This window comes from Schistocerca gregaria, chromosome 1 (genome assembly GCF_023897955.1).
Source record: "Schistocerca gregaria isolate iqSchGreg1 chromosome 1, iqSchGreg1.2, whole genome shotgun sequence".
In the NCBI taxonomy this organism is placed as follows: Eukaryota; Metazoa; Arthropoda; class Insecta; order Orthoptera; family Acrididae; genus Schistocerca; species Schistocerca gregaria.
In genome coordinates, this window is record NC_064920.1 from 126,767,903 (window position 1) to 126,839,991 (window position 72,089).

The 72,089-nt window shown below is 44.3% G+C and overlaps 1 protein-coding gene across 1 annotated transcript; it reads left to right on the top strand.

Moving 5' to 3' along the window:
* Positions 1–9,862: 9,862 nt before the first annotated feature.
* On the top strand, positions 9,863–34,629 carry LOC126284940 (uncharacterized). Its single transcript, XM_049984206.1, has 4 exons — positions 9,863–10,041; positions 18,203–18,313; positions 30,806–30,884; positions 33,512–34,629. The coding sequence occupies exons 1-4, from the start codon at positions 10,039–10,041 to the stop codon at positions 34,060–34,062; spliced, it is 744 nt and encodes a 247-aa protein (XP_049840163.1). The 5' UTR covers positions 9,863–10,038; the 3' UTR covers positions 34,063–34,629.
* Positions 34,630–72,089: the final 37,460 nt, after the last annotated feature.

Here is a 72,089-nt window from a genome sequence, read left to right on the forward strand (position 1 = left end):
AGTGAGCAAATGGAATACCACAGACTAACACAAGAATGCCTAAGTGCATGTCGTACCTTCCCACCGTGAGACCGACGCAGTTCCGAGGGGAGAAACGAGAACAGAAGCCGAGAGCAGAACCGTGTTAAGCTAGAAGGCCCTACCATAAGGGACGGACTGGACACACACGTTGCCAGCTAACAACTAGGACACACCACCCACAAGTTATAGCGTGAGACTTTTTCGCGTCTCTGTTACGTCAAGGACCACCCCCCAGCCCATGCTAAAAGATAGAGCCCTCCAGAAGAACAGTATAGATCTCAGGATAACGCTAAAAGGATCACACCAGCTGCAGGGTTTAGCGTGAGACTTTTTCGCGTCTCTGTTACGTTGTAAACTTTAAAAACATTGCCCCAACACGAAAAGTATAACGTTTCTCATTGGATAGACAAAATTCTTGTAGGTGGAGCTTAAGGTTAACATTGAGACCCTGATTGGTCAGATTAAAACACAGCCAGATACTTTTTTTAAACCAACTTTCGTAAGTGGTAGTAAGGAGAAGTTAGGAGAGGTTAGTTCCGAGACGGCGAGCTGGATGGCTGCTGCGCCGGCCGCTGCCCTCCTGACGAACACCGACAAGGTAATGAACGCACGCGATGCCGTATAACAGCGCATAAAGCTTCACTCAGAACTGCAGAAGTCTCATCTGTTACACCTCCTTTTTGCGTAATACTAGTGTCGATCGTCAATTAAAGCTCATGGCGTTCACATTTGCCACTTGAAGTTAAAATCTGAAACGCGATGTTTTTTCTGTTATATAGTTATTGAGAAGTCACATCAGCCACTGTAATTTATGACAAGTTAGATAAGTGATTAAAGATAATTGAGGGTCACTGTAGACCATTTTGATAGTTTTTCTCTTTTGTGAAACTTAATTTAAACCTAGATTATAGATGTGATATGGCATAGGTCATCCTTCGATCCATTGTAGAACTTGGAAACCCATTCAGGGAATATTCGTTCACATTTTTGTTGAACGCAGTTGGTTTTTACCATCCTGTATTAAAACATTATCTTTTATCAATAGTGCAATTTATAAACGATGTTTTGTGAGTAGAATAAAATTTCCAATGGTAAACTTAACTGCTTTTTCGACGTTATTTTGCCAGCTAACTAAAAATAGGAAAGCCTTGAACACCTTCCACTAAATTTAGTTAGTATTAAGATTCTTTTACAGGGAATGCAGTGGAGCTAACACTGAAATAATTAAGTATTTGGTTATATCATCGCTGGTCTCACTGAACTCTTCTGAATTCTACATGTCATGTGTGGTCTGGCGTCTCCTCACCAGCAACAGGTCCCATGTTCAAACTAGTCAATTCCCTAAAAAACACGCTCAGAGCGTCGTTGCGCGAAAGTGGTAGGGAGACACGATATAGAACAATCAGACACCACCATGAATGTTTAGAGAATATGTACCCAAAGACCTACCTAGGTCTCTACCTCGTTAACCAGCGTCGGGGATTTCATTGTGATCCAACTAACGTACGAATCTAGTGAAACTGTTGAAAGTGAGAGGGATAGAGGGAAGGGAGTGGGGGTGGTGGAGGGAAGTGGTGGAAAACAGGAATATAGAAGGCTACGGGCGTTAGCAGTAATTAATTGATGGGTAATTGATTAACACTACCGATATAAACCATTTTAACTAATTATTTTGCATGAATGGAATGAATATACAACACCTACTTACTCCTGGGTAATGCCCTCTGAAGTTTTATATTTAAGCCATGTACTTTTTAAAGAGAAATGGGCATTTGCAGTCTCTTGCATCCGTCTTTGGAAGCGATGTGTTACAACACTTATGACTGGATCACGCATCCACATTTCGTTCAATTATCACGATTACGAGTTGTTATCCGATTTGATATCTCTTCGTCTTCCTCCCCCATTAATAATTCGGAAAACAAGATTATAAGGTGGCATCATATCATTTACTCATCCACTGACGGAAAAACATCGCAACTTACAGTAATGAAATTTCCGGAATACATTTGTCTTCGTAACATATTTAAGTGATAAATATTGCAAGATTACAGGTTAATGTAACCGGGAAATAAGACATTGCAAATGTGAAAGGCTGGTACATTAATAACAGGATGTTGAGTGGAAGCCTGCAAACGTGTCGTGTCGGACGTCAGTTTCCATGCCCGTTGCACTTGGTCAGTCAATACAGGGACAGTCAGTGCTGTTTGCGGATAACGCTGAAGTTGTCGTCTGCTGATGTCCCATATCAATTGGAAACATATCTGGAAGTCGAGCAGGGCGAGGCAACATGTCGATACTCTGTAGAGCATGTTGGGTTACAACAGCGGTACGTGGACGGGCGTTATCCTGTTGGTGAACAGCCCCTCAAATGCTGTTCATGAATGGCAGCACAACGGGTCGAATCGCCAGATTGATATACAGATTTGCAGGTAGGGTGCGTGGGATAACCAGGAGCGATCTCCAACTTTCATACGAAATCGCACCCCAGACCATAACTCCAGGTGTAGGTACAGTGTGTAAAGCACGCAAACAGGATGCAACTTCACTCGGGGTTGTTCACAACCATTTATCATGACTCGTCTGCAAAAGGGGTTCGGTTGTGTGCAGCTGCATTGGCGCCCTATATTGAGTAAATAGCCAGCCTAAGTACAGCAGTGAATGAATTCAAGTATTTGTCTAAATCACGATCGTTCACAAATGATTTACACCGACAACAATTTAGAATGAAAACGTTTTTATTTTACTAAATCACATCCACAAAACAGACTGATGGCCACGTGATACTAGTTGGCGGCTCTTAGCCGCACCGACCTTACCGCACCGGCGGACACGATCAAAAGACCTCGATCGTTGTCCGCTATCCTCTGTCCTGTGTGCGGTCACGTGACACTACATTAGTCAAATATATTATTTCTAATCATGGCCACCATGCATATACAATGTTACAATATTAAAATACATAAAACTAAATACCTTATATTATTTTGTAGACAATCATCAGATTACTTACATATTTAAGGGCACTCCACTTTTTGGCAGTTTCATCCCTCTTCTTTTGTTTAATCACGTCTTTGCCTAAAAGGTGTGGCATACGAAATACTCATTTTGCTCTACATAGATCGAAAACTGAACAGTACCTTCACAATAAAAGACAATAACTTATTATGCAGAGGTTCTCAAACATCCTTACAACTTAATTGTTATATAAAACATGTTCTTTAATGTCCAAAATATTATCCCTGCTCCTATGCTTTAAATTTGAGTTTTGAACTATTTTGAACAGCTCTTATGTTTATGGAGTACTCCTATTTTAGTGATTAGATACCCAGCAAATCCAATGATTAGCAAGACAAGCACACCTTGCATTATTAACATATGTACCAAGCTATGCACTGAGACATAGGCAATTATGTAACTAAGTAATTCAATGTGAAACTGTTATATGCTGCCTCCTCTCTTTATCAAGAAGGTGACTCCATAAATATATTGACTTGTGCTTGCTACACCCCAACTGTTCTTCCACAGTAAACATTACCACATCCAGCAAATTAGTTAGACTATTACAGTATCCCTTGTAACCTCAAAGGTTGGTCGCAGGCCCCTAGTAAGCTTCCTTGTAACCAACACATGGCCATCACTGGCACCGAGGCGCAACTAGCTTTCATCACAAAACACAACAGACCTTCACCCTTCTCTCCAATGAGCTCTCGCTTGACACCACTGAAGTCGCAAATGCCAATGGTTTGGGGCCAGATGGCACGCTAAGGGGCATCTAGCTCTGAGTTGAATTTGATATAACCGATTAGTAACAGTTTTTTGTGTCACTGTGGTACCAACTGCTGCTCAGATTGCTGCTGCTGATGCAAAGCGATGTACCAGAGCCATACACCAAACGCGATGGTCTTCCCTCTCCTCTTAGTAATGCCACGTGGCCGTCCGGAGCTCGGTCATCTTGCGATCGTACATTCCGTGAGCGCCGCTACTAGAAATCATGTACAGTAAGTTACATTCCTGCCAAGTCTTTCTACAATATCGCAGGAGGAAAATCCAGCTTCTCGTAGCCCTATCTCACTACCTCGTTCAAACTCAGTCAGGTACTGATAATGGCATCTTTGTCGCCTTAAAGGCGTTCTTGACTAACATCAACTCACCATGTCCAATCTGAGAGGTAATTAATGGTCACAACCGTTACATCGTAGCCGGCCGCTATGGCCGAGCGGTTCTAGGCACTTCAGTCCGGATCCGCGTTGTTGCTACGTTCCCAGGTTCGAATCCTGCCTCGGGCATGGATATGTGTGATGTCCTTAGGTTAGTTAGGTTTAAGTAGTTCTAAGTCTAGGGGACAGATGACCTCAGATGGTAAGTCCCATAGTGCTTAGAGGCATTTGAACCATTCATTACAGCTTGTATTTAAAGCAAACCAGATTCGCATCCTCATAGTGAAGCTAATAGCGGCTTTCTAACGTGACTTGTGCGAAATCTGAAAAGAGATTATCTTTCATTTGTAGAAACACGTCTACTAACTTTTGTTTATGTCGCACAACTCTATCTTGGTGTTGTGAAGCTTTTCCGTCAGTGTATATAATATTGCGGCCGACTTGTCAATTTCGCTATTATTTTACTTGTACAGTTATGAAAGTATTCTGTACCTCTAAAACAGGTCGAGGTGAAATCATATTATTTGTTGAATGTTTTTACCGACCACCCGATTCCGCTGTGGCATACAAAGAAATTCTACAATCAGTGGCTCGAAAATAGCCAAATCGTGCAATACTATTTGGAGGCGACTTAAACCTACCAAGTATAGACTGGGATGTCTTGATTCATTGCCAGTGGTACGGACAGCCAATCTCGAGAAGTACTTTTGGATACGTTTTTCGAAAATTGTCATGAACATCTAGTTTAACAGCCCACACGCAATGGAAATATTTTGGACGTTTTAGGTACAAACTGGCCTGATGTTATCGATGGCGACATAATAGAGACAGGTATTAGTGAACATGACGACATCATAGCGACTACGGTTACTGAAGCTAATAGATCAATAAAAAGGGCTAGGACAGTATTATTTGCTAGAAAGAGCAGATAAGCAGTTGTTAGCGTCCCACTTAGACAATGAATGGACATTATTTAGTTCCAGGATGACGGAAGTAGAGGGATTATGGGCGAAGTTAAAACATGTTGCTAGTCGTGCTTTGGAGACGTATGTGCCGATTAAGTGGATTAAGAACGGAAGTGACCAATCGTGGTTCAGTAAGTAACAAAATTCTGAACAAAGCGACTTAAATCATTTAATAAAGGCAAGGCCTCCTGTCCAGATTGTATACCAGTCAGGTTCCTCTCAGAGTATGCAGATAAAATAGCTCCATATTTAGCAATTATATACAACCACTCGCTCACAGAAAGTTCCGTAGCTAAAGACTGGAAAATTGCTCAAGGCACACCAATACCGAAAAAGGGAAGTAGGAGTAATCCGCTGAACTACAGGCCTATATCACTAACGTCGATTTGCAGTAGGGTTTTAGAACATATACTGTAATCGAACATTATGAGTACTTCGCAGAAAACGATTTATTGACATATAGTCAGCACGGATTCAGAAAATATCGTTCTTATGAATCACAACTAGCTCTTTGTACTCATGAAGTAATAAGTGCTATCGACAGAGAATGTCAAATTGATTCCATATTTATATATTTCCAGAAGGCTTTCGACACCGTTCCTCACAAGTGTCTTCTAACCAAACAGCGTGCCTACGGAGTATCGCGTCAGTTGTGCGACTGGATTCGTGATTTCCTGTTAGAAAGGTCACAGTTGGTAGTAATAGACGGAAAGTCATCGAGTACAACAGAAGTAATATCCGGCGTTCCCCAAGGAAGTTTACAGGCCTTCTATTGTTCCTGATCTGTACTAACGACGTAGGAGACAATCTCAGTAGCCGTCTTAGATTGTTTGCAGATGATGCTGTCATTTATCGTGTTGTAAAGTCAGCAGATGATCAAAACGACTTTCAAAATGATTTAGATAAGATATCTGTATGGTGCGAAAAGTGGCAATTGATCCTGAATAAAGAAAAGTGTGTCATTCACACGAGTACTAAAAGAAATCAGCTATATTTCGATTACAAGATAAGTCACGCAAATCTGAGGGCTGTAAATTCAACTAAATATATAGGGATTACATAACCTAAATTGGAACAATCACATAGATAATATTGTGGGTAGAGCAAACAAAAGACTGCGATTCATTGGCAGAACACTTAGAAGATGCAACAGGCCTACCAAAGAGACTGCTTACACTATGCTTGTCCGCCTTATTCTGGAGTATTGCTGTGCGGTGTGGGATCCGCATCAGGCGGGACTGACGGATGACATCCAATAAGTACAAAGAAGGGCACCTCGTTTTGTATTATCGTGAAATAGGGGAGTAGTGTCACAGGCATGATACGTGAATTGAAGTGGCAATCATTAAACCAGAGGCTTTTTTCGTTGCGACGGGATCTTCACATGAAATTTCAATCACCAGTTTTCTCCTCCGATTGCGAAAACATTCTGTTGGCACCCACTTACATAGGGAGAAATGATCATCACGATAAAATAAGAGAAATCAGGGCTCGCACAGAAAAATTTAAGCGCTCGTTATTCTCGCGTGCCGTTCGAGAGTGGAACGATAGATAGACAGCTTGAAGGTGTTTCATTGAACCCTCTGCCAGGCACTTTATTGTGACTAGCAGAGCAATCACGTAGATGTAGATGAATCAAATACTGTTGCACTCTCTGTTAGAAAGAGAACGCGCAAATGATGACAGACAGAAGCTAGTAGAGATTCATGCGTCTGTAGAAGGGTCGATGCGCGAAGCATACAACTACCACCGCCATATCTTAAGCAAAAGATCTTGTCGAGAAAAGATCTGGTCCTAGGGAAAAGCGTTAAGAGCGTTGACGGCTTCTGTGCAGTCACTCATTGACCTATCTGATATAGTAATAGAACCAAGCAAAAGGAAAGCTTAAGTTTTAAATTTCGTGTTTGAGAAATCATTCACGTAGTAGAATCGTATAAACATGCCGTCGTTTGAACACTGTACCGACTCCCATATGCGGACATAGAATTAGACATCCCTAGCCTAGGAAACAACTGAAAGAGTTCAAAGCAAATAAGTCGCCAGGTCCAGATAGCATCCTAATACAGTTTTACAAAGACTACTCCACGGCATTATACCCCTGCATTTATCACCCAGTACAAAGTGCTAAGCGACTGAAAAAAGCGCAGGTGCCTACCGTATATAAGAAGGGTAAAAGAACTGACCCGGAACATTATGGGCCAATATCCTTAACATCAATTTGCTACAGAGTTCTTGAACATACTATCAATTCGGCTATAATAAATTTCCTTGAGACACAAAAGCATCTGTCTACAAATTAACATACTTTTAGACAGCATCGTTCATGCGAAACTCAGCTTGCCATTTTCTCATTTGATATCCTGCGAACTGTGGATAAAGGGCAGCAGGCAGACTCCATATACCAAGATTTCCGAAAAGTGTCTGTCACGGTGCCCCACTGCAGGCTGTTAACGAAGGTACAGGGATATGGAACAGGTTCCCAGACATGTGAATGGCTTGAAAACTTCTAGAGTAAGAGGACGCAATATAGTCAGGACTATTAAATATCTAGCCATAAAGTTGCAAAGCGATATGAAATTGAACGAGCATCTAAGGATTGTAGGGGAAGGAGAGTGGTCGACTTCGGTTCACTGGGAGATGTTTAAGAAAGTGTGGTTCATCTGTAAAAGAGACAGCATATAGAACACTAGTGCGATATATTCTTGAGTACTGCTCTGTTTGGAATTAAGGGAAGTCATGGAGGCAATTCGGAGGAAAGCGGTTAGTTTTCTTATCGGTAGGTTCGTCGAATTTGCAAATATTGCGGAAATGCTTCGAGAACTCAAATGGGAATCCCTGAAGGGAACGAGACGTATTTTTCGAGCAAATGAGAAAATTTAGAGAATCAGATTTAAAATCTGACTGCAGAACGATCCTACTGCCGGCAAGGTACATTTCGCGTAAGGATCGAGAAAATAAGAGGAGAGAAATCAGGGCTTGTACTGAGGCTTATAGACAGTCGTTTTTCTCTCACTCTATTTGCGTGAGGAACAGGAAAGGAAATGACTGGTAGTGGTACACCATACGGTCCGCCACACACTTTTCAGTGACTTTCGGAGTATGTATATAGACATAGGAGATATGGACAGTTTGTTAAGAAAGCACAAAAAAATCATTGTTTTTTCTAGAAACTTGCCTATTGCCGAAATATACAGCTTTAAGAAACACTCAGTCGTAAAAGCATAGTTGTATCATGTAATTTTATCCTTTTTGTAATGACATGATTTTCTGTGATAGTGTCAATTTCTTTACATATTGTTAACCGTGTAACATATGCAACACCTCTCTGTGCCAGGCTAGAGATTTAATCCTCTCGAAAGAAGACTAGCTGTCTTATACTTGAATAACTTGCAGTAGTTTGTGACGGATTTGCTCCATGTCTCTCGACATTCTGCGGCTACGAGGACAGCTTGTTCAGGCACACGCACACACGCACATTGGCTTGCTCCTACAAGATTACACAACTGAACATCAGCAAGGCCTCAAGAAGCTTGAACGTTTCGAATGCTTGCACAAAGTGACTCACCACCCACGCCGTACGTTGGTATGCTAGTACAAGATCACACGACTGAACATTGACAAAGCCTCTAACAGCTTAAATGTTACGAATGCTTGTACCAAGTACTTGACAAATTCGCGGTTGCGTGTGTAGCATCCTTAAGGAGCGCTATACACGCACCAACCGACGGACCGACAAACTGGACGTGTGTAGGTGTTTTGAGCGACAGACCGATGAACATTTCCTGTCGGAACGTCGTGCGGGTAGGACCACCCGACAGCCGACATCCACACCACTTCACCCAACAAATTATGCCGAAATGCCGCTCTAATACTCATAACAGAGTGCGAAGCGGAGGAAACTTTAAGGACAGAGTTTCTTGAGAAATTTAGAGACCGCAGACAGTTCGTGGGACACGTCGCGGGAGAAGTATAGCAATACAGATACAAGGAATGCAGCTTTTTTCCATTTTGCAACGAATTCATAATGGTTTCGTATAACACTTGAAGAGAATAAAAGTTCGCCGAACTTCTGTATCTCTACTTCTAGTTTTTATCTCCTATACGTACTGGAAATGAAATTTAAAAACCGAAATATCGACATTAAATGAACGTTAATTCGTAAAACATACTTGCTTCATTGTTATAAGTGTTAAAAAAGTCCATAGTGTATCAAAATCCCCTGTTATAACGAGCAAACTGTGGGAATTTTTTATAGGTCTAACATTTGCTAAGTGCTTCATTTCTTACGTATCTGTTGTGTTTATCAGATGATGTACGCCAGCACCAGATGTACTCTTTCTCGTTCGAATCTGATATTAGTTTCTTAAACTTACACGTCATCTTTCATGCTACTTACATAAATAAATTAATAATGTTTAAATGAACGTCTTTTGTTTTATTTCTGCACGGAGTGCCCGCGTGGTTTGAGGTGCCATGCCACGGACCTATAATACAGCCGAGACAAACACCCGTTGTTGTTTCTGTGTAAAAACGGAACGGATATCGTAGAACATAAATACAAATAACTTAAACAAATCACAACAGAGCGGTCCCGTAATTGCTGAGTGCAGCCGGTCGGACGTGTACAGACAGCCACGAAATTGGTCGGTCGGTCGGCCGATAAGTTGGTGCGTGTGCAGGGGCCTTGAGCCTTGATGGGAACGCTGCTCTAACTTTATTCACTAGAGCGCGCCTCGCAACGGCAGAAGGCCTGCACGACAAACAAAGATCGCCTGCTGCTCGGGAGTGTGGCTGCGGGCTGGAAACGCGCTGGATGCGGTCACCACTCCTCGGCACGGGCCCGTGACTGATTTTGGGTCAACCATCTCCGGCTGCACTGCTAGGCCCACACCATGGTAAGATCAAGCGATAGACAGCTTCAGTGACTTCGCGAGAAACCACCTCTTTTTTTCTGTATCACACTACAGAATACGTTAGCCTGAGTTTTTGCGTCTTTCATAGCACGACGGTTAATATTAGTCGCTGCCAAGTAGACCCTAAACCGGTAGTAAGGCAACCTTTTAAATTACAGGGACCTTTTTTGTTAGAATCGTCCAATGTACAGGATGAACTTTTTAGCTTGGAAACCTCGAAAGTTTCATAAATTACTACAAACATCGATGCAAAAATTCCGACATGGTAGTACAGAAAGTAACAGGAACGATTTTGTATTTTTACGCCTTGATAACGACATTCGAAAGGTCTTGGAAAGAGGAGATTCGGTAAATTGAACCATTTTCGAAATATGCGTGGTGTCCAAGCTAAGTGGTTAACCCTATGCCCTGCTTTGAAGGTACGTCATTTGGTACGACAGACACGAATATGTCTGGGATGTAATTTTCTCAGTATCTCATTTGTTGTGGAAACGCTTTCAGAGCAATGTGGAGCTTTAAATAAAAGTTTAATGTTGTATGATTCATATTTTCAGGTCTGAAGTGACACTCAACAACTACAGTCTATATTTGTCTTTGATAAGCCACATCCGGTAACGAAAAATTTTCTACCGTCTTTCTGAACTGGGAGTAATGTCCCAGTGACGGTCACATAGAACGGAGTTAGCCAGAGTCGGGATCAGCAGTTAGACCAGTGCTGAAAAGGCTGTTATTCATAACAGAATCTCTTCTTGCCAACACTCAAAAATAATTCATTTCAGAAAATAATCTCAGGTCTAAAATTTATATATAAAAAAGGAAGCTCTAAATGGATTAGAAAAATGGTGATTCATGACAACTGTGTAGTTTTTTGTGAAGGAAACAAAAGCGAATAATTAGTTCAGCTATCTAGGACAAGTATAGTGTGATACTCCCCCCCCCCCCTCCACTAGTACACCAGCCGTGGCCTTGAAGCTTTCCTGATCAAAATAAAATGTCCACCTGGGACAGCATCACTACGAAACCTGACGTGGGGAGCCGTCCCAAATTTTGGTTTCCGTGAGGTGAAAGCTGGCTTGTTGTTTCCAGCAATTTTCGACGTGTACGTACCCAATCAGAGCTACGCCGGCTGCAGTAAACAATAAGAGCCACCGGTGTGTTTCGCGCGGTATTAAGTCGTATCTGACCGACTCCGTTGTATGTTTAGGCGTCATACGTATGTTTTGTTTCCAATATGTCGTTTAGTTTTTGCATTCCTTGGATTGCGTTGTATTGTTTATACTGTAGCTTTAAGAATGACCAACTGAACGTGGCGGTATCATGTATCGTGTTGACAAGTTGCTCCATCGTTTTAGGGTTCAGTGCCTCAATCGGTAAAAACGGAATCCTTATAGGATCACTTTGTCTGTCTGTTCATTAAAAACAATTTTCCTCTGGAACAGGTAGAGAGATCAAGTTTAAATTTGTCAGTCTAGGGTCCACCGTCCCTTGACGATGTAAAAAAAATGGAACCTTCTAGGTCATTGAAATCAAAAGATAGGGATATTTCACATATTTTGATAGTCAAAGACTCACTGAAGACCTATAGGGTACTTACTCTTGGCCTAGAATCATGAAATCAGGCGAGAAGTAATACAATAAGCACAAATCAAGCAAAAAAATCCAAAATTTAGAATTTGTAAGGTTTTCTTCAAAAAATGGTTCGAATGGCTCTGAGATGGTAGACGTGTTTCTACAACTGAAATATCTCTCTTCAGATTTCGCACAAGCCGCGTAAGAAAGCCGCTAGTAGCTTCACTATGAGGATGCAAATCTGGTTTCTTAAACACGCTGTAACGAATGATTCAATGGCTCTAAACACTATGGGACTTAACCTCTGAGGTCATCAGTCCCCTAGAACTTAGAACTACTTAAACCTAACTAACCTAAGGACATCACACAATCCATGCCCGAGGCAGGATTCGAACCTGCGACCGTAGCGGTCGCCCGGTTCCAGCCTGTAGCTCCAAGAAGCGCTCGGCCACCCCAGCCGGCTAAATTTGTCTTCCATCAGTCTTCTGACTTCTTTGATGCCGCCCTCCACTAGTTCCTACCCTGTGCCAACATCTTCATTTCAGAGAGTAGCATTTGCAACCTACGTTCTCAATTATTTGCTGAATGTATTCCAATGTCTAGCTTCCTCTACAGAACCCTCTAGTAGCACAAAAGTTATTCCTTGATGGCTTGACAGATGTCCTGTCATTCTGTCCCTTCTTCACGTCAGCGTTTTCCATATATTCCTTTCCTCTTCGGTTCTGCCGAGGACCATCTCGTCCTTACCGTACCAGCCCCCTAATTTTCAACATTAGTCTGTAGCACCACATTTCAAATGCTTCTCTTCAGGTTTTCCCCACATTCCCTGTTTCACTACCATACAATGCTGTGCTCCAAATGCACGTTCCCAGAAATTTCTTCCTCAAATTTGGAGCTGTGTTTGATATTACAGACATTCCCTTGCCCAGGAATGTTATTTTTTGCCAATGCTAGTACGCTTTTGATGTACTCCTTGCTCTATCCGTCATTGGTTATTTTGCTACCTAGATAGTAGAATTTCTTAAGTTTATCTACTTCGTGATCATCAATCCTGGCAAGTTTCTCGCTGTTCTCATTTCTGCTACTTATTACTTACGTCTTTCTTCGATTTACTCTCAATGCATATTCAGTACCAATCAAACTGTTCATTCCAGCCAGCAGACCATGTAATTCTTCACTTGTCAGGACAGCAGTGTCATCGACGAATCCTACCATGGATATCCTTTCACCCTGTATTTTAATTCCACTGTTGAACCTTTATTTCCATTGCTTCTACGGTGTAAATATTGAACAATAGGGACGGACTATATCCCTGTCTTGCATCCTTTTTAATCTGAGAACTTTATTCTTGGTCTTAGGCTGTTGTTATTCCCACTTGTATATTGCCTGTATCTCCGTATAGTTTACTCACATTTTTCTCAGAACTTCGACAAGTGGACTCAAGTAGTAATCCCTGGAGGGAAGGAGACGAGTGAGAAAATTTAGAGAATGAGCTGTTGAATGCGGTAAAATTCTACTGCCACCAACGTGAATTAGGCGTGTCACAAAGATAAGAGATATTAGGTCTGGCAAGGAAGCGCAAACAGTCGTTTTGCCCTCGCTATGTTTCCGAGTGGAGCAGGAAATGAAGACTAGTCGTGGTACAAGGTTCCTTCCGCCACGCACCATACTGTGGCTTGCGGAGCATCTACGAAGATGTAGATGTGACGTCTGAATAATGTTGCAAAACTTAGTATTCGTTCTGAGGCCTGTCGGAATTTCAACTGATTTAGCAGAATTCTATAAACTGATAAAATAAGTGGCGAAATTCTACTCAGTGTGACTTCTCCTGAGTCTGTCAACCCCTTCTCTATACCGATAAACAACCTCTTCTCTAAAATGAAATTTTGCTATACGTATGACTGTGGCCGAATCTGAGTTCGTTTTATGCTACAGGTACTTCAGTCGAAACATGTTTAAAATTCAGGCGGGTGGGACGGTTACAGACAAGAAAATGTTACGATGAATTTGAAAGTAATTCAGATAATCTTAAACTACAAATTAAATGTGAGGCAGCTTTTATATTACAGGAATCACTAATTCCCAATGTCGGCCGGTCAGTAGAAACAGCTGCGTTAGTCGGAGGGTCTATACAGTGGAGATGTACTTGGTGGTAATATTATGGAAATGGAAAAAAGACGTAGATGAAGGTGAGATGGGTGATTAGACACTGCGTGAAGAATTTGACAGAGTACTGGAAGAACTAAGTGGAAACATGGCCCTGTGAGTAGACATTCCGTTAGAACTACTGATAGCCTTGGGAGAGCCAGCCATGCCAAAACTTTACCATCTGGTGAGTAGGATGTATCAGACAGGCGAAATACCCTCAGAAGTCTAGAAAATAATTCCAATTCTAAAGAAAGCAGGTACTGACAAGTGTGAAAATTATCCAGCTATCGGTTTAATAAGTCACAGCTGCAAAATACTAACACGAATTCTTTAAAGAAGAATGGAAAAGCTGGTAGAAGCCAATTTCGGGGAGGATCAGTTTGCATTCCTGAGAAATTTAGGGACACGCGAGGCAATACTGATCCTGCGAATTCCCGTAGAAGATGGATCAGGGAAAGGCAAACCTACGTTTGTACCATTTGTAGACTTAGAGAATGCTTTTGATAATGCTGACTGGAATACTCCCTGAAATTCTAAAGGTGTCAAGAGGTGAAAGGCTTTTTACAATCTGTACAGAAACCAGATGGCAGTTATCAATCAAGGGGGACGAAACGAAAGCAGTGGTTGAGAACGGACTGTCCCTGATGTTATTCAATGAGAGTGTAAATTTCACTACAAAACATGTGATCTACAGCGTGATTGCTCTGGCTTTCAATGTAGAGCACTGCAGTGCAGATACACCGAAAGAGATGAAGCATAGCCTGCCCTGGTGGCCGAGCGGTTCTAGGCACTTCAGTCTGGAACCGCGCGACCGCTACGGTCGCAGGTTCGAATCCTGCCTCGGGCATGGATGTGTATGTTGTCCTTAGGTTAGGTTTAAGTAGTTCTAAGTTCTAGGGGACTGGTCACCTGAGAAGGCCCATAGTGCTCACAGCCTTTTTTAGATGCATATCCACACAGTGACACGTTGCTTGTCAACTCCGCCTACCGTTCCAAACCACTGAGTTTTAGTCGGTTCATTGGAACTCTGCATTTACACTTCCATGACGAAAAAGGAAAGAACATGTGACAACAAAGCCACTTACATTTTGGGAAATAAGATTCTGTATGAGCTGCAAGATTTTTGCTAAATAAAACTTCATTTACGACTCTTGTAAATGGGGTGCTCATTATGTTGCGCGGTATTGTTTCTTCAGCGACTTCTCTTAGATGCTTTGTCTTTAGCTTCGCTAGCCTTAGAACAGGAACTGTATACGAATAAAATTTTTTCCAGCTATATTACCTTGAGGGGCAAAAGCAGACATCTCTCTGTATTCAGAGATCATTGCTAACTCTCTGTATCCGAGTAACTGGGGCTCTTAGATTTCACGAAAGCCTCAGTAACAACTTTTTAATTACGCTCCCCAACCATGTAAACTTGAACTTTCTGTGAATTAATGAAATTGTAAGACCACGATAGGCTGGCAGCCGCAGCTCCTGTAGTAAGATTTTTACCTTAATGTTTCATCCCCTGTTGCAAGCCAGCTGCTCAGCCTAGTAGTTTTAAAATCCGTTAATCAATGTAAAGAATGTGGAGTGAGGGGCAGAAATTTGGTGGGGCGGATTATTAGGTAGAATTGGCTTGGAAGAGATTGGATTAACTCTTTTTAAATGTGTGCAGTGGACAGGTGCAATCCCTTTGCCCTGCTTTGGGTAGTTTCAGTGGTCTTAGCATATGGTGGACATTTTGTTGGATGGTTGGTTGTGGAAGGGATTCCACGTTAGCTGACAGCCAAGTGTTACCCACTTAATTTACTGTACTAGTTAATCAGATAGGATTGTCATACATGGATGCGAGTTATTTATTCTGTAGTTATTGCTGGGGTACTGCATGGATGCATCTTGAGTGCACCACTGGATGTAGCAGGTCATGGAATCTGAGCAACTATCAAGGCTCTAGACCATATATGGGCAACCAGCGGCTTGTGGTCTGTATCTAGCTCGCAGAAGAAATTCGCAAAGTTACTTCTAGTTGTTTGTCGATTGGTATTGCCTATCTCATTTCTGTATTTTTGCTATTCTTTCATGTATTAAGATTAGTAAATAATTCTTGTCCATTATGTACGTATTAGGGCTCTATAATTACTGAAATTGATTGTAATTTAGAATGGACCATCTGCAGCCAGTTTTTTTTATAGGCATTTATCTTTCCATGATGTTTTCGAGCTGCTGGCAACCTATTTTCAGATGTTTACGTTCCTTTGCGTGTCGGAAACACCGTCAATTCTTACTAACGGCGATGCAAAATTTTCCAATGCATGTTTTCAAGACAGTTATTATAAAATATAAGTTATATAATGTTCATGACGCGTAAGTAAATATAAATAGCTGAAGATGGGGTGAATGTGAAATGATGTACTCTAGAAAACGCGTACCTGGATGCATAATTTGTTGACATTGCTCGTTGGGAAAGGGATGCCTTTAATGTCTGTTCATTATCCACCAAATATTGTTAGGCTAGCTACAGTTCTGACGTTATGCACTGATGCACTGCTGTCCAGTCACGTCACAGGGTGGCCCTCGATCATAAAAACTGGAAGATTACAAAAGTGCAGCTACTCACAGACCTCCAGTGTCGGCTGTAATTGTTGTATGGCAGCGAAACTTGGTAGATTAGATAATGTGTTAATGTTGGAACGATTTACCAAGGAGGGGAAAATAGTTCAAATTTTGGTCACCATGTGTAAATCTGGCGCTGTGAATGCAAGAAAGATGCATAGAAATATTTCCATATGCCGTCGTTTCGGAACCGCGATGGGGCAGAAAATGTAAAAAAAGTGATAAGGCATCATGCTGACTCTGTTATCAACTGTCACTTTCACAATTTAAATGTGAGCGCCAGTGACGTTGAAAAGATGCTGTACAGCACCATATTTGCACCAAGTGCCCAAACTTGACCCCATTTTTTCCAGTGTAAACCGGCTCTGCATTAAATAATTAGCGTATCTACCAAGCTTCACTGCCATACTGTAATTACAGCTGGCTCTCCCTGAGTACCTGCACTGAAATTGTAGTCATCTGGCACACTATGTGATCAAAAGTATCCAGACGCCTCCAAACACATAAGTTTTTCATATTAGGTGCATTGTGCTGCCACCTACTGCCAGGCACTCCATATTAGCGACCTCAGTAGTCATTAGACACCGTGAGACCAAAATGGAGCGCTCCGCAGAACTTCGAACGTGGCCAGGTGATTGGGTGTCACTTGTCATGTATCTGTAGGCGAGATTTCCACACTCTCAAGCATCCCTGGGTCCACCGTTTCCGATGTGATAGTGAAGTGGAAACGTGAAAGGATACGTACATCACAAAAGCGTACCGGCTGACCTCGTCTGTTGACTGACAGAGACTGCCGACAGTTGAAGAGAGTCGTAAGGCGTAATAGGCAGACATCTATCCAGACCATCTCACAGGAATTCTTAACTGTCAGGATCCACTGCAAGTACTATGACAGTTAGGCGGGAGGTGAGAAAACTTGGATTTAATGGTCGAGCGACTGTTCATAAGCCACACATCACGCCGATAAATGCCAAACGACGCCTCGCTTGGTGTAAAGAGCGTAAACATGGGACGATTGAACAGTGAAAAAATGTCCTCAAGTACACAATGTGGCGATGCGATGGCAGGGTGTGGGTATGGCGAATGCCCGGTGAGTGTCATCTGCCAGTGCCAACAGTAAAATTCGGAGGCGGTGGTGTTACAGTATGGTTGTTTTTTATGGAGGGCGTTTGCATTCGTTTTGTGTGGCACTATCAGAGCACAGGCATACATTGATGTTTTAAGCACCTTCTTGTTTCCCACTGTTGAAGAGAAATTCGGGAATGGCGATAGCGTCCAACACGATCGAGCACCTGTTCATAATGAACAGTGGTTACACGACAGTAACATCCCTGTAATGGACTGGTGTGCACGAAGTCCTGACCTGAATCCTAGAGAATACATTCGGGATGTTTTGGAACGACGACTTTGAATCAGGCCTCACCGGTCGACATAGATATCTTTCCTCCGTGCTGCAGTCCGTGAAGAAACCTTCCAGCACCTGATTGAAAGTATGCCTGCGAGAGTGGAAGGTGTCATCAGGGCTCAGGTACGGGCCACTAAAGGTTGCCCGTGCCTGACCTAATGGATAGGAAAGCAGCGTAATGGAACAGGTTGATGGTAGGTGGTGGATTACTCGCTGATAGACTGGGTTTACCTTGATAAGTGTGAACAGTGGAAGCTACATATCCATGTTATGGAGCAGCAAGATGATTCATATTTTTGTATGGGGTGGTACTGATTTGAAAGTAAGCGTTTCTATTCCAAATGTTATGGTTCTTTTTTCAAAAGTATGATTAGTGTCTTGCGGAATCATAACCTGTAAGCTACAGCAGCTGTGCTATTTCAGGAGAGAGCTGGGCCTGGAAGACATGGCAGAGGAGGGCGCCGCAGCTCTCCAACATCGACTTCTGCAGGCAGCTGGCAGTCAGCACCTCGCCATTACGTTCCTGTCACTCAGGTTGGTTCCTCTGAAAAAATTCTGGCTATTGGTAGTTGCTGCTGATACGCGCATTGCACCTTCAATTAGTTTCTTATAACGATGCATCATGTCGACCTTCCATGCACTTCCCAGTAAATAATGGTGCAGCTGAATTGCCTCTTACTATGTTGCCTGTTATTAAAAAAGATTGTTTTGAATGCGGTCTATAATGCTGCAAAGAATCTTCAGGTGCATCAGCAGGACCTGTAGACAGACTAATTTATGGTCGGAGGGACTCTACAACATAAAGTGCGGGCCCAAATTGTGAAGCTGGACAGCTCCCGTATCAGAGGCGAGAAATAGCGTCAAACGTGCTGTAGGATCGTCTGCAGTATCGAACTTTCTATAAAATCCATACTACCTGAAAATTGACCTCGTGATTAATAAAATGAGTGAATTATGTAATTAAATTGGTGTCTCAACAGCGATCTCGTGACGATGGCTTTATTACTCTTTCTCTTCACAATTCAGTATCGACCACATTCAACATATTTACACAACCCGATTCAACATTGGAGTGCCCCCACGCACAGAGCGTCTAGTATACTTACAGTAGGTATATAATCGTTGCTCACTGCTCTCGGCCAGTTTACATTACTACCACAGTTAACAAATCCTCACACATACGCTGATCTTTGACTTGTGGTAAGAAACCAGGATACTATACGGCTCTCCCCCCATGGGAACATTTCCTTGAAGCACAAATAAGACATGTCTAGTCTACCACTTTAGTTGTTGAATATGTTAGTTCAGTTAGTTTGGCTTGGCAGAAAGTTCACATATATAACGGAAGTTCACACCACGAATGATAAAAATCTAAATCGTGTCTTGAAGGGTCTCATTTAGTTATTCCTAGTCATTTTTTCGCCTCGCCACGTTATAGTAAGTCATATACAGTAATATGTATATGTATTCCTTTCTTGTACTGTTGTTTAGGTGCACAAGCTCATAAACCCACATTTGGGCACAGTTCAAGGAAAACCGGGTAAAAACGTGAGACGCATTCAGTTCTGAGGAAAGTAATTGCATTAGCTGTCTATGCATGCTGTAGTGTCATGGATGCTATTATACTTAAATTATTAAGGATGAGAGGGAGACAAGAGCGTGTCAGTTAGACACTACAAAGGTGTTCTTAACATACAGGTCACCAAATGTCTTGAAGTCGGCTTCGGATTGGCTGTAAGTCTGAAACTAACTTGAGGTAGAGATGGTAAGGAGTTAGAAACTTGAAGGGATGGAACTAATTGGTAACTGGTTTAGTGTGGAACGATTCTGCGAGGTGGCAGAACTCTCATTGAGGTAGGGGCAGACTCCATCCAACAACATAAACGCTGGTAGCGCACATGAAACAGTTAAACAGTCGGATGAGAGACAAAAAACACTGGTGCAGCAATGCGCGAAGAAACAATTTACTATGCGTCATTATTCACTCCTTTCACATCAACTAAAGACAAGAGATATTCGGATTCAAATTATCGATATAGCTTTATCAACGTACCCCCTCCCCCCCTTAGGGCTCGCCACTCTTTGGCAGGTTTGTGCTTGGCTACCACAGAGCCCCAGCCTTTGCAGCGCTTTTCCCCCCCTGTGTGCTGCATATCTATCCTCTTGCCGTTCTTTTTCCCCTCCCTTGGGAACATGTCCTGGGTATTATTAGGAATGTTCTTCATACTATTGCTGACCTGCGAACAGAATCATTCTTTTTGGCTCCTTTTCCCTCTGTTTCCCTTCTCCTCTCTTTCGTCCGTTACGGCGTTTGAGGATCCTCTTTTTTTTTTTCTTCTTCTTCTTCTTCCTCCTCCTTGTGCATTCCTCAAGTCTGGCCCATGCATCTGATGCGTAAAAGGTGACTCAGTAATGTGTAATTCCCAGCCCCGGGTCAACGGGTAGGGTTCGCATGTACCCCCCTGGTGAAGGGGCCCCCAGTTGGAAGGAGCACACCATCGGAGATGATGGAAGTCATGGGGATTTCCTCTCGCACTGAGTCGCTCATCCTCTCCATCGTCGACGAAACGTAAATGTAATGAGGCTACTGATTTGAGGACCCTTACTGCTAGACTGCAGTTCCTTGCGGTATCACATACAGAAGACGGTCAGTCCTTTGGCAGGGTCAATCCATTTTTCATTCAGAAAGGTGTTAACAGTATTGCTGGCCCTGTGAAATACTGCTCTCGTTTATGGAATGGCACTTCCCTTTTGGAGACGGGTTCTGATGCTCATGTAAAACATCTACTTGCTGCCTCGCTTCTCCACAGCTACCCTGTTTGTGTCGAGACACATAGAACTTTGAATTCTTCCCTTGGTGAACTTCACACCAGGCTGCTTGACCGTCTAACCGAGGCTGAAATACAATCTTATTTGTCTGATGAGGGTGTCATTGACGTCCATCATGTAGTGAAAAAGGTCGAGTCCTCCTTGGTGCTCACCCACTTCCTTTTTCCTCACATTTGATAGGGTGGTGCTGCTGTCCAATATCAAAGCAGGCTACAAAATCATCACAGTCTGGCCATACATTCCGAATCTGATACACTGCTACCAGTGCCATCTGTTCAATCGCATTAGAACATCTTGTCGACACCCAGCCAAATGTATAACCCATGGCAGGGATGCACACGAGGGCAAACGTCCGCCGCCGCCGCCGCCGCCGCCTTCTCCTCCTCCTTCTCCTCCTCCTCCTCCTCCCTGCTGTATCAACTGCAATGGCGGCCACGCCTCCTCCTCGGATTGTCACGTATTTAGGTGAGCGGGCTGTTCAGGGGATTCGGGTAAAGGAAAACGTGCTTTACCCAGTAGCTCATAAGTTACTGCCTAGTCACAAACCCTGTGTTTCCTGTCTGGCACTTATCCATTTCTTGTTACTCCTCGCTCCATGAAGAACATAGCTAAGCAGACATGGAACCTCAAATTTGACTCGGAGGTTGTGCAGTCCCCCAGTGCCAAGGTAGCATCGCAGTCCCCCTGTCCTGCTGTGCAACAAACTGTCAGACTCTCGCCTAAAGGGACGAAGCTACACACTACACAACGGGCAGGCAGAAAAGGCCAGGAGGAATACTCCTGAGAAGACTTCCTACATCCCTCCAGCCAAACACCCAAATCTACATGTAACCAGAAGGTCTCTAAGTAGTCCACTAAAGACAAACGGTCTTATCCCTTCACCAACTCGAAGATCCTGCTCGATAGTGTTGCCACGTGGTCGCTTTGCTCGGCCAGCTTGTCTGGCTGGTGTGCACCACCAACTGTTTTTGGGAGTTTGACTCCGGCGACCGACCGCACGAGCACACAAATGTTTCTGTGGACCCCCATGGAGCAGGATCCTCCTGCTTCTGTACCCTGTAGTAGCGACTCTCCGCCAGCTTTCCTTCGCTGGACATTAACACCCCTACATCTCTACCTTCGCACGACTGTCCGCCAATGGAACATCAGTCGCCTTCCGTCTCACGAAGAGGATTTATGGCTGCTTCTAACATCGCAACATCCCCTTGTACTTCGCCTTCAGGAAACGAAATTGCACCCTGAAGACCGCTTTGAGCTTACACATTATTTACCAGTTCGTTTTGACCTACTCCATGAGGTCAGCATCCCCTCTCATGGGGGCGTCATGCTGCTTATATGGGATAGTGAACCCATCTTCCTGACTACCCGTCTTCAAGCTATTGCCGTTCGCCTTTTCCTTCCCCACTTGACTTTCTCCCTCTGTACCACTTTGTGCACATTGTTCCCAAATTTTAACTGTCCACCACCTGCTGACATTCCCTTTTTTCGCCAATTTACGTTCCATCTTTGGTTTGCCATCTGATTTATCAGCCGTTTTAGCGAACGACGTGCGGGAGACTCCGCCAAGGAATATGGTGAAGGCCGTTTAATTTTTAGTTTTTGATTTATTTCTGTATGGTGTTTTTTAGCCCTTTTCCCACGTGCCTTGTTTCGCTGTCTGTCTCTGTCCATCGGGACTGACCTACAGTTGTTTCCCTTGTCTCTCTGTTTGTGGTTTGTGTTCTATAGTTTTGACTTTGGTGCGGCTGACCTCAGTCGTTTTTTGCGCCCTATAATAAAACAAACTACTTGCACAATCAATTTGTTGTCTTCCTTCCACCACGATCGCAGTTAGCAGTTCGATTCTTCAGGTGTTTGCTCACCCCATGACACTACAGCACCGTTCATTCTGATATTTGGGTTCTCTTGATACGCGATATTTACTTTACTTTGCTTGTTCAATGTTGATCACAGATGTCAGCAAATCCTGAGCTAAACCGCTGTTAGCTAATTGTTCAACTACATGTCGCATCTAAGTTCGTAAAAGATGTGTCCATGGATATACATCATCAGTACCCCAATTAATTCGAGAGCAGATTTGTCATTCCTAAGGTCTTTAGAATTCGGTTCACACTTTATCATCTTCTAGACATTAAGGGTACGTTTATTTAAGAATTAGTTGGTAACCTAAGTATTACATACTTTCTTGTTAAGAGTATAAAGACGAGCACGTTTATACAGACCGCTCATGACTGGGTTGGCTTCTGAAGCCTAATCACGAAAAATTCATGATATAACCAGAAAACCTCTAGCTGCGTGTGTCTAATGTTCTGGCTAGTAATTCATCATTACCATCATTACTTCTTTCCTTTCTCATACGTTATGTCTGGTTAAAAATGGAAAGTGATGGGGGGCCTTGATCAAGGATATGATACAGGATATCATCTTTGACTGAGGTGGTCTTCTGCAATCTGGTGATGAGCTGTGGCCTAACTTAGACTGTTGGTGAGTGCACTTCATCTGTCATGTCTGTAGGGGACCAAGGGAAAACGGAGTTGCTACTGGTGATTTTATCTTGGCTTTCAAGGGTAACATGTTGCTTGAGGTGGTCATGACGATGGTCTACCGGTGTGATGTGAAATCCTATATACCTGGTCCTATGAGGTGTCTCAAGTGTGTGTTCCGACGGATGTCTTCCCATTGCATTGCCACCCCTGTCTGCATGGAATATGGATGTCCACTGCACATGAATGGTGTGTCCCTCCTCCAGCTGGCTGTAGTGGACGAGCGGTTCTAGGCGCTACAGGCTGACCACTACGGTCGCAGGTTCGAATCCTGCCTCAGGCATCGATGTATGTGATCTCCTTAGGTTAGTTAGGTTTAAGTAGTTCTAAGCTCTACGGGACTGTGACCTCAGAAGTCCAGTCCCATGGTGCTCAGAGCCATTTGAACCATTTGAATCCTCCTCCCAGTTTTGTGTAAACTGGGGCGAGCTTCATTCTCCAGATTGCTCCATTTTTAAGCGTGAGAAGAAAATATAGGAGTATAAGACTCTGGAGAAGCTCGCATATCCAAAGGAAAAAAAAGTATGAGCATCTTAATTTCATACAAATGACTCAACCTTATACTACAGCCACAACGTTGTCACTTTCTCTGTCGACAGTGCTTTCCTCTGTTGCACCTCTCAGCAGACATAAAGAGCTGCCTGCTAATGCCTGCCCCCAGGTGGTTGGGGGCCCTTCTGGAGCTTCCACCACATCCACCAGGAGCATTGGCTCCCCACCTGCCAGAGGTGCTTAATCATCCTCCAGCTTCTGTAGCTAGGAAGAGGTCCCTCAGGACACTCTGCCACAGTTCCTACTGGTCCACAGGCAAACACCATGTAACACCATGTAACACTATGTGGTGGCTGAAGGAACCACAGCTCCTGGCCATTAGAATTCTGTCTTCCTCTATCCCTGAAAATAATTCAGGGGCCCTTTCCCAGTCCTCATATTCTAAGGAACAGGAGGACAATGAGGGTAAAAAGGAAGTATCCTCTAAGATGAAGGAAACTCTGGTGGCCCCCAAACCACTGGCTTCTGCATGTGCTACTCCTGTGCTCAACGTTGCGATTCCGATGGCCCCTGAGGCTCCAGAGATACCCAGGCAATGTTCCACAGAACCTGTCAGTGAATTTCATGCCCTATCAACCAGTGGTAACACATGACCCTGGGTCATAACCTGCCCCCCTCCACCTCCCTGGCCTTTCATGCCTGTACAGTATTGAGACAATCTGACCTCCACAGGAATTTTAATGGGTTTTTCCACCACCCAGCTGGGCTACAGCAGCTTTAAAGCACTTACCTGCATTTTGTATTGCCATCCAGGAAAAATTGTTGGATGCCTGCCCTTAGTGGCTACTGAGGTTATTTTAAGAATCTTAATATGAGAAGGTATGGAGTTTGAATGTTCTGGGCTCTGTATACAGTGACCTTATAAGTCTTGATTATATCCATTTGGAAGCTATGGCTGTTGGATAAGGGCACATCAGAATTTTACCATCTGTAATGTTTATCTCCCTCCCAATGATGTGTCCCAGGATGTACTGTCTGCATTATTCTCTCTGCTCCCCCCAACTTTCCTAGTCTTGGGCGACTTCAACGCCTATAACCCTTTGTGGAGTGGAATAATGGTTACTTGCTGTGGTAAAGGTACCGAAACCTTACTGGTGCAGCTCGATCTTTGCCTCTTGAACTCTGGTACCCCACACACTTCAGTGTGGTACATGGAATTTATTTGGCCACTGATCTTCCCTTTTGCAGCCCTGCTCTTCTACTATTTATCCACTGAAGAGTCCACCATGACCTATGTGGTAGTGACCACTTCCTGATCTTCCTGTCTATCCTTCAGTGTTGCTTTCCTGGGTGCCCTCCCAGATGGGTTCTCCATAATGCTAACTGGGATGGGTTCACCTCTGCTGTTGTCCTTAGCTCCCTGTTGCAAGGCAGTAACGATGTGGCCGTTAACATAAAATGGCAACCATTCTTTTGGCCACCCCACCCCCCCTCCCTCCCCCACAATTTGAAGATCGTACCCTGCTGGACACCAGAGATTGTTGTGGCCTTTAGAGATCGTAGGCAAGCTCTCCACCTCCATAAGCAGCTTACTTCACTGAACATTTTGCTGAACATTATGCTCACTGCTCTGCATCTAAGAACTACCACTCCACCTTTTCACGACTCATAAAACATCTGATGGAGTGAATGTAGCCTGGAGCCATATAATACTGCATTCAGTGAATCGGAACTCTCCAGTGCCCTAGCCTATTGTCCTATAATACGGCTCCAGAGCCAGACCACATCCGCGACCAAATGTTGAAACACCTCTTAGCTGTTTGTGAGCATCACATCCTTGCCTTCTGATTGGATCTGGGACACTGGTGGGTTGCCATCTCAGTTGTGAGAAATAAAGAGCGATAGCTCTGGTACAAAACCACTTAAGTTTCCCCTAGAGAGGGGCAGTTATCGCTAAATCAGCCTTACTGACATTCTCTGTAAGTTGCCCAAATGCATGGTGAAAAAGTAGTTGTGTTGGCTTCTTGAGTCTTGGTCTTTTGGCTGCATCTCAGGGTGGTTTTCGCAAATGCCACTCTATTGCTGACAATTTGATTAACCTGGAGTCCACCATCTGGATGGTCTTTGTAAATAGTCAGCATCTCATTGTGTCTTTTTAAAACTACAGTCGGCTGATGACATGATATGCTGTCACCACATCCTTACTACGTTACATGAGAGGTCTCTCTGGCGTCCACTCCCGATTTTTTCTCGAAGACACTGCGCACCATGTGTTCTGCATTCAAGTGGGTGCTTCACTCAGTACACCCCCCCCCCCCCCCATATCGAAGAGAATGGGTTCCCACAGGCTTTGTACTGAGTGTCACTCTTTGTGGTGGCTGTCAGTGGTCTAGTGGGTGCTGTGGGGTCCTCGGTATTGCCCTCCTTATGCGCTGACAGTTTTGCTTCTGTCATTGCTCCTCTGGTATGGGTGTTGCTGAGCGTCATGTGCAGGGTGCCATACAAAATTCAATCATGGGCTCTCATCCAAGGCTTTCGGTTTTCATCTACCAAGACTCATGTCATGCACTTTATACTGCCCCCTCCAACCCCCCCCCCCCCCTTGCGTCCAGAGCTTTACCTAGAAGATAAATTACTTGTTGTAATTGAGATACACTGCTTTTTCAGGCTGGTCTTTCATTCCCTGCTGATATGGCCTTCCCACCTTCACCAATTTAAGGGAAAATACTGGCGAGACCTGAATACACTTCTCTGCCTCAGTAACACCAGCTGGGTGCAGATCGCTCTACCATTTTGTGGCTCTACAAAGCCCTGATTCTGTCTCATCTTGATTATTGCAGTCTTACATATGGTTCAGCACCACTCTCAGCATTGCAGATACTGGAGTTCATTCCTCATTGTAGAATCTGACTTGTGAAAGCAGCTTTCCAGACTAGCCCTGTGAACAGCCTACCAATCGAGGCTGGAGTCCCTCCACTACATATCAGACACTGACAACAGCTGCTGAATTACACTACATGCATCCATAGCACTTCTGAACATTTCAACTACTGTGTCCTTTCCCTAGAAGGGAGCTCCACCTCCATCAACAGCGACCCAGAACTGGGTTTGCAATTGCTGAACGCCTCCAGTACCTCAGTTCAGAACTTCAACTTCCTCCATTATCGCCTCAGGTAAGGGAGACATTACATCTGCCCCATGGCTTGTGCACTGACCTGATATTTTTGACATATCCTTTGGCCCATAAGATTACATTGACACCATCATTTTTCGCTGTCTCTTCTTGGCTGTCCATGAGACATATCTGTTGTATTCACTGATGGCTCAACAGTTGATGGAAAAACAGATTTTGAGTACACACATGCACTGTGCAGTGAACTCCACTCTCAGCCACATGGCTGCAATGCTTTCACTGTTGAACAGAGATAAAAGCTCAGAAAAAACAGCACACACAAGTCGTTGAAAGATTAGTTAGGCCAAGGGATTAAAACGGAGAAATGAGAAAGAATAACTAGAATAAAAGGGTGGGAAGCAGAGGCCAGGCTGGGTCACTGAGCAAGGGCCACCAAGGGACAAATAGGAGGGGATGGGGGGAAGAGAGAGAGCAGGTGAGTTGTGCCCCACCAACCTCTCAGACGGTTAGCGAGGCCAAAAAGCCGCACTGTACAGGGGTTGAATAGAAACACTGATTTGGGGCGTCATCTGCTAGCACCAGAGGTAGGGTGAAAGGAAGATGTCGCCTCAAAGCAGCCAAACTATGAAGAATTGGGCCTCTGTAAGGCAGGCTTTGCATTGGTAGTGAGGGGAGCCTCACATTGGAAAATATGGCCATGGGTCAGCAGAGTGTGGCCAATGCAGAGTCGGAAGAGGATGGTGTATTCCATTTGAGAAGTATGCGTGGAAGACTGCCCCGTGGTCGTGTTCTCCTTAATTGTCCTCAGTCTGTCTGGGAAGACCAGGGCAGGCCGTTCTGAGTTCCAGACTTGCAACAATTGATGGTGTATAAATGACTGAAGTTTTGGTTTTGGGACCCCCATTTCCAGAATTGACATCCTGGTGGCCAGTTTAGCCAACTGAGCAGTTAATTAGTTTCCTGAAATACATAAGTTACTGAGGGTCCAAAACTGGCCATTCAACTTGGTAGGTCAGATGAAAGGTCCTGGATAGCCATAACAAGCTAGTGAGGAGAATAGCCTGAAGGCTACTAAGGGAGTCACTACCAATCAGGATACCCTTTACAGTACAAGAACGAACACGGCTAAGATCTAGTTTGTTTTAATCCCTTGTCCTGATTAATCTTTTATCGACTTGTGTGTGCTGTTCTTTTCTGAACTTTTATCTCTGTTTTTATTGCTAGTAGTTGCAGTAACATAAGCTTTCCTGGACTTGCCTTTGGACGATGTAGTCTCAGTATACTCATCTAAGTGTTCTAAGACAAAATACTTCTGTCGGCAGCATACGGAAGTATTTTACAGCTCCAAGCGGAAATAGAGTGATGGTGTCAGGCCGTCCATGATGCCCTACAGAACTCAAACTTCAGCGCCAGGTAATATAATTCGTTCACTTGATTTGACTTTCAGAGCACTGGGTACTGCTGTTCCCAAGCAAAGGTAAAGCTACTGTCGTAGGTGTAAGTACTGACTAACGTCTTCGATCAGATTTAACAACTGGGGAAAGAAAAAATGAGTCGTTCACAGCGAGCGCCTTTAAACCATCTGCCGGTACCCATCACTAAGGTCCCGAATTTTTCTGAGTTTAGCGTCGTGGCCAATACACCAGACGTCGAAGAAAGTAACGTTTTTGGCTCATTATATTCGTAGGGTCTCGCGTGACTGAGGAGAGCGGTTTCCTGCGATGCTAGACTATTTTGAAAAGTCTCATACTGCTTTCCTGTGAATAAACAAGCTAGTGACGAATCATGAAGCTCTCAAATGAGTCTTTCCTATGACTTACGTTAATTCAGTAATAAAGTGGTAAGACGTTCTTTACTAGCACTGTCAGATCGGAATGCTTAACGTGACGTTCTTTCATGAAATCATATGCCCTTTATTTCAATACTGGTGTTTTTCTGCGTGTATTATTCCGTCCTTATACTGATGGGTTCTTTATACATACCAGATACCCACTTTTTCTCTGAAAAGATACGTCCAGTATTTTTACAGTAAAATGCTTTTTAAGCAAATAGTGGGGCAAATAGAATGGTGAACCTTTCATTGTTTGGAAGATTGAAAATCGTGATAACTTCAGAATTTCAGATTGGAAGAACATGGGAAACTTACCGATGAACAGATATGAAAAATAAGCACTTTTTGTCTAAATTATTTTTACTTCAAGCAGGTTCCAAAATATCAAGAAACGATTCTTACTGAAGCTGAGGCATTCAACAACACTTAAGGAAACAAAAAATTTTGTGAGATCAGAGAGCACAATACTTTGTAATATTGGAGCATGGAAAAAGTTTCTTCATACTTTAAATTTTGTACAAATTCTGTATGCAGCTTTAACGGTTTGTAGCCTGCTCCCTATATTGTGAAGTTTTGCTTGAGTATTCATGAAAGCTTAGAATATGCCTTGAAATGTACTCTCAAATACAAGACACAATTCTAAAGTACAACGCGATGAGTCGAAAGTGATCGGGAGAGCAAGCTTACCCAAAAACGTAACACGGGAAAGAAACCGTTCAGTAATAATGCCTCTCTGACAATTAAACATGAATTGCGAACTGTGAGCTCCTAGTTTCACTATCTCAGAGGGTAATGAATAACATGCTAATAGGTTCTGTCAACTCGAAAACCGCTTAAATGTCAATTGCTCAACAAGCTGCAAATCTCTATGTGGTAAACACTAATAAGAATCATTGTTAATAAGTAAAAGTTGTCTGTCTCCGCCGCCTAAGACCTTGGAGAAAACTGTATCATAAAGTTTCCCTTCCGATCTGAAAATCACCTACGAAAGACAAATTCAAAGGGAATTCGTTAGTGCAATGTGTACCTTAAATACAAGATTCTGTAGATTATACGAGTTAAGCGGTTTCATTCAAAAATTCTAATGTGGATTCCGTACCATATGGCAAGTTTGTGATTTAGAAAAAGGCGAAATAGTGTTTCTATGCAAATTAAATTGATTGAAGCTATAGTCGGAAACGAAATGAAGTGCATAATTTAGCCTTGGTGGCTGTGCTCACACACAGGAATGAACTAACTTTAAATGCTGTTCGTACATAATACATTACAAATATCCCACATTGAATAAATAAATCATTTGAGGTAATTTAAGCTTTGTAAAAATCAGTTGAGGCTTTGGATGTCTATGATTGAAATACATTTCGGATCACATTTGAAACAGAAACAAGTACTAAGTCAAACAAAGACAAACATTTTAGTACACGAAATTGCAAAATCCATTTCCTTGTTGCCGAACTCGCTATATCAGGAGACATCTACTTTGTGCACTTATAAAATCTTCTCCCATCTTACACTATCATTATTAATTATCACTTAGTGGCAGCAGCTTCAGTAGTAAAGTTACTGCCAGTATTATTTTTATAATTTGATAGTATAATTTGCCCAGACTGCCACTTGTGATACTCAAATTATTTTAATACTAGTCGTCATATTAAAATTATTTCTTAGGTAACGATGAAATAAAAAAGTACTGTATGATACAGTGGTCTGATGTAAGAGGGCTTGATAAATAAATAAATAAAGTAATTCTGTAAGGCTCATTTGAAAGTGAAGCTAAACGCAGTACATACACCAGACGTAAACTGCGTCCCAGTGCAATCATCGAAGATACCAAGGACCAGTCAGGACAGTTGTGGATCAGTTCACCTCAGGAGAGCATAGAACTGCTTTGACACCCTTCCCAACTGGATCAGTGCATGCGTGCAGACTACAGGAGCGTGCTACAGCTCACTGACAAGTGGGCACACGGGGCCCACTGCAAAGTTCTTCGTAAATTTGATTCGATTTTGTACCACTGCAACATGTCGCACTCTCTCAACCAGTGAAGTTTCTTTAGTTTTCCCTTCCCTTTTCAGCACTTATACTTTTTCATTTTTTCAGGCAGTGTAGAACTAATCGGTTTACTGCATTCATAGCCTCAATTACATGTAGTAGTCCATTCCATGAATGCTTTAAACAACACGAGACATATTTTACAGGTTTTGTCGGTGCATCCCAGATCACGGGCACAGGTATACATCGCCCAGCCATCAGTAACGAGGCCCGTTCGCACAGTAGGTAAGGCATGCGTTTCTGTATGAGGACACAAGATACTGCTTTAGACTGACACAATTTTAAATCAAACGATCTCTGCTCCCATAACTTGATCTTTTAAATAAGTTTCCAACAACAAAGAAAAACTAGTACATCTGGAGAGACGTCGTCGTATTTGATCCGACTCGACATATGCCACCGAGGAAAAAATACGACGTATCGATAATGGTTTCAATGTATAGCTACCATAATGCCGTCTGTGTCTACCCTTTAACAGGGAAATCTCGCAGCCAGTAGACTGTGCGGTACCTCAACTTATTATTTTTAACAAAGTATTCTGCTCTGGAAAACTCTCACGGCCACACTCTCCGTGTCCCGCCGCCCTCCTCTCCGTGTCCCGCCGCCCTCCTCTCCGTGTCCCGCCGCCCTCCTCTCCGTGTCCCGCCGCCCTCCTCTCCGTGTCCCGCCGCCCTCCTCCTCCTCCTCTCCCAACCCAGAGGTGTGGGATTTGGCGATTGAGGTGGCACACCCCAGTCAAACAATGAGTGTACATGTTGTTGCGATTCTCACAAACATGAGCATGGGTGTGCACTGTTGTTCAAAACGTGTGTGTGTGTGTGTGTGTGTGTGTGTGTGTGTGTGTGTGTGTGTGTGTGTGTTTGTTGGCGGAATCGTTTTCCATGTTTCTGTGTTAAATCCATAACATGTGATCTGTATTACTTTTTGTTGGTTACCTAAACTAGACCATGTGCCTTTCCACCACGTGATTCGCCTTCAGCTCAGCATTATTATTCGTTCAAGCATGCAGTTTAACTTCAGGCTGTATGATAATTGGCTTTCATCCCCTGTATATCTGTATTTTTAGGTACCTGTAAGATGGAGATTTTCTACGCGAGCTACCGACCATGTGGTTGATCAACAATGCTAAAGCTAACGTTCCTCTGGTACATCGTGTTTGTCTCGTGTATAAATTTTATCCTTAAGTGCTTTCCTATCTGTGTGTGTACGTGGGATGAATATACATGTAGATAAGAATCCTTCCTTTTACCAACAAACTTTTCTCCCGTTTTAAGAAATAGTCATTGTAGCTGTTACTGTGTTAAACAGTATTAAGGATTTCTTTAGTGCTGGGGTACCCAAACCCTTCCTCTGAGAAGGGAAACCTGCTACCTTATTTTGAAAGTAAACAAATTTTAAAAATCACAAGAACTTGTTTTAGGCCTTAAATTTGAAATCATAAGTAATAACACAAACCATATAAATTTTTAAAAAAAATTGTATTGTCAAAAAGTCGAGAAAACGCCATGTTGTTGTTCTCACGGAGAACTTTGTAATTTACTGAATAACACCAACGGTCTGCGGAACACTGTTTGGGAAACTCAGCTTTAATTATCGCTGTTAGAAATTGAAGTTACTAATAATTTTATTCGTGTTAAAATGTTGTGTTTTTAACTACGTACTTAGCGTTAATTGTGCGATCGTTCCAATTTCAGGCCTGGCTTCTGTCACTGATTTGGCTATTACGTTCTTTAATATTTTATTTGGTGTTAATATTAAAGTATTATTTTGAATTTGATGCAAATGCTAATCAGAGATATAATATCCCAGTGATTCCGTGGAATTTAGGAGGGCTATTCGGAAAGTAACCATAGTGAAAAACATAAATGTTTTATTTGCAACAGTTAGCTACACCTTCCAGCGTCTTCTCTACGTAGCCTCTGTTCAGACTGAGACATCTGTTACAGCATTGTAGTAACTTTCCAATACCCTCGTCTTAGAAGGCAGCTGCTTGTGCTTTCAGTTCTCTAGGCTGAACTGCGACTTATTGTCTACACTAAAATGTTATATTCATAGCCAGCTGTTCATATCAGCAGAAGTGAAGATCAGCGGGAGCCACGTCCGAGGTATATGATGGGTTGTGAAACATTTCCCGCAGAAATGCTGGAGGAATGTCCTCATGATTCATGTAGTCCATGTAGTGTGCAGCCAAGAATTGAAGAAGAAGAAGAAGAAGAAGAAAGAGGACAGTTACATTGTGTGGGCTGCTTTAAATCGGGAGAAATCTCCCACAGGCATTTTTGTATTGGGTGGCACATCTTTAGGCGCTTACTGTAGGCTCAGAACTGATCAGGGCGACGTGACGCCCTCGATGGGCATGTTACACACACTGTCCAACACTTTTGCAAAGCTTCATCCGATTTTCACACCGGCGTCCATTTAGCGATCGATCAGCCATTACTTTTTGAATAGCCCTCGTAAATTTAATTACTAAATGCATTCATGAACTGGAAAGGAGACTTACTCCATGCACCGGGCTCGATTTAAATCTGACCATTCAGATACGATGCGTAGTTGAAACACGAATAGTTATTATTCGCAGTATGTAGCGATTCCTTTAGACTTGTGCCAAATTTTTGTCCTACAGTTTAAAATGAACATAAACAGTCCCGACGCAAGAAACCGTTGTTTTTGTGGTAACCAGGAAAATAAAGGTCTCTTGTGGTCGACACTGATTGTTCATTTTAAAATACTAAGAATACGAGAAATATCCTCAAAAATTACTTTATCCGTTAGCTTCCATGCGTTTCTTATGTAAACGTCATTAAGGTAATGGAGCTAGCTGTCAGACGCGTCGTCGCTCGTACCTACAGGTGTGGGCGCCTCGACCAGGACAGCGCACTTCCAGCCAGGCAGAACGACGCCGGAGGCGCCCCGCGGCGGCGCCCCCGCAGCGGTTCTCTGCCCCCGTGTGCCTCCAGTGAGAGCTCGCTTTGGCTGCCCTCCGCAGTCGCCCTTCCCCAGGACCTGGGGTGGGTCACATCCGTGGTCGCGCACTGCCTTCCGACCCTTCAGGGCTCCAGAGGCAGCCAGAGGGAGGGCGCCAACCTCAGTCTCGGCGGGTGACCACACTATGTGGCAGCAAGTTAGTGCGGCAACTGCAATACCGCCGCCGCAGTCTTACCGCGGGGTACAGCACAACAGCCTGCGCCGGCGGCAGCAGCAGCAGCAGCAGCAGCAACAGCAACAGCAACAACAGCGGCAGCAGCAGTCACTGGTCTATGGGGCAGGTGGCTTCTATGGCTTAGGAGACCCAGAACTTGACCAGGCCCTGGATGACGAAGTGGCCTGGTACTTCCCGGAGCACCGAGATCGCCCTATCAGGATGTACATACCGTTTCTCGGGTACATCCTGGACGAATAGATTTGCCATGTGAGGATGTACAAACGGTGACGCTGGTAGCTCCCGACCACCAGAGCAGCCCGATCACGACGTACTCATTATGACGACGGTACTTCCACAACCAGTGCACCTGCACCAGCCAGATGTACATAATGCTATGGTGGTACTTCACCCAACAACTGCATCTGCCGCATTTCGCTGTATATTCCGTGATGTTCGGCACTTCACCAGTGTCTGGACCAGTCCCATCAGCAGGTACAAACTGTGACGCTGTTACTTTCTTGGCCATCAATTCCATCCACTCTGGATGTGCATACAGTGATATTGGAACTGGATCTACCTCATCAGGATGAACTTTCCGTGACGCTACTGTTTGTTTCTCTACTGACGAGCTAATGGGCGCTCCACCAATCTTAAAAGCGTCAGCTGATATGCTGTAGTAGCACCATACACGTTTCACAGCGACATAAAAAAATCACACTCCAGTTATCACCGTGTAAGATTACCCAACTCCCTGTTAGTAGAATACAGTGTTCGGTTTGTAGGGGAATACCAAGGATTCGAAGCAGTAAGCAGGTTTGGGTGGGTGTAGGATGCAGTAGTTATTCAGAGATGAAGACATTGCACAGCGTGGAGAGCTGCGTCAAACCAGTCTTCAGAATGAATGAAACAATAGTCAGGAAAAGTTTCTAGTTTTGGGGAAAATATTCGTAATAGATTCGAATACAATGGAGGATTTAGACCCTATAGATGCTGACAAGAACACATCACTTAGAAATCATACCTTTGTAGACTTCAAAAAAGCTTTCCAACTGTGTTGAGGAATGATATAAGGAAAATCGTAAAAACTTAAGAATTGGACCCAAGAAAGATCAAATAAACTTAAATTGCTTGGGATTCTCAGATGACGTAGCGCATAAAAGAAGCCAGAAGTCTAGTAAAAAGCCTACAAAAAATAGCACAAAATAGGACTCAAGCTATCATTTGAAAAAATCCACAACTTCAATCACAGAACAGTAAACAGGAAATCAAAAATAATGAAACACAATAAATATCTAGGAGAAACTATAACAGACAACTTGAAGAGAAAATTGCATGGAGAGAAGGAACTAGCAAAATCACAAAAGCTCAATTAATACATCATCTACATCAAAACCAAATTAAAACACTGGGAGACCGTGGTTCAACGAGAGGTGACATACAGAAGTGAAGCTCTTTTCAAAGTCACTCGGAGAAACAGAACCGAAAAAATGCTACACACACACACACACACACACACACACACACACACACACACACACACACACACACACACACACACACAGAACATGCAAAAATAAGAAATACCATAAATACGAACGGTGTTGGATGGTGCCAAATGAATTGGTGTACAGCGAACTGAAGCCCATTACATATACTATACGGAAAAAGCTCTATTTTTGGTCATAATATGAGGACACCAGAAACCAGACTACCCAGAAAAACTGCAGAGAAATTATAGAATGTCAAGCAACAAGTAGGGTAGATAAAGTAAACCAGGGAGGATATTAAAGATCTGGAATTAACCCCAAACGATTTGCAAAGCAAAACAGAAAATTTAAAGAACTGAAAAGCATAAAAGTAAGATTTAAACCAAAAATAGACAAACGACAAAGAGGAAAGGCGTATTTATAGCTGAGGAGCGTCAAAGATTAGAACCAATGAAAAGATACTAGTTAATTCGGAAATAAAACCTACTGAAAATGATCAGAAAATGAAGTGGTCCAGTGTGGCCATAAATGTGGTGGTGGTAGTGGTGGTGGTTCGAATTACTAAACATCTCAAGATGCTATTCATAGTTTCACAGTTTCATATTTCATGGACATGCACGTTTAGGAAAAAACAAGCACACTATTTTCTGCGGCAAATTTTTAGAAAGTGTTTTGCTCGTAGATAACTTTCCGCAAAGACCTCGTAATATTTGCCGATGTGTGACTTGAAGATGTATAACTAATACTCCTGTCAGCTGCTGAAGTATCTAGGTGACTTTCATTAGCGAGACCAAAGTGTTGGCATAAGCTGGACTGTGCGTTTCCAGGGCTCGCGTGGTAGCCACAAGGGGGACCGATGAGTCGCTCATGAGAGCCGCTGACATAAAGTGCACAACGTTGACCAACCTCCACCTCACTGCGTAGTAATAGTGATGGGAACAGGAAGAAAACTTGGTATCTTACGAACGAGACACATACAAAGGTCTCATTGTTTCTACCCAGTATTAGGTGAATTTGATCTACAAATACATAATATGCAAAAAAACTGGTGATTTCCCAAACTGGAGACAAAGCAGACTGGACTAAAAAGTATTTGGGTTTATTTTTGTTTCACCTTGACTTGTGAAGCTGTTGCGCTGCTTCCGTTAAACGAAACATTGGTTAGATAGTTCTGCACTTATAAGGTGTACAAGGAATCTGATGCTAGTTCAAAATATTTCATGATACACTTTCAGTAGAATTTGAAAGATGTTACCCCCCCCCTCCCAAGAAATTAGTTAAATCTAATTATAAGAAACCATGCAAAAACCTTGGCTTACTAAAGGAAAAAAAAATCTTGTAACCACAAAAGGGAACTGTATCTAACAACAAGAAAGTGTAATGACCCAGAACAGGCCAAATATTATAAAAAACTACTCTGCTACATTAAGAAAGGTTATTAAAAAGTCCATAAGCATGTGCATCATGTCTGAGATTAATACCGCTGACAACAAAATCAAAACAATTTGGAATATTCCTTCTAGGGACACGGGGCAGCCAAGAGTACAGGATGATGGCATTACCATCAAAGCGAATGTAAACTTAACAACAAGCCGGAAGTCGAAAACATTTTGAATAATCATTTTTTAAATGTTGTACAGAAAATAGGATCTAAATGTTCATTAGAAGAAGCAAGACAGTTAATGGAGGAGACCTTACCCACACAGTTTGATACAATTGAAATTCGACCCACCTCTCCTTCTGAAATTAGGAAGATAATAAACACACTCAAGAATAAAAGCTCACATTGAATTGATGGCATTTCCAGCAGGATAATAAAAGCTTCTTTCCAAGAAGTGGCATTTTTAGCCACATCAGCAAAAGCTCTATGAAGCAGGGTATTTGCCCAGATAGACTTAAGTATGCCATTGTTAAACCACTGCATAAAGAAAGAGGATAAGTTTGATGTCAACAACTACCATCCAATCTCTCTTCTGACTTCCTTATCCAAAATTCTTGAAAAAGTAATGTATTGTAGAGTAGCTTCACACTTTTGTAAAAATAGTTTTAACAAAATATCAGTTTGGTTTCCAGAAGGGTGTTTCAACAGAAAATGCTGTATATACTTTCACTAATAAAATATTAAATGCTCTGAGTAACCGGAAGTCACCCGTTGGGATTCTTTGTGATCTCTCAAAGGCTTTTTTATTGTGTAAATCATGGAATACTTCTAGATAAGCTCAAGTACTGTGGTATGAATGGGACAGTGCTCAAATGGTTTAAATCATACCTAACTGGAAGAGAGCAGAAAGTTGAAGTAAGCAGTTCACATAATATGCAAAAAACTGGTGATTTCCCAAACTGGAGATAAATCAAGAAAAGCGTGCCATTAGGTTCGGTCTTAGGTCCTTTGCTGTTCTTAATATATATTAATGACTTCCCATTCCATATTCACGAAGATGCAAAGCTGGTACTTTTTGCCGATGATACAAGTATAGCTATCACACTCAACAGACAAGAATTAACTTTTGAAATTGTAAACGTCGTTTTTCAGAAATTCATGAAGTGGTTCTCTGTAAATGGGCTCTTATTAAACTTTGACGAAACACAGTAAATACAGTTCCACTCAGTAAATGGAATGACACCATTAATAAATACCGACTTCGATCAGAAATCGGTAGCTAAGGTAGAATATTCAAAAATTTCTAAGTACTTGCACTGATGAGGGGTTGAAATAGAAAAACCACACTAAAGGTTCTCCCCCCCCCCCCCCCCCCCCGAAGGATTTCACAACTTCTTTGTGGATACGTGCGTAGCGAGCAGGGGACCCCGAGCTAATGTGGCCCTCCTTCCTTTCTGGGCTGCATACCTTCCTTTTCCGCATCCTTCCCCATGCCACATCTTCGCCTCCCCCGCTCACCAACGCCTCTTTCCTTCCCTCTCCCCCCTCTCCCTCCCCCCCTCTGGGAGTATGTTTTGTGCCTATGTCAAGAGCCGGACGCTCAAAAATGTAAAATTGTAAAATATTCTTAGTTTTCTCTGCTTGCAAGTCTTTGTCCTTTCTTTGTCCTTCTCTCTTCCTTACTTCTTTTCTTTACCCTTTTCTCTGCTGTGGCGTTTGAGACCCCTCTACTTCCTTTCCCTTTCTTTGTTCCTCACTTTCTCTTTTTTCCTCCCTGTATGTGTGTCTGAGGGCTGACACACGCATTCCCATGCGTAGCCGGTGATTGGGTAACACGTAATTCCTCGCCCCGGGTAGACAGGTTAGACATGCACGTACCCCCTGGTAACGGTGATTACCCGAGCTGATACCTTCCGAAAGTGTCGATTGGTCCCTCTGTCCGTTTCTTGGGAGGTGTGACGTGAGGTGTGAACAATCACATAAGGCGGGAGTGCCCTCCGAGAGGGCCCCCATAAGGAAGGAGCGCGCCATCGGAGACGCCAGTAATCATGGGGGATACTTCCGCAATGGTTTCATCATCATCTACTATGTCTACTCACAAGCGTAAGTTCAATGAGTCTCAGCCACAGACAGTCCTTCCATTGTTGCCACAGTACCTTGTTGTTTCTCGGTCTGACGAAGGTCAAGACTTCTCCATGGTCAACGTTTTCATTATTCAGAAGGGTGTCAACGCAATTGCAGGTCCTGTAAAGTCTTGTTCCCGATTACGAAATGGCACCTTTGTGTTAGAAACAGTCAGTGCCCTCCAAGCACAAAAATTTCTGCGTACTTCACTGCTACACACCTTCCCTGTCTGGGTGGAAGCGCACCACACTTTAAATTCCTTACGTGGGGGTCGTTTATACACGCTCCCTCGACGGATTGTCCGACGAGGAAATTCAACACTACCTGTCTGACCAGGGCATAACGGCTGTTCATAGTCATGAAAAGGGTTGACACGAACATCGTTCCAACCCGTAATGTCTTCTTGACATATGACAGAGTTCAGCTCCCATTGAAAATAAAAGCGGGCTATGAGAATATCCGTTCGCCCCCACGTCCCAAACCCTATGCATTGCTATTGGTGTCAGCGGTTCAATCATACCAGCCAGTCCTGTTCCGATCTGGCCAAATGTGTTACGTGTGGCAAGGATGCCCATGAGGGTGCTTGTCCACCTCCATCCCCTCATTGCATCAACTGTATGGGTGACCACGCTGCTTCCTCTAGAGATTGCCCCATTTTTAAAGACGAAAATCTGATTCAGGAAATCAGAGTGAAGGAAAAGGTGTCGACCTTTGCAGTCGAACGCCCACACTGTGCCTCAGACAGGTAAATACAGGATTGTCCTTGCCTCTCCTCGGCCAACAAAGGAGGCAGCCACGCAGACTTGTGATTTCACCTTTAGTGCCACGGTCGTCAAATCGGACAGTGCAAAGATCGCCTGTTCAACCTCCCCACTCTCGCCTGCTCACTCTATGGCTCACCCTTCATCGGGTTCTGCTAAATCTCAAGCCCAAAAGTCAGACACCCATCTTCCAAAAAGAGCCTACTCGTGAAGATTTTTTTACGTACACGAACTTTACAACCATCGATCCCTCTCTCGTCTCAACGTCCTGTTTCCAAGAAAGCTAATAAGAAACCCAGTTCCTCTCCTTCTCCGCCACGGCGTGTCTCATCTACAGCACCACCTGGCGGTAGCCACCATCGGCAGTCTTTTGTATCGCCGAGGCGCACTGCTGGCGGCTGATCAACCAGCAGATCGTTGGTTGCAGGAGCTGCTTCCAAACATCCTATGGATCAGAATCTTCTGCCTTTGGCTGAATTCCATTCCATGCGGTCAGTCGCAAGTTCTGAGCAGTCGTTGAATTGACGGCAACCTTGGCCACATTCTTCCATTTTCTGTCCACCCTATATCCATTATCCATTGGAATATCCGTGGCATTCGAGCGAATCGGGATGAATTGCCTATCCTCTTACGATCCTACTCGCCGGTCATCTTCTGTCTTCAGGAAACAAAGCAGCATCCCCACGACCGCTTTGTTTTCCCCCAATTTGTCAGTCTGATTTCATCTCACCTCTGTTGAAGGCACTCCAGCACATGGAGGACTCATGATTCTTCTCCATAAAACTCTCCATTATCACCCAATCCCCTTAAACAGTTCCTTCCAAGCTGTTGCTGTCCGTCTTTCCCTTTCTGGATACACCTCCCTTTGTACTGTATACATTCCATCGTCAACACCAATGGTACAAGCTGATCATCTTCTCGGTCAGCTTCCGCCTCCCTACTTACTGGTTGGGGACTTCAATGCCCACCACCCTCTTTGGGGATATCCGCATCGTTGTCTGTGTGGCTCACTATTGATAGACGTCTTCCACCAAGCGGATCTTGTTTGCCTCAACACTGGGGACCATACATTTTTGTCTGCCTCCTCGACAAATTTATCTCATTTGGACCTTTCGGTCGGTACTGTTCCGCTAGATCGGCGCTTCGAATGGTTCGCCCTTGCTGATACGCACTCGATTGACCACTTTCCATGTGTCCTTCGATTGCAGCCACAACTGCCATATATGCTCCCGAGACACTGGAAGTTTGCCCAAGCCGATTGGACACTTTCCGTCTCTAGCGACATTCGATGACCGTCACTTTCCTATCGTCGACGATGAGGTCACTCATATTACAGACATTATTCTTACAGCTGGGGAAAGTTCAATACCTCGCACCTCCGAATTGCCCCAGCGCTCCCCAGTTCCTTGGTGGAACGAGGCATGCCGTGACACAATACGTGAGCGGCGACGTGTTCTTCGCGTTTTCAGACACCATCCTACTTTGGCGCACTGTATCCTCTATAAGGAATTCCGTGCCCGATGCCGTCGCGTCATCAGCGATAGCAAGAAGGCAAGCTGGGATTTCTTTACAAGCTCATTTAACACCTTAACTCCCTCCTTGGAAGTTTGGACTCGGAATTGACGGTTATCTGGCGCGCCTAGTTTCTCCCCGGTCTCTGGGCTCACTGTCGCTCATGACACTTTAGTGGACCCCGTCCTAATTTCTAACTCATTGGGTCAACACTTTGCTGGGATTTGGAGCTTTTCAAATTACCTGCCAGCGTTTCTCCCGAAGCAATGTGCAGCGGAAGTGCGACCTCTTGCTTTCTCCTCTCAAAATCGCGAAAGCTATAAATGTTTTCTCCATGCGGGAACTGCAACATACACTGTCTTCTCCCTCCGCCGCCCCAGGACCATATGGTAACGACACCTAAATGTTGCTGCAATTATCATACCATAGTCGGTGTTACCTCCTTCGCCTACATAATCGAATTTGGAACGACAGTACTTTTCCCAAACGATTGCGGAATCTATCGTCGTTCCTGTTCCGAAACGTCGTGAGGACAAACATCTCCCCTCTACCCATCGGCCCATTTCTCTCACCAGTAGTGTATGTAAGGTTTTGGAACGTATGGTGAATTGCCGTTTAGCTTGGTGGCTGGAGTCCCGCAGTCTTTTAACACCTGCCCAATGCGGTTTCCGAAAGCATTGTTCTGCAGTTGACCATCTTGTTCAAAAAATGGCTCTGAGCACTATGGGACTTAACATCTATGGTCATCAGTCCCCTAGAACTTCATAGAAAATCCCTGACCCCGCTGGGAATCGAACTCGTGAACCTGGGTGAGGGAAGCGAGAACGCAACCGCACAACAACGAGATGCGGACAGTTGACCATCTTGTTGCCTCCTCTGCGGGTCCGGGAGTTAGAATAGGCCTGAGGTTTTCCTGCCTGTCGTAAGAGACGACTGAAAGGAGTCCTTCCCCATCAAGGGGTAGTTAGTGCCTGCGTCCAGAGATGGATGATTCCACGACCTACATTTGCGGTCATTTTGGTTTGATCACTTCTTCTGGTTTCTTCCTTCCTTAGGTTGGTTCCTTTCTTTGTTCTTCTCCATCTCACTGTTTTACTTACTCCTTCCCTTGCCTTCTTTCCCCCCCTTGCCTTCTTTCCCCCCCTTGCCTTCTTTCCCCCCCTTGCCTTCTTTCCCCCCTTTGCCTTCTTTCCCCCCCTTGCCTTCTTTCCCCCCCTTGCCTTCTTTCCCCCCCTTGCCTTCTTTCCCCCCTTGCCTTCTTTCCCCCCCTTGCCTTCTTTCCCCCCCTTGCCTTCTTTCCCCCCCTTGCCTTCTTTCCCCCCCTTGCCTTCTTTCCCCCCCTTGCCTTCTTTCCCCCCCTTGCCTTCTTTCCCCCCCTTGCCTTCTTTCCCCCCCTTGCCTTCTTTCCCCCCCTTGCCTTCTTTCCCCCCCTTGCCTTCTTTCCCCCCCTTGCCTTCTTTCCCCCCCTTGCCTTCTTTCCCCCCCTTGCCTTCTTTCCCCCCCTTGCCTTCTTTCCCCCCCTTGCCTTCTTTCCCCCCCTTGCCTTCTTTCCCCCCCTTGCCTTCTTTCCCCCCCTTGCCTTCTTTCCCCCCCTTGCCTTCTTTCCCCCCCTTGCCTTCTTTCCCCCCCTTGCCTTCTTTCCCCCCCTTGCCTTCTTTCCCCCCCTTGCCTTCTTTCCCCCCCTTGCCTTCTTTCCCCCCCTTGCCTTCTTTCCCCCCCTTGCCTTCTTTCCCCCCCTTGCCTTCTTTCCCCCCCTTGCCTTCTTTCCCCCCCTTGCCTTCTTTCCCCCCCTTGCCTTCTTTCCCCCCCTTGCCTTCTTTCCCCCCCTTGCCTTCTTTCCCCCCCTTGCCTTCTTTCCCCCCCTTGCCTTCTTTCCCCCCCTTGCCTTCTTTCCCCCCCTTGCCTTCTTTCCCCCCCTTGCCTTCTTTCCCCCCCTTGCCTTCTTTCCCCCCCTTGCCTTCTTTCCCCCCCTTGCCTTCTTTCCCCCCCTTGCCTTCTTTCCCCCCCTTGCCTTCTTTCCCCCCCTTGCCTTCTTTCCCCCCCTTGCCTTCTTTCCCCCCCTTGCCTTCTTTCCCCCCCTTGCCTTCTTTCCCCCCCTCATTTGAATCACTGTCCATTCTTTCCCTCTCTCCTTTCTTTTTCCGCTTCTTCCTTCCTCCCTGTGCATGCCTGAAGGCCGACCCACATGTTCGCACGCATAGCTGGTGACGGGATAACGCATTTATTTTTGCCCTTGGTAGACAAGTCAGTCATGCATGTACCCCTGGTAAAGGCCAGGCCAAGGGAGGGGTGATTGCCTGTGATGACACCTTCCGACCATGCCGATTGGTCCCTCTGTCTGTTTCTCGGGAGGTGTGACCTGAGGTGTGAACAATCACCTAAGGTGGGAGTGCCCTGTGAGAGGGTCCCCACAAGGAAGGAGCGTGCCATCGGAGACGCTGGCAATCATGGGGGTTTCCTCCGCAGTGGATTTCTCTTCTTCTCTCTCGACGTCTGCCCACAAACGGAAACTTGACCAGCCACCAGTGACAAAAGTACTACCGCCTGCCCCCACAGTTCCTCATAGTTTCTTGTTATGAGGATGGAAAGGAGTTTTCCTCTGTCAATCCTTTCGTTATACAGAAGGGCGTAGATGCCATAGCTGGATCGGTCAAGTCTTGTACCGGTTGCATAATGATATCTTGTTACTAGAAACTGAGAGCGCCTTTCAGGCACAAGAACTGCTTCGGGCCACACTCCAGTACATGTTCCCTGTCTGGGTGGAGGCTCACTGGACTTTGAATTCGTCTTGTGGTCTGGTATATACTAGATCACTCAACGGATTGACTGACGAGGAGATTGTCTTTCCTCGCTGAGCAGGGCGTGACGGCTGTCCATAGGGTCATGAAAAAGGTCAACAATGACCTTGTACCGACCCGGACACTTTTCTTGACCTTTGATAGTGTTCAGCTGCTGGCGCGCATCAAAACGGGCTAAGAGGTTATTTCTGTTCGCCCCTATGTCCAGACAACTACGCGCTGCTACCAGTGTCAGCGTTTTAGTCACACTCGCCAGTCTTGTTCCAATGCGGCTACATGCGACTTGTGGCTGGGATGCCCATGAGGGTGACTGTCCACCTTCGTCTCCTCGTTGTGTGAACTGTCAGGGTGACCATGCAGCGTCCTCCCGCGACTGTCCCATCTACAAGGAAGAACGCTGTATCCAAGAAATTCGGGTCAGAGTGTCTCCACCTCGGCTGCTCGCAAGCTATTTGCTAGTAGGAAGCCCACGTTGCTCCCAGCGGGGAAATACAGTACTGTAATCGCCTCCCCTCGGACTACCAGGGAGGTGGCTACGCAGACATGCGATCTGACCTTCAGCACTACGGTCGTCCGTTCGGCCAGTGCTAAGATCGCCCAGTCGACGTCTCCTCTTCTTCCCGTCGCCCCTCTGACAAAAGAACCTTTATTAGCTTCTGCCAGGACGAAGACCCAGAAGTCAGATGCACGGGCCTTCAAGAAGGAACTGTCTCGTGCAGACCTTCTACGTACCTCGCACTCTCAGCCGTCGACCAATCCTTCCACAAAACGACCTTCCAAGAAGGCTCATAGGAAGCACAGTTCTCCTTCTCCGCCACGGCGCATTTCTCCTCCTGCGCCAGCGGTTGCCGCCCCAGGCCGTCATTCGTTTCGCCTGGCCGTTCACCAGCGGAGGAATCTCCCCTTCCCGGCCATCTTAACGAGATGGCCGATGAACCTATAGAAAAAATGGACGATGACTGTCCGCCTCCTGCTAGCGGCGGCAGTGCTCGCTCGTAGCCGGGCCCTCAGCGGCCTTCGAGATGACCCCTTCTTGTACCTTCTTCTCACGATGGCACTTATTCACTGGAATATTAGCAGCATTTGCTCCAACCGAGAGGACTTGAAATTGCTGCTCCGCTCGCACCGTCCTCTCGTCGTAGCCCTCCAGGAAACATAGCTACGCCCATGCGATCAAATTGCCTTGGCACACTACACCTATGAGCGTTTTGACTTACCTCCTGTGGCAGGTATTCCGGCTCATGGAAGGGTTATGTTGCTCATCCGGGATGATATTTACTACGATCCCATCACATTGCACACCGGCCTGCAGGCAGTTGCCATCCGCATTACTCTCCCCACTTTTACATTTTCCATCTGTACCGTTTACACTCCCTCGTCGTCTGCCTTTACCAGGGCAGACATAATGCAAATTATTGCTCAGCTACCTACACCATTTTTGTTAACTGGAGACTTCAATGCTCACCATCCTCTTTGGGGCTCTCCAGCAACCTGTCCGAGGGGCTTCCTGTTAGCAGACGTTTTCAACCAGCTCAATCTTGTCTGCCCCAAACTGGCGCCCCTACTTTCCTTTCAGACACCACTCACACCTATTCCCATTTAGACCTCTCTGTATGTACTACCCAACTTGCACGCCAGTTTGAGTGGTATGCACTTTCTGATACATATTCGAGCGACCACTTCCTGTGTGTTATCCATCTCCTGCATCATACCCCCTCTCCAACTAGTTGAAACATCTCCACAGCAGAATGGGGGCTCTTCTTTTCCAGGACGACCATTCAGGATCAAACCTTCACAAGCTGCGATAGTCAGGCAGCACACCTCACGGAAGTCATTCTCGCTGCTGCTGAATATTCCATCCCTCACACTACTTCTTCTCCACGCCGCGTACCGGCCCACTGGTGGACCGCAGCATGTAGAGACGCCTTACGTGCTCGTCGACGTGCTTTACGCACCTTTAAACGCCACCCTACAGTGGCGAACTGTATCAATTATAAACGATTACGTGCACAGTGTCGTTGTATTTTTAAAGAAAGTAAGAAAGCCAGCTGGGCTGCTTTCACAAGCACCTTCAACACTTTCACTCCTTCCGTTGTCCGGGGTAGCCCGCGCCGGCTATTTGGCACTAAGGTCCACTCACCAGTTTCTGGCTTGACGGTTGCGAATGACGTCCTTGTGGCCCCTGAGGATGTCTCCAATGCCTTCGGCCGCTTTTTCGCAGAGGTTTCGAGCTCCGATCATTACCTCCCTGCCTTCCTCCCCCGAAAAGAGGCAGAGGAGGCTCGGCCACCTAATTTCCACTCCTCGAATTGTGAAAGTTACAATGCCCCATTCACCATGCGGGAACTCGAAAATGCACTTGCCTGGTCACGGTCCTCCGCTCCAGGGCCTGATTCTTATTCAGATGCTGAAGAACCTTTCTCCTGCGGGTAAAGGTTTCCTTCTTCGTACTTACAATCGCATCTGGATTGAGGGACATGTTTTCTCATGCTGGCGCGAGTCTATTGTTTTACCGATTCCTAAGCTGGGGAAGGACAAGCACTTGCCTTCTAGTTATCAACCCATCTCACTTACCAGCTGTGTCTGTAAGGTGATGGAGCGAATGGTTAATTCTCGTTTGGTTTGACAGGGTCGGGTGTTCTTTTATTGTCGGGACACAAAGTTTCAAATACCGGCTACATGGCCATTGTTCGGTCTTCACAGCTGAGCTCTTTGCCCTCTACCAGGCTGTTCTTCACGTCTGCCGCCACCGACATTCTGCTTACGTCATCTGCTCCGATTCTCTGAGCGCCTCAGTGATCCGTATCTGGTTCACCCTTTCGTGCACCGGATCGAACGCTCTCTTCAGCAGCTGGTGGACGACGGGTCTCCAGTTAGCTTTATGTAGGTTCCTGGCCATGTCGGTATCCCTGGGAACGAAGCTGCAGATGCCGCGGCCAAGGCTGCGGTCCTCCAGCCTCGGACGGCTTCTTGTGTCCCTTCATCAGATTGTAGCAGGGTCATTTGTCGGCGCATTTTATCGCTATGGCATGCCGATTGGGCTGCACTTACGGACAACAAACTTCGGTTCTTGAAACCTCTTCCCGGTCCTTGGACGTCCTTCTCGGCGGGAGGAGGTCGTTTTGGCCCGGCTACGAATTGGACACTGCCGGTTGAGCCATCGCCATCTGCTGACGGCAGCGCCGGCGCCGTTCTGTCCATGTGGGCAATTGCTGACGGTCCGCCACATTTTAACGTCCTGTCCGTATTTTACTACGCTGCATCTTGATCTTGGCCTGCCATATACTCTGGATTCCATTTTAGCGGATGACCCAGGAGCTGCTGCTCGCGTTCTTCGTTTTATCAACTTGATACACCTGTCTAAGGACGTTTGATTATGCTGTTGTTTTTTTAATCCTATGCCTGTTAATACGTCTTTTATAGTGTTGTCCCTTTTAGTTGCTGTTTTAACCTTGTGCCTCGCGGTACATTCCTAAATTAGTCAGGGCGCTAATGACCATTGTAGTTGTGCGCCCTAAAACCACAAAAGACTCCGGATAGGGCACTGTCTTTTTAGCCATCGACATCTTTTAAGTGGCGATCTTCCCCCACTCTGTCCCCACTGCTCTCAGCTGTGGACGGTAAGACACCTTTTATTTGAGTGCCCCTATTTTACTCCGTTACGCGCCCGTCTACAGCTGTCGCCTGATATCTTCCATTTTAGCAGATGACGCGCACTCAGCCGATCGCGCTCTCGAGTTTATTAGTGCGAGTGAGATGACGTCAGTCATTTGAAGCTCTTTTTGGGGACAACCAACCCCCTTCTATAGTGTTTTTTAAGCTTTCCATCTGTTTTTAGTTTCTCCAATTTTTTGAGTTTCGTTCCCATTGCTGCTGCTTTGCAGTTTCGTTTTTTATCTTTTCCTAAGTCACAGAATGGCGCTAATGACCGTAGCAGTTTTGCGCCCTAAATCCGTAACAAACAAAAAAAACTGAGTATCTGCTGAAACGTGAGTTCAGCTACTTATGCTATTAGGGTCATTAAAAATTTTGGCGATATACATGTCAGTAAATTAGCTTACCACGCCTATTTTCATTCTCTGCTTTCGTATGACGACATACTCTGGGGTAACTCATCATTGAGTAAAAGAGTGTTCATTGCACAAAAGCGTGTATTCAGAATAATTGTATTCACTTATGAAATTTGTTATTAACAATCCGAACGATTTCAAAAGTAAAAGCAATGTACATGGCTACAAAACTAGAAGAAAGGCTGATCTTCACTACTCAAGGTTAAATCTAACTTTGGCTCAGAAGGGGGTAAATTATTCTGCCACATAAGTCTTTGGTCACTTACTTAATAGCATCAAAAATCTGACAGATAGCCATATAGTATTTAAAAGGAAATTAAAAGAATTTAATGGCAACTCCTCCTATTCATTAGATGAATTTTTGGATATAAGAAGCCGGTAATTTCCCCAACTCCCCTCACCCCCCCCCCCCCCCCCCCCCCCACCACCACCCACACACACAAAAATTAAAAGTATTGAGTGTCATGTAATATTTTGTGTAATATAACATCTTGTAGAGACACCTTTTGTTAACCTGACACGTTCCACATCACTACTAAGTGTCGTATTCATGATCTATGGAACAAGTACTAATCTAATCTAATCGAAGACAGATACCTTCACATTCAGAGATGTACTGTCCAACATCAGAGCAATTCACAGTAGTTTTTTTCATACCCTTCAGAAAAAGCCGAAATTCAGCTGTGATTCCAAAAAGTGCATTTTAGTGAAATATTAAGTAGGAATTGCTTAGATGAAGCATTAGATGATCCTGAAGATCCTTGACATTTTCTGTTTTTAATTCTCCCAAAACACTGATGGAAGTGATCTGAAGCGATTTGAAGGCTTTTTTCTAATGTCCTTCAACACTAACTCAAACTTTTTATAAAGTTCTCCAATGAATACACACATTTACCTACTTCAACCTATGAGAAATTGAACCTGGCGAACCATTGACGTAAATAGAACATAGGCTATTACATTTAAAGCTCTTACAAAAATGCTCCTTAAGCTAAGAATTTATGTGTAGACTAGTGCTGGAAGCAAAACTTGCGTGACTTTATCAATCCTTTACGTACAGTTCTCAACGCAGAAGTTACTGACACTTCAGCCAACCTTCTGCCAATAGTATTGGTTCCGAGCACGGCTATCTCACCTACATAGCCTATTCTCATTAGGACCATCCCAAATTCGGAAATTTATTTTGAATTGGTAGTATTCACCTCAGGAATAGTAGCAAATTTGTTACCGATATGTAAAAGTACTACTTAAAGACGTGTCTCCGAGGCGACAATAAACAGGTGCCCCCGGTTAAGACTGTGCACCACAGTCAGTGCCTCCGAATTGGCAGTATGTGAGCTCACTTTAACACTTAAATAACTGTTCAAATTCTTTACATCTATTGCCACAAGTGTTAACTTTCACAAAGTCCAGAAGACATATCAGTTACTTTAAACGTTACATCAAATGATGTGACTTATTTGTGGCACGCTTTAGGTCCTTTATATCATTGAGCTGCGATTTTCGTCTTGTGAATCGGGGAGGTTGTGCCTTTAGAGATCTGGCTGCTAACATATGTTTTCTGAAGGTTCAGTAACAGGCAGTTGTTTGTGGTGAGGTATACTGAGAATTGCAGAGCATAGACCTACATTACGGCACACAATACTAATTTTCCCAAAGACTCTGCTTCTTTTTATAGGCTGAATGAGACAAATAAGTTACTTCGGTTCATGGGCTCCCTGCATAACATCGGCAGCTGAAATGGCATACTACGTCGTTTTTCAGTCATCCACACACTGAGATAGGATGAACAGGTAAGGGAGATCGGGTCCCATTGGCCATAGGGGCACGATGGCCAATTAGTGTTATTTCCTGAAACTGTCCCTAGCATACGCCACCTACCATGGAGCATGGTGGCAACACTACTGTCCTCTTTCCACAAACTCGTCAGAACATTTTAGATTGTCTTATTAATGAAAGTAAATTCCGCTTTAAGATAATTCGTCCTATACTCAAAGACAATACTATTACCAAACAAGTAAGTAATACGATAAGTCCATAGATTGATTCTTTTGACACTGCATACGGCAATAAATGTTCAAAGCATTTCGGTAAACCAACTTACGTAATTCGAAGGTCCACTTAAGTAGGTGCGCATCAACCCACGTGTCTATCACGTCCCACTGTCTTTTTGCAAGTAAATAATCTTATTAACTTCTATGGGTACAACGTAATCGAAGAGTAGATCAAATCCAGCTCAGTTTTTACGTAAGAAAATTTTTTCATTTACTTTCAAGCAGTAACACCTATGTGATGTTGGATTTTACTTTTTTCTTCCAAAATCCGTAACTTGCGTGAAAGTGTTCAACTAAATTGATTGCAATACGTATCTGAATTTATTACGTTTTTTCACCAATTTAATGACTATTTTGATGCGGCCCGCCACGGATTCATTCCCTGTGTCAACCTCGACAGTTTTTACCCCTACAGCTCCATCTAGTACCGTGCAAGTCATTACCCAACGTCTTAACAGATGTCCTATCATTCTGCCCCTTCTTCCTGTCAAGGTGTTCCGTATATTCTTTTTCAATTCTGCGCAGAACCAGCTCATTCCTTATCTTACCAGTCAACCTAATTGTCAACATTCGTCCGTAGCATCTCATCTCAGATCCTGTTTGACACTTTGACTTCTCTTGGAAATGAATGCCTGTTTTGAGAATTCTATTCTGCTTCTGATGTCCTTCCTGCTCCGTCCGCATTTTTTTGTTTTGCTGCGTAGGTAAAAGAATTCCTTAACTTCATTTGCTTCGTGATCATTAATCCTTAATTAGGGTTCTCATTTCTGCTACTTCTCATTACTTTCAACTTTCTTTGATTTACTCTCAATCCATATTCTGTGCTCATTAAACTATGCATTCTATTCAGCAGATCCTGTAATTATTTATTTTCACTAACGGTAGAAACTTGAATTTTAATTTCACTCTTGAACCTTTCTTTCATTTCCATCATTTTTTGTTCGATGTACTGGTTGAACAATAGGAGCGAAAGACTAAATATGTCTTACGCCCTCTTAATACGAGCACTTCTTTCTTGGTCTTCGCTCGTATTATTCCTTCTTGGTTCTTGTACATGTTGTATATTATCCGTCTCTCCCTAATTCTTACCCCCCATTTTCCTCACAATTACGAACATCTTGCGCCATTTTACATTGAAGAACCCTTTTTCCAGGTCAAGTCCCATGAACGTGTCTTGATTTTCTTTAATCTTGCTTCCATTATGAACCGCAACGTCAGAATCACCTCTCTGCTGCCTTTATCTTTCCTGAAGCCAAACTGAACGTCATCTAAAATATCCTCAGTTTTATCATTCTTCTATGTATTATTATTGCCAACACCGTGGATAGATACATTGTTAATCTGGTTATGCGATAATTCCCGCACTTGCCAGCTCTTGCAGATTTCGGAACTGTGGGGATGATACTTTCCCGAAAGTCGAATGGTGTTATAACATCCCAGCTTCCTCAACCAAATTATAACGTCCCAGGACTTTCTGCACCAAATTATAACATTTCAGCTCCTCAACACCAAATTAAAACGTTGCATTAGGAGGTGTCTGCTTCGTGCAAAAGGTCTTGAGTTCATATTGACAACAAGTAATTCTTCATTACAGACGTTTATTTACAAACAGAACTGACAGACTTCACAGACTCAACAACTGACTCTCCGAGCTAACCGCACTGCATATCCGAACTGGCAACTGACAACTCCTAGGTGTATTAATATCTTTCCAAACAATGAGAGTCTTTGACAATGTTTTGTTTACAATACGATAGCAATTCACGACTTAAAACTAAATTAGACATTACAGAATTTTAGTACAGATTAAAGTAAGTAAAAGGATCAGTACATATAAATTCTTACAAGCATAATTTCCAAATAGACTTTATAACATTTTTCTACCAGCTTCTGGATAACCTTCACCAGATTTGTACCGATGTTTCCAGAAATATCTTGACATTTAATTCTGGATATTTCTTGAGTGATTTAGAACCACTATTTATATGTAAAATGATTTAAATCGTGTTTCAAAACGTAAATAAATCTTTTTAGCAATATTTATTGATACAAATCGTCTTTCGAAATTAGGTTATGAAACAGTTTTTACAAGTTTTCGGATTTTTGCGATCATAATATAGAATTTCTCCACAGAAAGTTCCAGAAGCGTGCATCAAACGCTCATTCACAGACCCTCTCTCTAGCTGGCGAGTCTCCAAAAGTATCTTGTCCATATTATACGAAATAATTTAGCTCAAAACCGATAATTTACATAACTAATCAGAGCCACAGCAAACAGTGAGTCCCTCCTTTACAAAATGAAATATAATTACAAAATTGAATGAAAATAGGTTACTAACACTAATATATATTTACATTAATTCTATTTTTGTTCTTTCTGTGCAAAATGTCCTAATATTGACACAGTACAATATTTAAACATCACCAAAGTTTCCCTTTACATTTTGCATATCTGTATCGACATCCCCTAAAAGTCTACAGTATCGAATACTTCAATATGTCCCAATATGTCCTGTAATGTTACAGTGTGTGTCGCCACTCATACAGTATGCACACCAATGGGAATAGTTGTTTTGTTGCCACTTTCCCCAATGATTTTTTGAAATTCTGATGGAATGCTATCTAACCCTTCTGCCTCATTTGATCGGATCCCCTCTCTCTTCTATATCGATTCCTCTTTCATCTATCACATTAGGAAAATCTCTCCCTCCTCCTGCCCATTGTGGCCTTCAATGTACTTTTCCATCTATCCGCTCCATCCTCTGCATTTAACAGTGGAATACCCATTGCAGTCTTCATGTTACCACCATGGACTTTAATTTCAGCGAGGGTTGTTTTTACTTCTTTATATGAGTCAGTCCTTCTGACGCTCACTTCTTTACCGATTTCTTCACATTTTTCACGCACAGACTTCGCCTTAGCTTCTCTGCACTTTCTATTTCACTGCCCAGCGAGTCGTATTTGTGTATTCCTGAATTTCACTGGACATTTTTGTACTTCTTTCATGATCAACTGAAGTACTCTGAAGCGGCAAAGAAACTGGTATAGGCATGCGTACTCAAATATATAACAGGCAGAATACGGCACTGCGGTCGGCAACGCCTATATAAGACCATAAGTGTCCGGCGCAGATTTTAGATCAGTTACTGCTGCAGGTTATCAAGATTTAAGTCAGTTTGAACGTGGTGTTAGTCAGCGCACGGGCGGTGGGATTCTGCCTGATCACCTGCATCCATTCAAGTCCATTGTATTCCGACGGACTTGACCAACTCCAGCATGACAATGCGACACCCCACACGGCCAGAATTGCTACCCGGTGGCTCCAGGAAAACTCTTCCTAGTTTAAACGCTTCCACTGACCACCAAACTCTCAACACACAAGCTTTATTGAGCATATCTGGTATGCCTTGCAACGTGCTGTTCAGAAGCTCTGTCCTCTCGTACTCCTACGGATTTACTGACAGCCCTGCAGGATTCATGGTGTCAGTTACCTCCAGCTCTCTATCAGACATTGTATTGTTTCATGGAACTGGGGACCTAGAAACGACGGAGATGATTCGTCCCCACTATAGCCCTCAGTGGTTCACAACCCCACAACAGGCTACAACATCCCATTCACTCCAGCTTCACAGCCCCCCTCCTCAACGTCTCACATCAGACCAGTGTAACCCCCAATGTTTGCGTGGTAGAGTAATGATGGTGTACATGTACGTGTACGTGGAGAGAGTGTTTGCGCAGCAATTGCCGACGTAGTGTAATTGAGGCGAAAGAAGGGCAACCATCCACAGACTGGTCGGCACACAAGACCTAGACACTAATCTGCCGAGCGGATTCGTGCCGGGGACCGGCTCGCCTTGCCGCCCGGAAAGCAGTCCGTTAGACCGCAAGGCCAGCCGGGCTTTCATATCAGGCGTTAGTTGAGTCCACGCCACGGCGTGTTGCGGCAGTTCTGGATGCTCGCGGGGGCACTGTACGATATTAGGCAGATGTACCCATTTCTTTGGCTCTTCAGTGTTTTTCTTCTGTATAAAATGGTTTCTCCGCAGTTACCTTCTGTGTATTTCTTTTCACCTTCTGCGATTGCCCTTTTTAGCCACGTCCATTCCTCTTCAGCTGCACTGCCTACCGAGTTATTCCTTACTGCAGCATCTATAGCCTTACAGAACTTCAAGCATACCTCTGCATTCCTTCGTACTTCCGTATCCCACTTCCTTACGTATGTCTTCTTCCTGACTACTCCCTTGAACTTCAGCCTGCTGTTCGTCACTACTAAATTGTGATCTATATCTGATCCTAGTTACGCATTACCATCCAGTATCTGATTTCGGAATCTGTCTGATCATGATGTAATGTAACTAAAATCTCCCCACACCTACCTGACTTTTCCAAGTATACCTCATGTCGTGATTCTTGAACAGAGTATCGCTATTACTAGCTGAAATTTATTGTAGAACTCTCTTACTATTTCTCCTCTCTCATTCCTAGTACCAAGCCCATATTCTCCCGTAACCTTTTCTTCTACTTCTTCCCCTACAACCGCAGTCCAATCCCCCATGATTACTATGTTTTCATCTCCCTTTACCTACTGAACTACCCGTTCAATATCCTCACAGCTTCAGCTTGCGATATCTGCATGTACTCCTGAACTATCGTTGTCACTGACGGTTTGCTATCGATACTGGTGAGAACAACCCTGTCACTGAACTGTTCACCGTAACACTCAGTGCCCTACCTTCCTATTCATAACGAATCCTCCTCACCGTACGATTTTCTGCTACTGTCGATAGTGCCCTATATTCATCAGATAGGAACCCTTTGCTTCTTTCCACTTCATTTAATCGGCCTCCACTATACCTAGATTGAGCCTTTGCATTTCCATTACTTATGGGACACTGAAGGGACACACATTTTCAGATATCATATCTGCGTGTACCTTCTGATGTAGTCCTCTAATGGCCACTTCGTCGACTGGGCGTTAAACTCTTGGCATGTAATCACGCTTGTAGTGATCGCCGTTTTACTGTTTTGTTTTGAGGTTGATACGAAATTATAAAGCGAAAACTGAAACAAGGAATGTTTCTGAAGCAGCTATGAGACCAGCAGAATCTGAACCTCAAGCCTCCACAGACATAAAAGAAAAGATTTTAAAGAGAACGGTTGATCTGATTAAAAACCTTTTCTTCGAAAAATAAAGTAAATAAATAGCGCCTTAGTCAAACTCAATCTCCTCAAACAACACATAGAAAGGAAGTTCGCACTCCAGAGGAGATTCCTCAAGATGATGAATATGGAGGTAAAGATGCTTTGTGGCTTAAACGTCTTGAGCAATTTTTCTCACAGAAATCCAGATGAGAAATGGATTCGACGCATTGGTTGTAAGTGTTGGGCAGATCTATTGTGTATTAAAAAGTCGTGAAGGGCCGTTTCTGATGAAACTTTGAACGGTGATGATCCTATCGGGCCTTGAGATGAAGGCTGATAAAAATTGTGGACATTCTTTTGTCATACTCTTGTTATAACTTCGATAACACAATTCATGCTTGAAGTCCTTGTCATAAAGTTGTAGGAACTTGTATTAAAATCAATATAGTTTCAGTTGAATAACTAATGTCGTAACTAAATTAATGACAAAATCATATGGGCCAACTTGCCCCGAGTGTGTGGTAGGGTGACCCAAGTTGCGTGACTCGAATAAATATTTTTTTATGAATAGACACAGTGAGAAGCCTTAATTAAGTAGTTTTAAAGATGGTTAAACAAAGTACCAACGTATCAACGGATACATATAAAACAGAAGGCGGAAAAAAATAGAAGTGGCCCAACCTTCCCCGGTCCGCCCTACAACAGAAAACTTGCATTACCCATTTTTTGTCTCAGACTTATTGTATAGGAAGTATATAGGAAAGGCATTATTGATAATTTTTCGAAAGCAAATTCAGTTCACTATAAATATAGCAGAACCTGTCTGCATTATTACCACGTTTGTGACATCATTTCGAAAGCACCTGCTATTAGTACACTGCCAGGTGGCAGTACAGGGTGTCCGTAAGTAAAACTACAGTTTCAAAACTCTGTAGGAAGAGCACCACTGTTCACAATGCCTTCAAATACGGACAACGTGCTATTGTCGCAGGGGGAAACGTCATGAAACAGAAATTAAAGAAAATGTGACCAATAGATGGCGCTATAAGCGTCAGAAAAGGCACACCGACAGACGCGCGGCACACGGCTGTTGCTCATTTTAAGTCCGTGAAGCTCAGCATGGCTGTGTCCATCACAGAGCCAGCGCTGCTGGTAAAGATCAGTTAAAAGATCGGTGACTGTGCGCCTGTCGCTCTGCAGAAGTTCCGGGCGCTCAAGGGTATGAAAAAGGCACTGGTCAGATGTCTGCTAATGGTCTGCAGAAAATGGTTACAGAGCTTGAAAACACAAGTTCCTTTGAAGTGCGATGTAGCAGAGGGAGGAAAGCAGTTAATTCGACCTCCGTCGAAGATGTGACCACACCACACCACACCACACCACAGCACTGCACCAGGGGTTGTGCAGACGTCCAGTGCACTGTGAATTGCCCCAACGTAGGACATGTCTGCGGGCACGGCACATAAAATGGTACGAAACATCCTGAATAGCTATCCACACAGTCACCCATGTTGAGAAGTTGTTTCCTGTTGACATGTCAGCAAGATAAACGTTTGCTCTGGAATTTCTTGCTCTCATGGAAGTGGACAATGAATGGCATGAAACATTCTGTGGATAGCTGAAGCCATTTCCATCTGCAAGAACACATCATAACGCAGAGCTACAGAAAAATGGCAGCGGTAAATACGCACACAAATCAGTTAATTCTGCAAAGGTGACTGGTGCGGGTTGACGGCTTCGCTTATTGTAGAGCCGTATTCTTCTGGAGGAGGTAGTCCTGCGGGACCTATTAACTGTAAACTATGAGTCTTCTGCGCAACTTGCTTATTCCACCCCTTCAACAGCGTAGATGTGTGGGTAGCATCATTTTTTATTGAAGATGGCGCTTCTCCGCACTTTGCACAACCAGTGAAGCGGATGTTGCAGAGACATTTCAGACGTGCTACAATTTTCAGCCGTCATTTCCCTACAGCGTCATCACCTGCTTTTAATCCGTGTCTAAATCGCATAACATGTCTGAGGCACTTGCTCGACATCTTCCATTTTATTCTTCCTCAAAATATCTGTGAACACGACAGTGAAAAACGAGTTTCCGAAATTCGGTTTTCGTCCTCCGGAAGATGTCTCATGTAATCCCAGTGAATGTGATGTATTTTGTTTAAATAAATAAATGTTGTACGTCTCCCTTGCTGCCGCAAAGGACACACTTCTGTTTTACCTCTAGTGACGACTTGGCGCGTTTTCCATTACAGGTGCGGTAACCGTTTTGTAATGTAAAACATTTATGTAAATATTGTAAAACATGTTTAAGTTAATTCTATCAGTTCTAATAGTTTAGCTAACCTTAGTCGTCACTATGTTGAATAGTTATCTAAGCTTCTCGTCACGGCTTTAGACAGTTTGTGGGACTGTCGCCATATGCCGATAGCAAAGAAATGCATTTAGCCATCAGGAATGGTCAATGTGTTAGTGCAAATTACACAGTCAAAATATTTAAGAGCCTCATATTCTCGAACTTTGAATTCGGAGATTTCAAAATCAGATTCCTTCAAATTGTCATTATTTCAGTTTCAAATAACATAGTCATGGCATCTCTTTGTTAACCTCTTCAGTCCCGAAGATAAACAAAGAATGGAAAAATGTTTCAGTTGCTTTTGTTTGGTGCATCTGATGTCAAAGTAACACAAAAAACTAATTTTGAAATTTTATTTTATATAATGTTTGAGTAATTGAATGTACACGAGTGTACATTGGGTCTCAACAGAGAAATAAATGCCGATGTCATAGTATTTTCATATTTTTATTACCAATGAAAAATGTGTACATTACTTCTCATTTTTATGTACATTAGATTTTATGAACACATTACTTCTCATTCTTATGGAATTTAGCAAAACAATTGTTTTTAATACGCACAAATAAACTTTGCACTTTTTACACATTATGCGAGAACGTGACTTGCACCCTGGTAATCGACACCTTGAGGCAAAACTACTATCAATATATTCAGGAAGGTGGTCAACCCTGTCACATTTGCTTTCTCTAGTTGGCTTTGGTACAATTCGTCTTCGTTTTGTGGGCTGATGCTGCTCATCTTCATCAGAACTGCTGACATACTCCTGTGTCACACTCTGAGAAATTTCTTTCGACAGTTCCAGTGAGTCTACAATATTTGAAGACTTTACCAAGTCGTGCGACAAGTGAATTCTGAAGTTTGAGACACATCCACTTTTGTTTTGGTATCCCTTCTTTTTGACAACACCTTTTGTACGTAATCCATGAATTAATTATGGCTAAATCAGTGAAGTGGTTGAATACTCTGATAGTCCAATTTTTTGTTCTGATGTTTGACCTATAGTATGCCATGTATCTATCACAAATATCAATGCCACCCATATTGCGATTATAGCTTTTGATGATGGCTGGTTGTTTGACACTAACCTTTGCTTTCTCTGTATTACACCATGGTTTGCAGGTACCCTCTGGTTCACTTCCTATGCACAAGGATAAGAAAGTTACGGATTTATTGTCCTTCTATTTGAGGGCACAAATTTCCTGATCCTCCCTTACGTACTCATCCCATTGCCCCGCTGCAGCTCCTGATCTCTCTTGAACTTACAAGCTACTTTTATTCTATTGGCCATAACAGTTCCTGTCTGAAATATATTCCTGTCTAGTAAAAGCTGAACACATTTTGAACTGGTGAAAAATCTGTCACTGTAAATTACATGATTGTAATCATTGGGTATAGTTCTAGCCAGTAGTTTGAGTATACCCGCTCCCAGGCCATGTTCTTTTTGATCGCTGTCAGGAATTGTTCCTTTGCCAGTGTATATAGCAAAATCAAGGACAAGTCTATCTGATGACGCTAAAGTAAAATTTTTGAGGCCAAGAAGATTAGGTTTGGAAGGTACATATGTTCGCATCTTACACCTCCCCATGAATGGAATCATCTGTTCATCCACAGAAAGGTGTTGAGACCTGGGTAAACTAATACATTTATATCTAAAAGCATCAATTAAAGGTCTAACCTTCCAAAGTTTGTCATTTACGTCATGATCTTCCAAATTATTTACAAAATGCAGATTATTTCGTAATTTGTGGTATCTATCTCTTGTCATGGTTGATGATACAAGTGGAATATCCAGTTGCATATTCCAGTAAAGTCTTGCCTTCGGCAATTTCAATGTACCCATCAATATCCCAATTCCGACAAGGGACAAAATTTCATTAGTATTTGTATCCAGACTTTTTGAGTTCTTTTGGCAATGATATAAATTACTTTGTCCTGCAACATTTTACCAGAAATTTTTATCGAAGTACTCGAAGAAAAACTGTGAAGGGTTTCTCAGTTCACCATCAGTCTGTTCTTTAAAGTTGTCGTCAGAAGGCTGTCGATTACACATCCTGCAAACATAGTACCACTGAAAAATACTGATCTAAATCGTGTCAGATGACACACAGAAGTACACCAATGTATTGCTTACTTAGATTGCCTCCATCTTAGTGGACGACAGTGAGAAGATGAAGCTGATGCAGGTGCCTCAGGAGTAACATCCACATTGCATCCTTCAACTTCAAGCACACCAATTCGTTCTGGTGGAGTTGGAGGTTCATCAACAGGATCATCTTCGTCTGACAAGGAACTCAAGTAATTCGTCTCGAGCAGTTTTATAATTTCACAGTCTGTTAGAGCTGAGAAGCGAAAATGAAATAAAGTGAAAGCAACTGTTGATGTAATGGTATAAAGAAATGAAACAACCTAATAACAAAATTAAAAATTTGAGTTTTTACCAGGATTATGAACCCAGGACCTATATGTTCCGAATCCAACACGCTACCCATTACACCACAACCACCACAATAACTTAGATGCTCTCCTAGAGTCTTATTAGCTAAACTTGAGGTTTTAATTTAGATTACTTTTTAAATTAAGATTTCACAATGAGATAAATCTTAGCGTTAGTACCACTACATTTTGTGACCTAAGACATGATGTACACAAATGCGTACTTCAAATTCAACAGTCGCTGTTTGTAAAACTACGAAACTATCGTTTTCATTTCATACACATCATTCTTGATGTCTTGTTTGGCGTAAGACACGATAAAAACAGAAATACAATTGAAAAAAGATTGAAACTGAATTTACCTTTCTCGCGTGTCGCAGATGACGCCATCCTTCAGATCGGAAGTTTCAGGATTCAAGAAAACCCGCCAAAACTGACTCGCGCACGACCTAGCTGCAGAAATAGAAACCGCATGATGTGCACAGTAGTGCACATCAGGTCTCAATTCAGGAAACTGTCATTTGGCAGGATGACACTACAAAGACGTGATGTGCACATACACTGCGGGAAATGGAAAAAGAACACACTGACATCGGTGTTCAGACCCACCATACTTGCTCCGGACACTGCGAGAGGGCTGTATAAGCAATGCTTACACGCACGGCACAGCGGACACACCAGGAACCGCGGTGTTGGCCGTCGAATGGCGCTAGCTGCGCAACATTTGTTCACCGCCGCCGTCAGTGTCAGCCAGTTTGCCGTGGCATACGGAGCTCCATCGCAGTCTTTAACACTGGTAGCATGCGGCGACAGCGTGGACGTGAACCGTATGTGCAGTTGACGGACTTTGAGCGAGGGCGTATAGTGGGCGTGCGGGAGGCCGGGTGGAAGTACCGCCGAATTGCTCAACACGTGAGGCGAGAGGTCTCTACAGTACATCGATGTTGGCGCCAGTGGTCGGCGGAAGGTGCACGTGCCCGTCGACCTGGGACCGGACCGCAGCGACACACGGATGCACGCCAAGACCGTAGGATCCTACGCAGTGCCGTAGGGGACTGCACAGCCACTTCCCAGCAAATTAGGGACACTGTTGCTCCTGGGGTATCGGCGAGGACCATTCGCAACCGTCTCCATGAAGCTGGGCTACGGTCCCACACACCGTTAGGCCGTCTTCCGCTCACGGCCCAACATCGTGCAGCCCGCCTCCAGTGTTCCACAGGACTACATCCAGCATCTCTACGATCGTCTCCATGGGAGAATAGCAGCCTGCATTGCTGCGAAAGGTGGATATACACTGTACTAGTGCCGACATTGTGCATGCTCTGTTGCCTGTCTGTGGTTCTGTCAGTGTGATCATGTGATGTATCTGACCCCAGGAATGTGTCAATAAAGTTTCCCCTTCATGGGACAATGAATTCACGGTGTTCTTATTTCAATTTCCAGGAGTGTATGTGTACGTCGGGACTGAAGAGGTTAAACAAGCAATGACACAAGTCCTAATATTTTCTCAATAAAATTACATGTCTTCCAGCTGTCCCACTCATTTTCAATTCTTACATGCTTATGCTTTCTGGGTTAGCCCATATCTCGCACGATTTTGGATTTGCTGGAAATGCTACATTTGAAGGAATAACGCGTCGCAACAAATGTACACCCTGTAGAAAGGCACCAGAAATAAGACATGTATTTTATTGCAGCTTCTGGTGGTATATACACTGTAAAGAAGCATGCGGAACATGGCCAGATATATATATGCAAAGAAATTAAACTTTAAAAACATGTCATCTTTTACAGAGTTGAAATACGTTCACATTTTTGAAAAGCAGAATGAAAATGTGTAATTGTCTATGGCATCTAATATTCTGATTATCAATGGACGGCTACATACGAGGCAGGAGGCGAGAGAATTTTTGGTTGTACCATTATGTACCACAGAGCACTATCCAGAAACATTTGTGGATTATTAATGTGGTATGTTGCTAATTCAGATACATACCATTTCTAGTGCATAAAAATCTTTAAAGTCTGGCACACATTAATAGTACTGATTCTCACAATTATGTTGAAGTATGCGAACATTTTCGTTCCAAGGAAAAATTAGATGCACATGTCTTTGACGGCACATTTTAAATCAGTTAAGTGTTTTGTCTAGCGACAAGAAAAAAAATCCTAAAATCCACTAAGTTTAGCAACAAGCTGAAGCTGCCAGTTGAAGTTAATGCTGATACAGAATCTGTTACGAGTTACTAGTTGCAGTGGCCTGGTCCGTATTCTGATCAGGCACATCTGCATATACCACTCAACATAGCTTTCTATATGAAATAGCTGTGATGAGGGATATTCTAAGTTTAAGCTTTATGGAGGCAGCGATTACGTGAAACGGTTCGCTGAAGAGCTCTATGAAATCGCTAAGAACGTGAATGAGATTTTATTACAAAATAAAAGGATGGAATTAGCATTTTGCTCAGCAGAGGTAAGCTATACAAGCTGGGAACATTTCATGGAAGAAAGTATTAAACACAGAGAGCAATGTCACTTGACTGGTGCACATTGAGGCACAGTACACACCAGCTGCAACATGAACTACACGCCTGACTACCCAGTGCCAGCCGCATTCCACAATCTAACCATTTGCGTATCGCCATTTCTTGATCACAAACATGCATGATCAATGACAGATGCTAAATGGCTCTGAGCACTATGGGACTTGACTTCTGAGGTCATCAGTCCCCTAGAACTTACAAGGGAACCTCCCCATCGCAACCCCTCAGATTTAGTTATACATTGGCACAGTGGATAGGCCTCGAAAAACTGAACACAGATCAATCAAGAAAACAGGAAGTAGTTGTTTAGAACTATAAAAAAGTAAGCAAAATATACGAACTGAGTAGTCCATAAGCAACATCAATGATACTGTAAAATCAGGAGTGCCGTGGTCCCGTGGTTAACGTGAGCAGCTGCGGAACGAGAGGTCCTTGGTTCAAGTCTTCCCTCGAGTGAAAAGTTTTAATTTTTTTATTTTCAGACAATGATTGTCCGTCCGTCCGTCCCATTCGCCAAGTGTACAAGTTAGGTGGGTCGACAACATATTCCTGTCATGTGCCGTCACCAGTGTCGTATAGAATATATCAGACGTGTTTTCCTGTGGAGGAATCGGTTGACCTATGACCTTGCGATCAAAATGTTTTCGGTTCCCATTGGAGAGGCACGTCCTTTCGTCTACTAATCGCACGGTTTTGCGGTGCGGCGGTCGCAAAACACACACACAACTTCTTACAGCGAACAGAGACGTCAATGAACGAACGGACAGATCATTACTTTGCGAAAATAAAGAAGCTAAACTTTTCGCTCGAGTGACGATTTGAACTCTGGACCTCTCATTCCGCAGCTGCTCACGCTACCCACGGGACCACGGCGCTCCATCGCTTATATTATCTTAGATGTTGCGCATTGACTACTCAGTTTGTATATTTCGCTAATTTTTTCATAGTTCCACACAACTTCTTCCTGTTTTCTCGATTGATCTGTGTTCAGTTTTTCAAGGCCTATCCACTGCGCCAACTTATAACTAAATATGAGGGGGGTGCGATGGGGAGGTTCCCTTGTTAGAACTATTTAAACCTATCTAACCTAAGGACATCACACACATCCATGGCCGAGGCAGGATTTGTACCTGCGACCGTAGTGGTCAAGCGGCTCCACACTGAAGCGCCTAGAACCACTCGGCCACACCGGCCGGCACAATGGCAGATGTTATCAAAGAGTATTGCAGTATTGCACCGAGAAAGGCACTGCAGTGTAAACTCTGACTTATTGATATGCTAAATATTTTGGCATGGTCGCCCTAAAAGAGTGCATAATGCATGAAATTAGATGTCGTATTGTCCTGGTGATCCAGAGTTCAGTTTAGTTAATCAGAAGGGAATTTTTCTGTTAGGGTATGTAAGCAATAAATTGTGTTTACTGGAGGTTTATTTCCTCTTAACTGAAGAGTTCAGAAGTTTACGAACCGGAAAAATAACAAAAGGTGAGTACCAAAGAGTTAGTGTTGAAATGCAGTGTTGTTAAACACGTCGAGACTGCTTCGATTTTTATTTGGTAATTTGTATGTCACTCATTGCAAATTTATTTGAATACTTTTGTGGTCGGTGCCATAAAGCATACAAACTTGGTCATGTTCATTACATCATTTCACCTGGCTTGCCATGGGATGCTCTGCTGAAAATTACTGATACTCCATATCAATTCAGGCAGGCTAGGAAAAAATCTTACCTTCATAGACTCTTATTTTATTGAATTTAGCATATGATAAAATGAACGAAATAAGGAACACGTATTTTTTGTTTACTCAAAAAATCTGCTCAAAGATACAGGCTTCCAAAGATGCCACTGCGCATACCATTTTGGAGATGCGAATTTTGGAAATAATTTTAAAATACTATATCTCTGGAACAGTTACAGATATTTTGTTGGTTTTTGAAACTGCTTTATGATTATAAATAAATCCTCCATTAGGGCTTACCTGCCAATGTTCTTTTACTATACCTTTCTGAACTTTTTTATAATTTACGGAAAAAAAATTTCAAATATTCCAGTCCTTAAAATTTTCATTTTTTTCTGTTGATTAGCACCATATCGTTCTACACTCCTTGGAAAGGAGAGCTTCCACTTTTAGGTTGAACAGATTTTATAAACAACTGAATTTTTTGCCATACATAAAACCTGTTTTATTATCACATATCAGGCTCATAAAAATCAAAACCTTGCCTTATTTAACATAATTTTAGTTTTGAAAGATGAGTAAGAGACTCATTTTTCAAGCATTTTAAATGATTCCAAAATGTATGTGAAAGGTCTGAAGGCTTAAAAGTTTAAATTTAAGCATCTGTGCACTCTGTTTTGTACTGAATGTAGCCTGTCAATGAACTAAGAAAGTGTTCTACTGCCCCATAATCTTCCTTTTATATAGAGTGCTGCCTTCCTCTTGAACCAATAGGAACTGGAGCACTTACAAGCTTCAAAACATTGTGAACAGGAAGTGAGCACTGATGGCGTTGTTGCTGTCTTTCAGCTGGTTACCTGTTTCCGGCAGCAGGTCCATGTGGTAGCATAAAGTTCACAATTTCATTTAACTCATAACTGTTGTCTGTAATCTCTGCAGTCCACTAGTCAGTCACACACACACGCTACAAACATCCCCCTTCTCAGGTAATGAATCAGAATATTATCCTGTTGTTTCTGAGGTGTTGGCTGAACGAACGAAATTTCTTCTTTCTTTCTCTTTAAAATGCATACAGTATGAGTTCGCGCATCACTTTGAATCCAAAAATATCTCTCCTGATTTCCTTTCACAGGAGTAGTTTGCTTGGACCAGTCTTCATTCTGCTCATCGAATTCTTCGATTTCCTCTTTGGACAAAAGACTGAGGGCTGTGGATGTGTAAGATTTCGCGACACTCGTGAAATCCTCAGTATTCTGAATCACAGTTGTATTTGGTCTGGAAAGATTGTTTTGTATTGTGGTGCATCAATAGAGCTCCTTCACAATCACAAAGCCCCCCTGCGGGTCCGGGGTAAGAAGAGGCCCGAGGTATTCCCGCCTGTTGTAAGAGGCGACTAAAAGGAGTTTCAACCATTTCGGCCTTCCGTGTGATGGTCCCCCTTGGGGTTTGACCTCAATTTTTCAAAATTCTACAGAACTACGAGTCTTTTGGGGAAGGACGCCTTATGTGGTGTATCACTGGTCCTCAGTGCACTAAGACCTTGGCACTCAGCATTGTAACAGCGTTGTAACTGCACCCACTATTCCGTCTCCTTGGGGCATCAGGACTCCCGGCAATGGTCATCCTGCCAGGTGGCCCTTGCTGAGGCTGGCTGGCGCCCGTGGGTGGAGCCCCTGGTCGGAGTGGGTGGTATCGGGCGGACGTTTCGCAGATGAAACGTGAACATGTATCAGGTCGATCTGCGGCCGAGTCTTTTTAAAAGAAAGGTACTGTCTCTGGTTCTGGTTCTACCCTTTCCCCCTTGGCCATTCCTTGGGAGGAAGGACAGGCCCGCCGGCTTGGGGCGAAGTACTTCCCTCACTAGTTAGTCTGTTCTCGGACCGATGGGGGGACGTTCGCCACCTCCAAGCCCATGTTCTTTGTCCAGCACATCGAGGACACCTTCAGGGAAATCGAGGCTCTAAGTAAAATGCGTTCGGGCTCTGTTCTTATAAAGACCACCTCCGCCACACAGTCGGCGGCGCTCCAGGCGTGAGACCAACTAGGGGACATCCCAGTGTCCATTTTCCCGCATCTGGCACTGAATAGGACACAGGGGGTTATTTTTCATCGGGACCTCCTGCTGCAATTTGATGAGGAGCTCAGGGCCAACCTGGAGCGCCGAGGCGTGCATTTCGTCCGGCGAGTCCAGCACGGCCCCAAAGACCGTCGCATCGGCACCGGGGCCTTTATCCTTGCCTTCGAGGGGGACGTTCTCCCGGAGAAGGTAAAGGTGATGTGCTACCGGTGCGACGTGCGACATGCGACCTTACATCCCACCTCCTATGCGTTGCTTTCGGTGTTTGCGCTTCAGGCACATGTCGTCACAGTGTGAGGCTGAGCCCCTTTGTGGCGATTGTGGACGTCCTCTTCGTGAGGAACATACATGCACCCCACCACCTCGGTGTGTCAATTGTCCTGGCCTATACTCGCCTATATCTTTAGACTGCCCCGCGTATCAGAAGGAGAAGATTCAAGAATTAAAAACTTTGGACCGTCTCTCTTATTCTGAGGCCAGGAAGAAGTATGACCGCCTCCATACCGTGACGTTGACAACTTCGTTTGCCTCAGTTGTGTCCACTCCTTCCACAGTATCCTCACCCCTATCCTGTCCCCCCTCAACCTCCTCACCCCATCCGGGGTCTATGCCTCCGCCTCCCAAATCCCTCCCTTCCAAATCCTCCTCCCCCGTGGCCCCTGCCCCCTCTGCCCCAGGGGCCACCCTTCCTCCTCCTCCTCCTCCCCCTCCGCCGCCTGAGAAGCGATCCTCTTCTCAGGCGTCCATCGGGGAAACGTTCCGGACCCCGGCTTCCGAGGTCCGGCGTTCCAAAACGGACCCCGCGAGTGAGGACCTTCTTCGGGTCCAGCCCACCGTCCCCGTGCCTTATCGGACTTCCAAGAAGGCCTCGAAGAAGTAGTCTTTATCCCCCTCTCCACCCCAGCGCGTTTCGTCTGACGCTCCATCCGTGAGTCGCTGCTCCCGGCCGTCCTCAGTTTCGCCGGGACGCTCTGCTGCCACGTGCTCAGCTGGCCTGACGTCGGCGAATGATGCTACCATTCCTACGCAACCCAGGAATGCGGCCGCAGCTGGCGATGACTCAATGGAACAGGATCCGCCTCCCGCCGGGTGTAGCGCTGTTCCCTCGAAACCTGGCCCTCCACGGCCGTCGAGGTGACCAGCTCTTCACTCGTTTTGTTCCCCCTTTTTTCTGACTAGCGATGGCTTTGTTACATTGGAACATAAGAAGTATTCGATCTAATCAGGAGGAATTACAACTGCTCCTCCGCCTGCACTGTCCGCTCGTCCTTGGTCTCCAGGAAACCAAGTTGCGCCCAACTGACCGTATTGCTTTTACCCACTATACTTCGGAGCGGTCTGACCTCGCCCCTGTGGACAGTATTCCAGCTCATGGTGGGGTCATGTTGCTCGTTCGGGACGATGTCTATTACCATCCAATCCCATTGACCACCCCACTCCAAGCCATAGCTGTCCGTATTACTCTTTCTGCCTTTACTTTTTCTGTTTGTACTGTCTACACTCCATCGTCATCTGCAGTTAGTCAGGCTGACATGATGCACCTGATTGTTCAGCTTCCTCTGCCGTTTTTATTGTTTGGCGACTTCAATGCCCATCATCCCCTTTGGGGCTCTCCTGCATCCTGTCAGAGAGGCTCCCTCTTGGCGGATGTCTTCAACCATCTCAATCTTGTCTGCCTCAATACTGGCGCCCCGACTTTCCTCTCGGACTCTACTCATACCTACTCCCACTTGGACCTCTCGATCTGTTCTACCGCTCTTGCCCGTCGGTTCGAGTGGTATGTCCTTTCTGACACCTATTCGAGCGACCATTTCCCCTGTGTCGTTCGTCTTCTGCACCACACCCCATCCCCATGTCCTTCGAGCTGGAACATACTGAAAGCTGACTGGGGACTTTACTCCTCCCTGGCGACCTTTCCGGACCACGATTTTCTCAGTTGTGGCAGTCAGGTCGAATACCTCACGGCTGTTATCATCAAAGCTGCCGAAAGTTCCATTCCTCGTACTACCTCTTCTTCACGTCGCGTTTCCATCCCCTGGTGGAATGAGGCTTGTGGAGACGCTATCCGTGCCCGACGACGTGCTTTACGCACCTTTCGCCGCCATCCTACGTTGGCGAATTGTATTGGATACAAACGACTCCGAGCGCAATGCCGTAGAGTCATCAAAGACAGCAAAAAAGCTTGTTGAGCCTCTTTCACCAGCTCCTTTTACTCCCTCTTCTATCGTCTGGGGTGGCCTGCGCCGGCTGTCGGGCATTAAGACACACTCCTCGGTACCTGGCCTGACTTCAGGTAATGAGGTACTTGTTGATCCTGTGGATGTCTCCAACGCCTTCGGCCGCTTTTTCGCGGAGGTTTCAAGCTCCGCCCAATACCACCCTGCCTTCCTTCCCAGGAAAGAGGCAGAAGAGGCTCGGCGACCTTCCTTCCACTCGCTGAATCTGAAAAATTTTAATGCCCTCTTTACTATACGGGAACTCGAACGTGCACTTGCACTGTCCCGGTCCTCTGCTCCGGGACCAGATGCCATTCACGTTCAGATGCTGACACACCTTTCTCCGGCAGGCAAAAGTTTTCTTCTTCGTACCTACAATCGCGTCTGGACCGAAGGTCATGTTCCCATGCGTTGGCGTGACGCCGTCGTTGTTCCTATACCCAAACCTGGGAAGGATAGACACCTTCCTTCTAGTTACCGCCCCATTTCTCTTACAAGCTGTGTCTGTAAGGTGATGGGGCGCATGGTTAACGCTCGGTTAGTTTGGATTCTTGAATCTCGACGGCTACTTACCAATGTTCAATGCGGCTTTCGTCGACGCCGCTCCCCTGTTGACCACCTTGTGACCTTGTCGACATTCATCATGACCAACTTTTTGCGAAAGCGCCAAACGGTAGCCGTGTTCTTTGATTTGGAGAAGGCTTATGATACCTGTTGGAGATGAGGTATCCTCCGCACTATGGCACAGGTGGGGCCTATGCGGTCGCCTGCCCCTTCTTATTGATTCCTTTTTAACAGATTGAAAGTTTAGGGTACGTGTGGGTTCCGTATTGTCCGACGTCTTCCTCCAGGAGAATGGAGTGCCCCAGGGCTCCGTCTTGAGTGTAGCCCTTTTTGCCATAGCGGTCAATTCCTGGACTGCATTCACCTAATGTCTCAGGCTCTCTTTTTGTCGATGACTTCGCGATCTACTGCAGTGCCCAGAGAACATGCCTCCTGGAGATCTGCCTTCAGCGTTGTCTAGACAGTCTATACTCATGAATTGAGGCTAATAGCTTCCGGTTCTCTGAAGAGAAGACGGTTTGCATCAACCTCTGGCGATATAAAGCGTTCCTTCCGCCATCCTTACATCTCGGTCCCGTTGTTCTCCCATTCGTGGAAACAACTAAGTTTCTAGGGCTCACACTGGACAGGAAACTTTGTTGGTCTCTGCACGTCTGTTATTTGGCTGCCCGTTCTACACGTTCCCTTAATGTCCTCAGAGTTCTTAGTGGTTCATCTTGGGGAGCGGATCGCACTGTCCTGCTTCGCTTGTATCGGTCCATAGTCCGATCAAAGCTGGATTATGGGAGCCTCGTCTACTCGTCTGCTCGGCCATCCCTCTTACGCTGTCTCAACTCCATCCACCATCGGGGGTTACGTCTTGCGACCGGAGCATTCTACACTAGTCCCATCAAGAGTCTTTATGCTGAAGCTGCCGAATTACCATTGACCTACCGGCGTGGCGTATTGCTTTGTCTGTATGCCTGCCGGCTGTTGTCAATGCCTGACCACCCCTCTTATCAGTCCTTCTTCGCCGATTCTCTCGACCGTCAGTATGGGTTACACATGTCTGCCCTGCTACCCTCTGGAGTCCGCTTTCGTCGCCTGCTTCGACAATTGGATTTTGTCCTCCCTACCGCCTTCAGAGAGGGTGAGAGCACGACACCACCTTGGCTCCAGGCTCCGGTTCATATTCATCTCGACCTCAGCTCGCTCCCGAAGGAGGGTACTCCGGCTGCAGTGTATTGCTCACGGTTTGTCGAACTTCGTGCACGACTTGCCAGTCACACCTTTATTTACATTGATGGCTCCAAAACTGACGATGGTGTTGGCTGTGCCTTTGTTGTCGGGGCTGTCACATTTAAATACCGTGTCCTCGACCAATGTTCCAGCTTTACAGCCGAGCTTTTTGCTCTCCATCAGGCCGTTCAGTATGCCCGCCGCCACCGCCATTCATCGTATGTACTCTGCTCTGATTCACTCAGTGCTCTTCAGTGCCTTGGAGCTCAATATCCAGTCCATCCCTTGGTGCAACGGATCCAGCAGTCCCTTCATTCTTTTGCTGATGATGGCGCTCCTGTCAGCTTTCTGTGGGTTCCCGGCCATGTAGGAGTGCCTGCTGATGCTGTGGCCAGCCACCCATTGTGTCCCGTCATCTGACATTAGTGGGGTTGTTTGTAAGAGGCTTGTGTCATTGTGGTGGGATACTTGGTCATCACTTCAAGGAAACAAGCTCCAGGCCGTCAAACCGTTTCCAACTGCTTGGACAACCTCCTCCCGACCATCTCGGCGAGAAGAGGTCCTTCTGACCAGGTTGCAGATTGGTCATTGCCGGTTTAGCCATCGCTACATGCTCTCCGGTGACCCAGCCCCGCAGTGCCCTTGTGTTCATGCATTGACAGTGCGCCATGTTTTATTGTCATGTCCCCGTTTTAGTCAATCTCGTGTTGTCCTGTCTCTGCCATCTACTTTACAGGATATTTTAGCTGGTGACGCTCGAGCAGCCGCTCGTATTCTTCGTTTTATTACTTTGACTGGCTTGTCCAAAGACATCTAACTCTTTCACTAATTTTATCTGCATCTTTGTAAGAACTTTCTGGTGTTGCCCCCCCCCTCCCCCCTTTAGTTTACTGGATTCTATGTGCTCTTACAATTGTGACTGGGCGCTAATGACCTCAGTAGTTGAGCGCCCTTAACCCCCCCCCCAAAAAAAAAAAATCACAAGACCCCCTCCCATTACCAGTAGCCCCGTATGACCAGGCAGTTGCCACAAGCGACTTAATTCAAATAGCTGATAACTATTTTTAAAGTGACTAGGAGTACCATCAGAAATAATGATGATTTTCTCTGCCCCTGTTTGCAGTTAAAGAATTTTGTGCCTTACCTCAAAGCATGTGCTGAGTCATTTCCTGTATCATCACTTATAACTGGAACACGGTCTTGTTTTCAGAATGTCACTCGTGTAGGAATTGAAACCTGGTCATTAATCCAATGATACCTTCTTACTTCTTGTGGGAGAATTACAGGCCATTTCTCGGCAAAATCACAGTGAAGCATTAAACATCTTCCAGGCTAAGTGTTTGTAAATACTGTCCTCCCTTTCCAGGGCAGTCACCAAATTCTTGAAACAAAAAGTCTGTTGCTTTCCGTCACAGACTACTAATCACTCCACACACCCAATCGAGGTGTCATATGTCACGTGCTCCAGTAAGTTCTTCCACACAATGTTCAAAATTGGTGCATTACGTAAACAGACATCTGTAAGTGGGTGTGGAACTACTCACTTAGGTCGTAGTGCATAAAATTTTGATTTTACAATATGTAAAGGTGTGTAGTTGCTCTTGTAAATTGTAAAGGTTTCTTCAATACTGCGAGTCATGTACCTCTTCACTTTCACAACTTTTTGACCTTCAACTATTAGAATTATACTGTCTTTTTTTGTTGGCAATCTGGAGAGAACAGCCCCAGTTATCTTCCAGATAAAATGACTGCACTATTTGACTTGAGCTGCTTCTACAGGATGACCATAATAGGGATCTGGTCTTCCAAAGGCTCCTTTCACAGACGTCACATTTCTTGATTTGCCTACCATGTACTTTGATACTGGTGGAAC

Excerpts from the sequence above, each read along its gene's own strand:
- LOC126284940 (XM_049984206.1), top strand. Across the intron at positions 18,314-30,805 it reads ATTACGTTCCTGTCACTCAG|GTTTTGTCGGTGCATCCCAG; the intron begins GTTGGTTCCTCT and ends CATATTTTACAG. Across the intron at positions 30,885-33,511 it reads GAGGCCCGTTCGCACAGTAG|GTGTGGGCGCCTCGACCAGG; the intron begins GTAAGGCATGCG and ends TCGTACCTACAG.